This window comes from Archocentrus centrarchus, chromosome 11 (genome assembly GCF_007364275.1).
Source record: "Archocentrus centrarchus isolate MPI-CPG fArcCen1 chromosome 11, fArcCen1, whole genome shotgun sequence".
Classification (NCBI taxonomy): domain Eukaryota; kingdom Metazoa; phylum Chordata; class Actinopteri; order Cichliformes; family Cichlidae; genus Archocentrus; species Archocentrus centrarchus.
In genome coordinates this window covers 34,420,896-34,481,561 of record NC_044356.1, presented here as the reverse complement: position 1 = coordinate 34,481,561, position 60,666 = coordinate 34,420,896, and the positions used below count along the sequence as shown (strand labels likewise).

General features: G+C 41.4%; 2 protein-coding genes across 12 annotated transcripts; one reads left to right on the top strand and one right to left on the bottom strand.

Annotated features, from left to right (window-relative positions):
- The first annotated feature begins 3,729 nt into the window (after positions 1-3,729).
- Positions 3,730-24,244, top strand: LOC115788443 (regulator of G-protein signaling 8). 2 transcript variants are annotated; one of them, XM_030741468.1, is made up of 6 exons: positions 3,730-4,296; positions 5,166-5,693; positions 6,925-6,974; positions 7,154-7,287; positions 21,367-21,533; positions 23,507-24,244. In XM_030741468.1, the coding sequence occupies exons 2-6, from the start codon at positions 5,211-5,213 to the stop codon at positions 23,675-23,677; spliced, it is 1,005 nt and encodes a 334-aa protein (XP_030597328.1). In that variant the 5' UTR covers positions 3,730-4,296; positions 5,166-5,210; the 3' UTR covers positions 23,678-24,244. The 2 variants fall into 2 exon arrangements, with proteins under 2 accessions (XP_030597328.1, XP_030597327.1); XM_030741467.1 differs by having other exon boundaries at positions 3,731-4,296; positions 5,100-5,693; positions 23,507-24,243.
- A 3,034-nt stretch (positions 24,245-27,278) lies between these two features.
- Positions 27,279-52,211, bottom strand: atat1 (alpha tubulin acetyltransferase 1). Of its 10 annotated transcripts, none has more exons than XM_030740717.1 (13): positions 51,824-52,209; positions 48,400-48,460; positions 45,899-45,990; positions 45,512-45,569; positions 45,263-45,376; positions 44,233-44,334; positions 43,099-43,144; positions 42,615-42,660; positions 38,670-38,744; positions 37,675-37,888; positions 34,089-34,174; positions 31,270-31,354; positions 30,174-30,373 (listed from the first exon to the last, which is right to left on the bottom strand). In XM_030740717.1, exons 1-13 carry the CDS (start codon positions 51,913-51,915, stop codon positions 30,326-30,328), a joined length of 1,119 nt encoding a protein of 372 aa, XP_030596577.1. In that variant the 5' UTR covers positions 51,916-52,209; the 3' UTR covers positions 30,174-30,325. The 10 variants fall into 10 exon arrangements, with proteins under 10 accessions (XP_030596575.1, XP_030596573.1, XP_030596574.1 ...); XM_030740718.1 differs by having other exon boundaries at positions 31,300-31,354; XM_030740715.1 differs by lacking the exon at positions 31,270-31,354 and having other exon boundaries at positions 27,279-30,373.
- Between the last annotated feature and the right edge of the window lie 8,455 nt (positions 52,212-60,666).

Here is a 60,666-nt window from a genome sequence, read left to right as displayed (position 1 = left end):
TGAGACATGCTGTATAAAGTACCTTGAGTGCTCATGTAGAGTAGAAAAGGGCTATAAAAGAACCAGTCCATTTACCATTTACTACTGGTAGCATGAGGCAATACCTGGACCCTACAGAGGTTGCACAGGTAGATCAACTCCTCCAGGATGGCACGTCAATATGTGCCATGGCCAGAAGATTTGCTGTCTTCCAGCACAGTCTCAAGAGCATGTAGGAGATTCCAGGTGACAGACAGTTACCCTAGGAGAGCTGGACAGGGCCGTAGAAGGTCCTTAAACCCATCAGTAAGACCGGTGTCTGCTCGTTTGTGCAAGGAGGAACAGAATGAGCACTGCCAGAGCCCTACAAAATGACCTCCAGCAGGCCACGTGCCTCTGATCAAACAATCAGAAACAGACTTCATGAGGGTGGGCTGAGGGCCCAACATCCTTTAACGGGCCCTGTGCTCAATGCCCAGCACAATGGAGCCCAGCTGGCAATTGGTCTGGGGAGGCATAGCCATGGTAGGAAGCACAGACCTCTACAGGCTAGGCAAGAGCACCCTGACTGCCATTAGGTTTTGGGATGGAATCCTTGGACATGTTGTCAGACCTTACGCTGGTGCAGTGGATCCTGGGTTCTTCCTGATGAATGACAATGCCTGGCCTCGTGTGGCGAGAGCATGCAGGCAGTTACTAGAGAATGAAAGATTTGATACAACTGACTGGCCCCCATGCTTGCCCAACCTAAAATCTAATAATACACCTCTGGAACATTATGTTTCGGTCCATCTGACGCTAACAGGTTGCACCTCAGACTGTCTGTGGGAAAAAATTGTGCTGGATGCACCTGCTTTGGATGTTATCAGTTCAGTCAATGGATGTTAGAGGATTCAAGGCAGCCAGACTTTGTTCAGACCAGTAGAGTTTTATTATAGGTTGACCCTAAGACCCTATAGATGCATTGAAGCTAATCAGGATATTTACTGGGAATCTGTGGCCGCAGTTAATCATTTTACTTAACTACTAACTTAATTATGTCTGACAGAAGCTCATATTTCTGTCATAATATTGTTTAAATTGTAACTGCTTTACTACAATAACCTTTGCACAGGAACTTTAAGCTAGTGCCACAAAAACAGTAAGACACATAATAATATCTACAAATGCATCTCAGAGATGTTCTATCCACGCCACATTACACCACAGTAACATGTCATTTTGCCTTCACTCACAAGCTCAAAATCAGTTATTGTAGCTCTCTATAATGTTATTGATAACTGAGATGGCAGTGGTAAAACATTGCCAGATGATGAAAGACGAACCTAAGTGTGTTTGAGCCAACCCGCCTGACGAGTATGACCAGTACACAGGCAGTATTAAAGACAAACAAGTCTTCATTCATCATTTACTACACCACACAGAGTTGAGGGTTTTTGGACCAGCCAGTTCCATCAGAGTGGGACTGAGCCTGTGCATCTATGGCTGTGGGCACATTTTCCCCTCAGTATTAAAGTTTGCAAAGCAGGAACTGCAGGTCCAGTCAGCAGACATTTTATTTGTAAAAACATAAGAGGAGAAATTCTCACAAATATTACAGAAACTAATAACTCATGTAACAACAATATAAAATACTTTATACTCTTATGGGGATTAAACCTGCACATACATTACAAGATGTTGACAGTAGTGGAAGGAAAAGTCTCAGAGTAAACTACATAATCATAATAAATAATAAACAAATGGCAAGGTACCAAATAATTGGGTATCTCTCTCTTTTTTCCTTTTCTTTATATATTGATTCTATCTATTTTATTTATTCTAAACTAAAACATCAATAATATGCAGAATCAAGCTAAAAGTACTACATAATACATCCCTGATAAATAAGAATAGGATCTGTGAAATGACTGTATTTGAATGCATGAGTTGCAGCTAACAGTAGCAACACTCCTGAAGTTTAGCATTTGCTTCATTGACTGAGCAGATCCTCCTCCCATCAATCTGTGGATTAGATTAGATTATTAATCCCTAATAAATGTCAGTGTTAGCTAGCTGCTGCTAACAATGCTTCAGAGTCACATTGCATCCTATGGCAGAGTTATGCAAACATCATGGATATTCATGGATATCAGCAAACTTTTACACTTTATGTGCTTTGAATTCATGGATTGGCTCAAGACACAATTATTGATTTTAAGTTTGAATCTGTAGTTAGCCTGATCTTTCTTAGACTTCATAAACTTCTATGAGCCCCACAAATAAATGAAGGATGGAATAATACAGTTAATGCTGTGTAAATTTAATCTCGTCAGTGGTGCTAATTCAGTTTCTAAGCTGCTGCTAACTCCAGACCTGCTGCTCCTTCAGCAGCTGCAGACTCCGGGACTGCTCTGAGGTTTTCGGGGATTTTCGTCCCAACGAGCAGTCCGTCGTCTTTATCCGTACCTGCTCGGTGACAGGCCTGCTCGGGCATTTCCGTCTTTACCTGCTCCCGGGTTTTCCTTTCAACATATTGTGTAAGTAAACAGTTGGTCGTAAATAACGCGCCATCATTTCACACTGAAAAGTCTGTGGGGACTAAAAGGCGTTAGCTGCCACAGGAAATGCTTAAACATCACGTGTTCACAGGACACATGTGAGCGTGATTTTAAAGCTTATCCATGTGTCACGCTGCATTGTCTCCTGCCACCTGTAGGGACCACACACACAGTCGCAGCAATTTTTCTCAGAAGAATTCACTGTTGTATCAAATCCTTATGTTTCTTTACCAGCTTTTTCTCATTTGTCTTCATTTCCATGCAGCTTTTAGACAGAATCACATCCATAACATCTGCGCGGTGGTGGAAAAAGTGGGTATGCATAATATGCAATACATAGGGGCGCCACACGGGGGGGGGGGGGGGGGGGGGGGGGGGGGTGCCAAAGCCATGCAGGGAAATTATTTTTGTAGTCAGCATTTTGTGTATTTAACAGCTGTGATATGATCAATAACAGAGGCACGGTGCTGATTAGGTACCCCTGTGCTCCTGCCCCCCCCCCCCCCCCCCCCCCCCACACACACACACACACACACACACAAAGAAAAGACGAGGAAGAGGGAGAAGGATAAAAATGTTGGGATGAAAAAAAGCTTTTCAAAGTGGTTTAAAAACAGTCGGTAAGTTATGTCAGTGTATCAAGAGGAGGCTCAATGAAAATGAAAATGAATGGATTTTATAAGTCCATGAATAAGTGAGAGCTGCACACATGAACACAGTAAACCTTGAGAGGGTGTGTTGTGTGTGTGCATGTGTGTTTTCTTTTTTTGAGGGGGGGGGCTAAAAATGTGTCCACATACACCTCAGAAAGTATATAGCTGCGCCCCTGCATCTGCGCGTTGTTTGTTAGGACTGGACTCGTTTGCGCTGCTTTTGGTAATGATCGAAATGATCTGATTGCATCCTCGTAAATTAGCGCAGTGTTAGTAGATCCCCCAAAGAGCTTTCCGCTCCCCTGGGCGCACTTTGGGACTGAAAATGAAAATGCGCACCTTTCAGCGGCGCCTCTGGATAAATCTGTCCCTGAATACCGCGATAACAGCTTGGACCACTCATTTCGTCTTTATTGGCTTTCTTGCATGAAATCCGTTTAAAGGGACGGCTGAATTTCAACTGTGAATATCTGATTTCCTCCTTTTACAGAAACTGGTTCCGGTAGCTGCATGCTGGTCCGGAGCCTTTTCTCTTAATGTCATATTTATGGTGAAGTTCCTGCGCTCCACTGACCAACGCAACAGACTAAAGAGACTGGCGCCTGCAGGTTTTTTAAAAACATAGATTTAACGCTTCGTGGCGTGAAACGCGGCATCCTGGAGCTTTTGGCATTCTCAAAACTTTTTAAAGGTCCTTCCTGACGCAGACCTGTTTGACATTTCGAGCTGATGATATTTGGCCTGCTTGTCAGAGCAAGGCGGTTCCTTTCTGTGGAAGGCACCTCTGATAAAGCGTGACAGGCAAGTTGAAGCAGGACTGAAGGTGTGGCGGCTGCAGTCGTGAGGAGGAGCACCCACTGTGCCATTCAAGTGTCACGAAGGAAAACTTTTTTGGAACTTGTTGTGCAGTCGGGCTCGATTCTGTCAGTGAGTACTTGATTGTGTGGTAGGAGGCTGACTGATCCGAGAACAGCTCTGCAGCAGCAGGGACGTCGCAAGTTGGATATCGCGTTCTCTCCGGCACCTGAAAGCAGAATCTTGATTTCATGGACATTTTTCCCTTGAGAGCCGGACGAGCTTTGCTTGTGGCTATGGAGAGAGCTTAGGAATTAGCCAAGGAAGAGGTAAACGCACACTGCCTTTAACAGAGCGCCGGCACTCCTTAATGACTTCAAATATCAACCAACTGTTGTTTTTCCCAGAACTGTGCTGAGCAAAGGTCTGTGAGGGCTGCATGCTGTTAATTATCACAAAGCCCAGCGGCAGAATTCATGAAAACAAACCAAACCTCAGTTTTAAGGCAGCCTGTGAAATAAAATAAATAAAAATCCGTATACCAAATTACAGCTAATATTTTCAAATTAATTATTGACAGATTTTAAATGCAGGAAAAAATGACTAGATGTGAAGGAGTCAGTCTAGGGATGGTTCAGCTCGTTTACACTGAAATGAGATTTCACTGTGTCACAGTTCGGACTCTGTGGGCTCACACGATCGGTTCTGTGGACAGAGTGGGCCAAAGAGTAGTTAAACATTAAAAATGTGAAGAGGTGGGACTTCCTCTAAACTTAGAGACTTCTGAGACTAAATTTGAGTCAGGGCAGCAAATGACACAGTGTCAGACTTTTTTTTTTTATTAATTGTCATAAAATATTTGTCATCAAGATTTGTAGGGAAAAAATGAAAGTACTGCTTATGTGTGCAGGGAAGAATTCATTTTACAGCTCTAAAGGAGAACCCTACAGAACCTGAAGGATCTTCTCCCAGTGTCCTGGTGTCAGACAGCCATTCACACAGTAGAAACAATAATGTGCAGAGTTTTGTTGCCTGTGTGAGCCATTTAAATTTTTTTCTGATTATTTTTTTTTTTTCCAATTTTATTGCTTTTTCCCAACCCCAATCTTCCCCGCTTATTCCTGTGCTTCAGAGCTGGTCTGATCTCTTTGTGCCCCTTGCTACCTCATTTCTGGCCTTGTTTTTTACTTTTTCACAGCACTTCCTTTCCTCGTCCTTCTTCATCACTTCTAACACAGTTAACATGCGTCGATTCAGCTCTGAGGGTTCCCTCCTGGATCTCGACTTTCCACTATGGAAGAAGGTGACACTGAAGAACCCAGATTATGGGAAAAACCAGGAGTCTGGCACCTACACCCCTCACTTACAGGGGGATGAGCTGGACGGTGAATCGGGTAGAATGATTCCAATCATCCAGGAGCCCACAGAGAGTCCTGGTGAGATGAGGAAGCCTGAGCTGAGTAGGAAGCACAGCATGAGTGCAGAGAACCTAAGTGAGCTGGGAAAACTGGAAAATAGCCACCTTGGAGTCTGTGTCATCAGTGAAACCAGCCGGGCTTACAGTGACAGCCAGCTGTTCCCGGCTACTCAGGTTAGCACCAAGGAGGACCATCTGCCTTCATCATCTGCTTCGCCCTCCTCCAGCCCCTTTAAAATGGAGCACAGACACCGACAGGGAGCCAGACTCTCAGCTGCGAAGCTGCACCTCAAGAGTCTTTTTACACAGGTGGGATATAAGTTTGTGTTTGTGTTGGGCATTAATATTTTGTTAATATGCAGTGTTTTCCTGTGGACATATTCTATTCCCTAAATATTGTTGCAGATCAAGCAGCCTCCCTCAGTGTTTAAAAAAAAAAAAAAAAATGCTGTTCCTCACTATAAAACTCTGATCCCAGTCAAATCGTCTATTTGTGCAATGCCCTGAAACATGCCCAATGCACAGAACCCAAAGGATCTTCTCCCAGTGTCCTGGTGCCAGAAACCACAGAGTGTATTAAGATGTTTTGGTGGCATGAGGGGGACCTGTGCTGGGAGCAGTGGTGGGAACCAATGAGAGCAGTTCATTAGTGCTCATTTGATCCAGGACACAAGACCCTTTGAAAAGAATCAGGAGTGTCTCAAATGTTCATAATGTTCTAAGAAGGTAAATGGACCGGTTCTTATATGGTTCCTTCCTGCAGCATGTCTGTGTGCCTGTAACCACAGCCAGTCATAAAAGCACCTTTTTTTCTATCTCGAGTTCTTTCTGAGATTCACACTCGTGCTGCTTTTCATTCTTTAACAGTTTGCATTAAAAATCCAGACTCATTGTGTTTATTTGAACATGAAGGTTAATAGAATTGAAAGTGTGACACAAGTAGAGTTTTTAGAAAAAATAATGCTTTTAGCATTTCGGTTTACAGTGGAAAGATCTACTGTAATAATTGCTGCTGGCTGGGAGCGGGATATGTAATAGAACAATAAATTGACTTTACAAGAATATATTTTTCCTTCCTTCCATCCAATAAAAGGCCACGTCCTCCTACATGATCAGCAATTGAGCAACCAAACTTGGCACACAGGTTCATCTCGGGCCCCTGAAGATTCTTATCTTTATCAGTTATGTCACTGTGGTTAGCAGCTACCTAGCAACCAGCTATTTTCTTCTACTTATCCTTTCCAGTGTCACGGGGTGAGTGGAGCCTATCCCAGCCACCATAGGGCAAGAAGCAGGGGACACCCTGGACAGACTGCCACCTTGTCACAGTGCTAGACTATATTTATCAATATATATATATTTTCTTATACAAGCCACAAAGGCAGATTTAGTGTGAAATGGCCCTTTAAAGAATTGAAAATAGGAAGACAATTTGTTTGCAAGGTTACAAATGTGTCAGACATGTTTGGGTTCAGTCTGATTCCAGGCTGTCACTGTGGTTTGGCTGAACAGGTTAACTCTGCTTAACTTTCTGTTTCAGAGTCCTCATTCATCAAACTCCAACCTGGCCAACACAGAACACAAAGACAGGTGAGAACATGGTTCATTTGATGTTAGTTGTTGGTAACTGATGGATGGATACTGCTCTTTATATCTGATTCTGAGAGTCGGTCATCTTACTCTTACAAGAATGTTGAGATGCTTGTTTTCGATGGCAGCAGGGTTTCTGATACCATCAATGTTGACTCTGTTCTTTTCTTGGACCACAGTGCCAAAGAGAGGAGGTCCCGCATCCTCTTCATGCGTCAGTGGAGTCAAGTGGGCCACAGTAAGAAGAGGAAGTTCAATCACGATGAGCTGGAAAAATGGGCGGAGTCCTTAAATTCCCTGCTTGCCTGTCCAAGTAAGTCCTGCTTTTTTCTGAGCTTTGTGACGTACACTCCACCTTTCAGCTGAAACTATCCTGACTGTAAACTCATGAACTTATATTCCATTCAAATTGGAAGAATAGAGAGAAATGTTTCTAATGGCCGTATTCCCACTTATTTCAGTAAGTATAATTCACTTAACAATCAAACACAAATGGGTGGGCAGGCTGAAAGCTCGGTGTGGCAAATAATCTGCTTTTCAGATGAATCATACAGCTCATGTCATTACAAACTCTAAGTATTTTTAATTTCAGAGTTTAGTTGGTTTCTCTTCCTGAAGGTCAACAAAATGCTGCCTTTAGTCGTCCGCTCTGCAGGTAGAAAACACGATGCATGATGGGTGGTTGGCAGTGACTGAACTTTCAAAGTGAAATGCATGCATTACTACACCTTATGAAACAAATAATAATAAAAGTCCTGTTCAAACTTTCCATCTGGCCTGAACAAAAGCGAATGCTTGATGTATTTTACAAAAAGAAGACGCCACAGTGGACCCACCACTTCCACCAGTATCATCACTTCGGTCAGAGCTTTCAGAGTAAAATCAGATCAAAAACAGGATGTTATGTATCTTTAAAAATGAAGGCTAGAGGTTTGTAAAATCCCCTGAAGTCTACATGCAGTTGGAGCAGAGCCAGCAGACAGAAAATGAAATCGTGCAGTTGAGATCATCTCGAGGAATAAGTTGTTGCTCAGGTGTGAAAGACAGAATGGAACAACAGTGATATTTAAAGAACAGCATCAGGGGACTGAATGGCTTTGAGGAATGTCTGATATCAGAAATGAGTGAAAATCATTTTGGCAGTGTGGGAAAGAGGATATGGGGAGAAGACTGCAGCTGAAAAAGAATTCCCAGAGGAAAGAGAAGTGAGAGGAAAATCTTTGCCTGTTGAACGGTCACCAGTGTTTCATTTCTGCTCAGAGGTTGAATGGTGACCTGCAGACTCTTGTTTTGGCCCTGCCATCAGGCTTTGGTGTCACTCTTGCACTGGGGAAACAGCATTATAGTGCCACAGCAGTGACACACTGCAAGTCACAAATGTAACCTAGGCAGTGTTTTCCCTGGAAAAGTAAAACCTCAGCTCTAGTAACTAAAATAATCTAACCTGTATCTGTTCAGGAGCCTGCACGATAAAGTTACTTTCAGCTGCGCCCTTATTCACTGGGGGTCACGTTAGCTCCACAAGTGTCTCCTCCCAGAACTGAGGGCATTTTGGCTTCTTACTGTAAACCACTATAGTATGGAGCCACTGGGAGCCTGCACAGGATTGCCTAGGATGTTAACTAGCTGCTTAAAGTCCTGCTTTTCTACCATGTTAACCACATCAGTAAGTTCCATCCATTGTTTCGTGGAGCGCAGCTAGTTTTTTCACTCCTGGGTCACAGCTGTGATATTTAAGTGTCTGATCAATATCGCCTTGGAGACGTGTTTGTGCAACCAAAAAGTCAAATGTTTTTCAAGCTTTTTTTTTTTTTTAACTCGAGTTGCTGACGTGACATCAACATCTGGGCTGACGTCAGTGCATCCTGCAAAGAGAGCAGCACTTAGCCTAACCCCACTGATTCTATGAATAGAACAGATAGTAAACAAGATGGCTGTAAATCACTGCTGTTGCAAAGTCTGTCTAAAGGCTTGAAGATGTTTGGCCAGCCTGACATTAACAAGGATTACGGCTTTAACAGTGCATGAAGGGGAACCCTGGACTGTACACCTGCACAGGCAGACTCCTGAATCCCGTCGGCCTCCCGGGACACTTTGTGCTGGTGTCTTCTAGCAGGATCTAATAACATGTTTTCACCCATTCAGGAAAAGCAGGGCAAACCCTGATGAACCCTTTTGAAACAGATGATGTTACAGGCATATTCTGAATGCCACAGACTGTTTCATTGTGTGTGTGTGTGTTTTTAAATGTCACTTCAGTTTCCTGGTCATGATGTTTACTACCCAGTCTGAGAAAGCTGACGTTATTCAGGATTTCAGAGGTTGATGTCTTCAAAGACAAACGTGGTTCCAAGGAAGGTTCTGCTGATAATCTGGCCAGACTAGTACAGTTTATTAGACAGTCAGTCTGAAAATCTTCACTATTTTAATTAATCAAATGCTTAAAAATTGAGTTTCAACATGTAAAATAAAGAATAAATGTGCCAGACTGTACACTGCTGCGAGCACACCATGTATACTGAAGCACGTGTAGTGGCACATCCTTCCTTTGAAGCAGTGTTCAGATACACTGAGGTGGATTTGAGGCTTGTTCAACTAAAACAAGAAAATATGCTGTATTTTTAGCTATTGTAAAAAATATAGCATATTCTGAGCATTTCTCACCTCCAAATCATGGGTAGACTGACGGCTTCCAAAGAGGCAGTGCCGGCAACTTTGTAGTAACTGGATAGCTTGTATGCAAAGCACATTCAGGCAGATCAAAAGTGAGCATCAGAAAAAATCAAGTAACTACAATACACATACTTAATTTCTTAAATAATAAAACTCATTCAGCCAAAGACCCTTTAAAAGGAGGTTTCAATATAAGAAGGTGTTTCTAAATCACGTCTCTGGGGGGAAACGGCCAAAATCTTTGGGTGTTCTAAGAGATTAGTGTCAGTAACCCTGACCACCCCTCAGAGACACTCCGTCCTGTGGTTTCCATCTTTTTGAAGAGGGATTCATACTGCAGTAGGACAATGAGCACAAAAAAAAATCCCTGCTGTGGAGGATGTTCTTCCATAGTCGCTGACCTCAGTCCCACTGGCAGCCAAAGTAGGAAAGGACCGAATTCCTGACGGGACAGGAAGCTTTTTGGCATCTTGTTGCTTTATACCATGATAACATAACTTTGGTCAAATTGCCCGAGTCATGCTGTCATTAAAGGAAACGAGTGCATTGGAAGGCTGTAACAAAAGATGATGTCAAGTTACGGCATAAGAAATGTCGATGTCAGGGTATCGTTCCCCAGCTTCTTGAAAGTTCAACGATATTACTTCAAACTAACTCACCACTCTAAATATTTAGAAAGAATAAGAAGTTCCTGTCTAACAATAACACAACTCTGACCAAAGGGACCTGTGTAAATGTACTATTTATTCTAATAATGTAAAGTGCTTTTTGTGTGTTCTGCCAGTTGTCAGAAAAATACTCACATTATTGTATTATAATCTATAAATGGTAACCTCTAACTAAATGTGTGTTATACTGTAGCAAACACACAGAAATACAGCAGCTGTTCTCAGCAGGTCATCAGCTGGAATGTGAGCTGGCTGTTTCTGTGGTAACTGAAGGACGTGTCTCACACTCTGCTTTCATTCAGCTTTTCCAAAATGCAGTTCAAAACCTTCCATCATCTTCCAACAACAGTCCAGTCTGACCACATTTAAAGCAGCAGTAGGTATTTGCAAGCATGCTGCACATGTGCTGCTGTGCTGTATGATCCTCTTGATGGCAGGGGAGGCATAAAAAGCCATTAGATTGGAGCACAACCCTGTGGCAAACCTGCCACCCATAACTCTAAATTTCTAGAAAACAAGTCAAATTAAAACCGCAAGCGGTGATATCGGGCCCTCGCACTCCCTGCGCGTCGACCCGTGGCGCTCGTCGACCCGTGCCGCACTCGTAGGTCTTGTGATCGTGATGGTGTACAGAAGGTCTGTAGAAAGTTGAATTCTTTTATAGGAAAAGATATCTTTTGCTCTCGGCATAGACGCAATGGAATATTTGGGGGTGTGGTCACGGCTCCAGCATGCAAAATAGGGCATGGGTCTGATAGACTGTTTTGATCAGGATGATGTCAAGAATGTTGAAACACATTTTCATGCATTTCCGAGAAACTAAGTTTGTGGATGCTATACAAAATTTCCTTTGCTTCTGTAGGGGGCGCTCTTGCAGCTACGTATAGCCTTGAATCTATAGTTATGGGTTCAGAGTGGCTGTGTACATGAGTGATTACATTTTCAGGCAGATCGGGCAAAGCATGTACGAACACGTGCCCAAACAATTTTGGTCGCCATTGAGAAAAATGAAAGCCAACTTCAATGGCCTGGTGTGACAACACCATTTAATATTTTGTCAAGATTTCCACAATATTTGATGGGCTGTTTGTCTAGATGATCTGGAGCCAATTTGGTCTCACTGGCTGAAATGCCCTAGGAGGAGTTCATTCAAATAGCAGGCCTGAAAATGGCAAAAATTGACAAAAATTGACACTTTCAATTGAAGATGCTGGACTTCCTGTAGGGTTTCCAGTATGGCTCCAAGAGACTTTTTTGTACGTCTTAGGATGTTACATGAGTGTGCAGAATTTCAGAGCTGTAGATATAATGTAGCTCTGGGGCTAGCTAAAAAACATGCTATTTTATGATATTTCAAGCTGCCAGTAGGTGGCGCTGTAACATTTATGGACTTTATGCATATCAATGTGTTCAGGGCAGGAGGCTTATCAAATTGATGAGGATTTTCTAAGGAATGGTGAAAGATAGTTTCATGCATTTCAGAGCAAAACTAATTATGTGGACGTCATACAAATTTTCATTTGCTTCTGTAGGGGGCGCTATTGCGCCTACAGTCTTGAATCTGTAGTTATGGATTCAGCCTGGGTGTGTACATGAGTGATTAAATTTTCAGCCTGATCAGACAAAGCATGTGCGAACAAGTGCACAAACAATTTTGGTGGTGAGGGAGAAAAACGAAGGCCAATTTCAATGGCCTGGTGTGATAAGGCCATTTAATATTTTGTAAAGATTTCCACAATATTTGATGGGCTCCTTGTCTAGATGATGTGGAGCAAATTTGGTCTCACTGGGTCAAATGCCCTAGGACAAGTTCGTTCAAATAGCAGGCGTGGAAATGGCAAAAATTGACACCTTCAATTGAAGATGGCCGACTTCCTGTAGGGTTTGGGGTATGGGTCCAAGAGACTTTTTGTACGTCTTAGTATGTTACATGAGCCTGTACATTTTCATACATGTAGATAAAACGTAGCTCCGGGGCTACTCAAAAAACTTGCTATTTTAAGATATTCGGAGCTGCCACTAGGCGGCGCTCTAACATTTATGGACTTTATGCATATGAGTGTGTTCAGGGCAGCATGCTTATCACACGACTGAAGTTTGAGCCAGATTGGGCAAGTTGGCTTGGAGTTACAGCCATTTTTGTGTTCATGGCGAATCATCGAACTTTGCCGTCCCATAAGGGTCACGCCCTTTTGTCAAAAACTCACAGTTTTGAAAACACAGTAAGTCCAACTTCTTAAGGCTTTCCAGGTGAAATTTGAGATGGTTCTGCTAAACCACCTTGGAGCTGGACCTCCAAGTGTAAAATATGACATTTCCTGTTCCCACTAGGTGGCGCTGCGACAGATATTAAATATTGTCATATGTATGTGTTCAGGGGGGCACCCTTATCCTACTGGAGAAGTTTGATGCACATTGGATCATGTAGGTATGAATGAGAGGCAATCCAAATTTCATGGCGAATGATCAAAGTTCAAAGGGGCATAAGGACCCCTCCCCCTTGGCAAAAACTCACCATTTTCGAGATTTAGATTCCCCTGGGGGTGTAGGTTAGACAAACCAAATATGAAGATGATAACGTCTAAAACCTCTGAGTTATTAGAAAAAGTGTGAGGGCTGCAAATCGCCAAATTTGCATAATTAATTCAAAATGGCGGACTTCCTGTTGGGTTTAGGGCATGGCTCCAAGAGGATTTTTTGTGCGCCTGGACATGATATACATGTGTATGAAGTTTCATTCATGTACATGAAACACAGCGGTGGGGCTCCAGTTTAGGGGGCGCTAGCGAGCCATTTGGGCGCGCCCTTGCCCGAGCCCATTAAAATACTTAAATTTTCACCAGGTGTGACGCATGTGCAAAGTTTCATGAGTTTTTGAATATGATAAAGCCCCCAAAAAGCCAATTCATTTGCCTGAATAATAATAAAAAAAAAAAAAAAATAATAATAATAATAATAATAATAAACGAAGCAATTACAATAGGGCCTTCGCACAGTTCGTGCTCGGGCCCTAATTAAAACCGCAAGCGGTGATATCGGGCCCTCGCACTCCCTGCGCGTCGACCCGTGGCGCTCGTCGACCCGTGCCGGACTCGGAGGTCTTGTGATCGTGATGGTGTACAGAAGGTCTGTAGAAAGTTGAATTCTTTTATAGGAAAAGATATCTTTTGCTCTCGGCATAGACGCAATGGAATATTTGGGGGTGGGGTCACGGCTCCAGCATGCAAAATAGGGCATGGGTCTGATAGACTGTTTTGATCAGGATGATGTCAAGAATGTTGAAACACATTTTCATACATGTCCGAGAAACTAAGTTTGTGGATGCTATACAAAATTTCATTTGCTTCTGTAGGGGGCGCTCTTGCAGCTACGTATAGCCTTGAATCCATAGTTATGGGTTCAGAGTGGCTGTGTACATGAGTGATTACATTTTCAGGCAGATCGGGCAAAGCGTGTACGAACACGTGCCCAAACAATTTTGGTCGCCATTGAGAAAAATGAAAGCCAACTTCAATGGCCTGGTGTGACAACACCGTTTAATATTTTGTCAAGATTTCCACAATATTTGATGGGCTGTTTGTCTAGATGATGTGGAGCCAATTTGGTCTCACTGGCTGAAATGCCCTAGGAGGAGTTCATTCAAATAGCAGGCCTGAAAATGGCAAAAATTGACACTTTCAATTGAAGATGCTGGACTTCCTGTAGGGTTTCCAGTATGGCTCCAAGAGACTTTTTTGTATGTCTTAGGATGTTACATGAGTGTGCAAAATTTCAGAGCTGTAGATAAAATGTAACTCAGGGGCTAGCTAAAAAACATGGTATATTATGATATTTAAAGCTGCCAGTAGGGGGCACTCTAACGTTTATGGACTTTATGCATATCAATGTGTTCAGGGCAGGAGGCTTATCAAAGAGATGAGGATTTTGTAAGGAATGGTGAAAGATATTTCATGTATTTCAGAGCAAAACTAATTCTGTGGACGGTCATACAAATTTTCATTTGCTTCTGTAGGGGGCGCTATTGCGCCTACAGTCTTGAATCTGTAGTTATGGATTCAGCCTGGGTGTGTACATGAGTGATTAAATTTTCAGCCTGATCAGACAAAGCATGTGCGAACAAGTGCACAAACAATTTTGGTGGTGAGGGAGAAAAACAAAGGCCAAATTTAATGGCCTGGTGTGACAAGGCCGTTTAATATTTTGTAAAGATTTCCACAATATTTGATGGGCTACTTGTGTAGATGATCTGGAGCCAATTTGGTGTCACTGGGTGAAATGCCCTAGGACGAGTTCGTTCAAATAGCAGGCGTGGAAATCGCAAAAATTGACACCTTCAATTGAAGATGGCCGACTTCCTGTAGGGTTTGGGGTATGGGTCCAAGAGACTTTTTTGTACGTCTTAGTATGTTACATGAGCCTGTATATTTTCATACATGTAGATAAAACGTAGCTCCGGGGCTACTCAAAAAACATGCTATTTTAAGATATTCCGAGCTGCCACTAGGCGGCGCTCTAACGTTTATGGACTTTATGCATATGAATGTGTTCAGGGCAGCATGCTTATCACACCACTGAAGTTTGAGCCAGATTGGGCAAGTTGGCTTTGAGTTACAGCCATTTTTGTGTTCATGGCGAATCATCGAACTTTGCCGTCCCATAAGGGTCACGCCCTTTTGTCAAAAACTCACAGTTTTGAAAACACAGTAAGTCCAACTTCTTAAGGCTTTCCAGGTGAAATTTGAGATGGTTCTGCTAAACCACCTTGGAGCTGGACCTCCAAGTGTAAAATATGACATTTCCTGTTCCCACTAGGTGGCGCTGCGACTGATATTAAATATTGTCATATGTATGTGTTCAGGGGGGCACCCTCATCCTACTGGAGAAGTTTGATGCACATTGGATCATGTAGGTATGAATGAGAGGCAATCAAAATTTCATGGCGAATGATCAAAGTTCAAAGGGGCATAAGGACCCCTCCCCCTTGGCAAAAACTCACCATTTTCGAGATTTAGATTCCCCTGGGGGTGTAGGTTAGACAAACCAAATATGAAGATGATAACGTCTAAAACCTCTGAGTTATTAGAAAAAGCGTGAGGGCTGCAAATCGCCAAATTTGCATAATTAATTCAAAATGGCGGACTTCCTGTTGGGTTTAGGGCATGGCTCCAAGAGGATTTTTTGTGCGCCTGGACATGATATACATGTGTATGAAGTTTCATTCATGTACGTGAAACACAGCGGTGGGGCTCCAGTTTAGGGGGCGCTAGCGAGCCATTTGGGCGCGCCCTTGCCCGAGCCCATTAAAATACTTAAATTTTCACCAGGTGTGACGCATGTGCAAAGTTTCATGAGTTTTTGAATATGATAAAGCCCCCAAAAAGCCAATTCATTTGCCTGAATAATAATAATAAAAATTAAAGCCGCAAGCGGCGATGAGCGGGCCCTCGCACCCGGCGCGCGTCGACCCCTGGCGCGCTCCAGCCAAGCCGCGCGTCGACCCGTGGCACGCTCCAGCCGAACCGCGCTCGGAGGTTCTCGCAGACGAGAGAGTAGCTGGCTCACCCGGCTGCTGACGGCTCAGCAGGCTAGCCGTACTTCGCGTCGATCGTCTCCCGCTCCCACTAGGTGGCGTCGGTGAGTGCCCACTAATTAATATGTCACAATGCTCTATGTAATGCCTGCAGCCATCAATGAAACTGTAATGACCATAGGATGATGAGTATCAGTGTCCTACTGATTTCCTGTTGCCACTAGGTGGCGTTATGAGTGTGAAACAAAGCTGATAGAGGGGTGTGTCCAGTCTCCCTTACCCTCCCATTAAGCCTGTGAAGTTTGAGGCACATCGGACAATGTATGTCAGAGATGTAACAATTTGGTGCACTGTGGTATATGAGTAAAATCCCACATTTAGAGGGTTGCTACGGCAACAGCGTTCAATATTCTACAAAACCATGAATATCTTTTGATGGGCTACTTGTGTAGATGATCTGGAGCCATTTTGGTGTGACTGGATGAAAAGCTGTAGTAGAAGATGATTCAAATAGCAGGCCTGAAAAATGTGAGAAATGCTGCAAAAATGAAACCTTAATTAGAACATGTCAGGCTTCCTGTTGGATTTCGGCTATCGGTCCAAGAGACTTTTTTGTACGTCTTAGGATGTTACTTCAGCATGCACGATTTCAGGTACACAGACCAAGCACTGCCCTGGGGCTGATGTTTAGAACCTATCTGGGCCTGAAATGGAAAAAAAGTCCAAATTCAGAGGGTTGCTACGGCAACACCGTTCAATATTCTACAAAATCATGAATATCTTTTGATGGGCTACTTGTGTGGATGATCTGGAGCCATTTTGGTCTCACTGGGTCAAATGCCCTAGGAGGAGTTGAGGCAAAAAGGCCTGGAAAAGGCGAAAAATGCTGCAAAAATGACACTTTAAAGTGAACGTGGCTGACTTCCTGTTGTGTTTCGGCTATCGGTCCAAGAGACTTTTTTGTAGATGTTAGCATTTTACATCAGCAGGCACATTTTCAGGTACATAGAGAAAGCACAGCCCAGGGGCTGATGTTTAGAATCTCTGTGAATTTGAAATTGAAAAAAGTCCAAATTCAGAGGGTTGCCATGGCAACACCGTTCAATATTCTACAAAACCCTGAATAACTTTTGATGGGCTACTTGTGTAGATGATCTGGAGCCAATTTGGTGTCACTGGGTAAAATGCCCTAGGACAAGTTCGTTCAAATAGCAGGCGTGGAAATCGCAAAAATTGACACCTTCAATTGAAGATGGCCGACTTCCTGTAGGGTTTGGGGTATGGGTCCAAGAGACTTTTTTGTACGTCTTAGTATGTTACACGAGCATGTACATTTTCATACATGTAGAGAAAACGTAGCTCCGGGGCTACTCAAAAAACTTGCTATTTTAAGATATTCCGAGCTGCCACTAGGCGGCGCTCTAACGTTTATGGACTTTATGCATATGAGTGTGTTCAGGGCAGCATGCTTATCACACCACTGAAGTTTGAGCCAGATTGGGCAAGTTGGCTTTGAGTTACAGCCATTTTTGTGTTCATGGCGAATCATCGAACTTTGCCGTCCCATAAGGGTCACGCCCTTTTGTCAAAAACTCACAGTTTTGAAAACACAGTAAGTCCAACTTCTTAAGGCTTTCCAGGTGAAATTTGAGATGGTTCTGCTAAACCACCTTGGAGCTGGACCTCCAAGTGTAAAATATGACATTTCCTGTTCCCACTAGGTGGCGCTGCGACTGATATTAAATATTGTCATATGTATGTGTTCAGGGGGGCACCCTCATCCTACTGGAGAAGTTTGATGCACATTGGATCATGTAGGTATGAATGAGAGGCAATCAAATTTTCATGGCGAATGATCAAAGGTCAAAGGGGCATAAGGACCCCTCCCCCTTGGCAAAAACTCACCATTTTCGAGATTTAGATTCCCCTGGGGGTGTAGGTTAGACAAACCAAATATGAAGATGATAACGTCTAAAACCTCTGAGTTATTAGAGAAAGTGTGAGGGCTGCAAATCGCCAAATTTGCATAATTAATTCAAAATGGCGGACTTCCTGTTGGGTTTAGGGCATGGCTCCAAGAGGATTTTTTGTGCGCGTGGACATGATATACATGTGTATGAAGTTTCATTCATGTACGTGAAACACAGCGGTGGGGCTCCAGTTTAGGGGGCGCTAGCGAGCCATTTGGGCGCGCCCTTGCCCGAGCCCATTAAAATACTTAAATTTTCACCAGGTGTGATGCATGTGCAAAGTTTCATGAGTTTTTGAATATGATAAAGCCCCCAAAAAGCCAATTCATTTGCCTGAATAATAATAAAAATAAAAATAAAAATAAAAATAATAAACGAAGCAATTACAATAGGGCCTTCGCACAGTTCGTGCTCGGGCCCTAATTAAAGCCGCAAGCGGCGATGAGCGGGCCCTCGCACCCGGCGCGCGTCGACCCGTGGCGCGCTCCAGCCAAGCCGCGCGTCGACCCGTGGCACGCTCCAGCCGAGCCGCGCTCGGAGGTTCTCGCAGACGAGAGAGTAGCGGGCTCACCCGGCTGCTGACAGCTCAGCAGGCTAGCCGTACTTCGCGTCGTTCCTCTCCCGCTTCCACTAGGTGGCATCGGTGAGTGCCCACTAATGAAAGTATCACAATGGTCTATGTAATGCCTGCAGCCATCAAATAAATTGCAATGATCATAGGATGAATATTATTAGCGTACTTCTGATTTCCTGTTGCCACTAGGTGGCGTTATGAGTGTGAAACAAAGGTGATAGATGGGTGTGTCCAGTCTCCCTTACCCTCCCATTAAGCCTGTGAAGTTTGAGGCACATGGGACAATGTATGTCAGAGATATAACAATTTGGTGTACTGTGGTTTATGAGTAAAATCCCACATTCAGAGGGTTGCTACGGCAACAGCGTTCAATATTCTACAAAACCATGAATATCTTTTGATGGGCTACTTGTGTAGATGATCTGGAGCCATTTTGGTGTGACTGGATGAAAAGCTGTAGTAGAAGATGATTGAAATAGCAGGCCTGAAAAATGTGAAAAATGCTGCAAAAATGACACCTTAATTAGAACATGTCAGGCTTCCTGTTGGATTTCGGCTATCGGTCCAAGAGACTTTTTTGTACGTGTTAGGATGTTACTTCAGCATGCACGATTTCAGGTACACAGACCAAGCACTGCCCTGGGGCTGATGTTTAGAACCTATCTGGGCCTGAAATGGAAAAAAAGTCCAAATTCAGAGGGTTGCTACGGCAACACCGTTCAATATTCTACAAAACCATGAATATCTTTTGATGGGCTACTTGTGTGGATGATCTGGAGCCATTTTGGTCTCACTGGGTCAAATGCCCTAGGAGGAGTTGAGGCAAAAAGGCCTGAAAAAGGCGAAAAATGCTGCAAAAATGACACTTTAAAGTGAACGTGGCTGACTTCCTGTTGGGTTTCGGCTATCAGTCCAAGAGACTTTTTTGTAGATGTTAGCATTTTACATCAGCAGGCACATTTTCAGGTACATAGAGAAAGCACAGCCCAGGGGCTGATGTTTAGAATCTCTGTGAATTTGAAATTGAAAAAAGTCCAAATGCAGAGGGTTGCCATGGCAACACCGTTCAATATTCTACAAAACCCTGAATAACTTTTGATGGGCTACTTGTGTAGATGATCTGGAGCCAATTTGGTGTCACTGGGTGAAATGCCCTAGGACAAGTTCGTTCAAATAGCAGGCGTGGAAATCGCAAAAATTGACACCTTCAATTGAAGATGGCCGACTTCCTGTAGGGTTTAGGGTATGGGTCCAAGAGACTTTTTTGTACGTCTTAGTATGTTACATGAGCATGTACATTTTCATACATGTAGATAAAACGTAGCTCCGGGGCTACTCAAAAAACTTGCTATTTTAAGATATTCCGAGCTGCCAGTAGGCGGCGCTCTAACGTTTATGGACTTTATGCATATGAGTGTGTTCAGGGCAGCATGCTTATCACACCACTGAAGTTTGAGCCAGATTGGGCAAGTTGGCTTTGAGTTACAGCCATTTTTGTGTTCATGGCGAATCATCGAACTTTGCCGTCCCATAAGGGTCACGCCCTTTTGTCAAAAACTCACAGTTTTGAAAACACAGTAAGTCCAACTTCTTAAGGCTTTCCAGGTGAAATTTGAGATGGTTCTGCTAAACCACCTTGGAGCTGGACCTCCAAGTGTAAAATATGACATTTCCTGTTCCCACTAGGTGGCGCTGCGACTGATATTAAATATTGTCATATGTATGTGTTCAGGGGGGCACCCTCATCCTACTGGAGAAGTTTGATGCACATTGGATCATGTAGGTATGAATGAGAGGCAATCAAAATTTCATGGCGAATGATCAAAGTTCAAAGGGGCATAAGGACCCCTCCCCCTTGGCAAAAACTCACCATTTTCGAGATTTAGATTCCCCTGGGGGTGTAGGTTAGACAAACCAAATATGAAGATGATAACGTCTAAAACCTCTGAGTTATTAGAAAAGTGTGAGGGCTGCAAATCGCCAAATTTGCATAATTAATTCAAAATGGCGGACTTCCTGTTGGGTTTAGGGCATGGCTCCAAGAGGATTTTTTGTGCGCCTGGACATGATATACATGTGTATGAAGTTTCATTCATGTACGTGAAACACAGCGGTGGGGCTCCAGTTTAGGGGGCGCTAGCGAGCCATTTGGGCGCGCCCTTGCCCGAGCCCATTAAAATACTTAAATTTTCACCAGGTGTGACGCATGTGCAAAGTTTCATGAGTTTTTGAATATGATAAAGCCCCCAAAAAGCCAATTCATTTGCCTGAATAATAAAAAAAAAAAAAAAAAAAAAAATAATAATAATAAATAATAAACGAAGCAATTACAATAGGGCCTTCGCACAGTTCGTGCTCGGGCCCTAACTAACTTCGAGCTTGCTCTGCTAAATAGGAAGCAGACGCATGTGCACTCAAAATTGGGTAGTGAGGGCATCAATGAGCAGCCCATAGACATTCAGACAGACATGTCTGTCCGTCCGTCCCGAACTTTGCACAGCTGATGCCTGTCGCCTTCCGCTTGCGGGTAAAAAGGAAATGATGTAGCTTCACAGAGCTTGCTGATTGGCATTTTTTTGGGAATTTCGAGTTATGGATGGCAGGTTTATTTATTTATTTCAGTGGGGAAATAAGCTCCCATAGAAACCAACAGCATCATATTAGCCCTGCACTGGGGTGCTCACATGAAGACCAGCAGAAATAATTCCTTTCATGAAGACATTCTAGCTACATGAAAGCTGGGTTGCAGGGATCTGATTGGTGCACTGAGACGTGTGTTCCTGCAGCGGAGATTTGCTGTCCTGAGTTCAGTGACGATGTGTTTGTGAAACTGTGTCAGCAGTCGAGGCTTCTCCTGTACACGTGTCACGTTCCTGTGAAGTGTGAGGAATTGTTTCTGTGTTTTGCGCCATAAGACACAAAGTGATGTTGCATGGAGAGGTAAGACCCACTTACATCTTCCTCCTCTTTCCATCAGCTGGTGTTTCAGTATTTGGAGCATTCCTGCGCTCAGAGTTCAGTGAGGAGAATCTGCAGTTCTATCTGGCCTGTGAGCAGTACAGACATTCCTCCAACAACTTCAGCCTGCAGAGGAGGGCCCGAGACATCTGCGCAACCTACATCCAGCCAGGGGCCCCCCGGGAGGTACGCACCTACGTTTATACTCAGTCTCACTGGTTGCACTGAAAGCTAAACTGGCCGGTCTTTCTTCATGAAACAGGAATTGTAACTGAAGTCCTGTCGCAGGTGTGGATTTATTTTTTTCAGCTCTTCTGCTGCTCTCGCTGTGTTTTCTGTAACTTTGGTGGGTGGATCAGATTTGACGGTACATTAAATCAATGGCCGCATTCATGTGGAGCGCCTTTTTTTTTTGTTTTTTTTCCACTGAGTGAGCTTGCCATTTTTTTTCTCCACAAAATAAGATTCTATTTGTGGCAGTAGCTGATTTTAAAGCACCAAGTACTTTGGGACAAATAACTAATCAGCTGCTTGTCTCCTGGGAGGAGTCCAACTCCACCGTCTTGGACTGCTGCTGGTGAAGGCCTGTCACTGATAACTGCATTCTTAACTTGTTGGAGGTATTTATGCTAGAAAGGAGAGAACTGTGAATCAAGTTTTATTAAATGAGCGACCCACAGCTGAATCAAACTGCACTTTTTGTTGAATAAGACCACTCTGAAATTTGTGAAGTTTGGAGGAAGGGAGAATATAAATTATTACACACATTTATGAAGTTAAGCATCAGTTAAGCATGCCTTCTTTAAATGTTAAAAAGTAGAAATGTCAGTCTGTGGTGGTCTGTGCTGATGGCAGGCTCAGACAATATTCACTGAATGAGGAAGTGACCACGACAAGGTAAAGGTTGTCTGCAAAACCCTTGAAAAGTTGTGTTTTTACCATTTTTACACTGAAGAGCAAAGCAAACAGATTCATGTAGGAAACTGCTAACAAAAATGGCATAAGCTTGAAAGTAGCTGCCTTTGGCTTTAATAACTATGAACAAAACCTTGTGAGCAAGTTAACATGTGCTAGAAGAAGATTCAGAAGACCTGAAAGTCTGCACTGAAACTCAGTGTGGAGGGACAAAAGGTACAAAATGAGCCTCATGGCAGTGCCGCCTGAGAGTGTTCCTCTGTTCAGGGAGTATTAACACACATGCACACACGTACACTGTGTCACACACTGATTTGGCAGATGTAAAGCTGGAGATCAGAGAAGTTCCATACATTTCTGTGTGTCACAGACAGATGCTAACAGTTCAGTCTCTAATGTTTACGTGACATCTCCTTAATGAAGGACTTTTTCTTCACAGTGTCAACTTTGCACGCTCTTCATTTTTTCCACCATCTTTGTGAACTCTTCACCTCGAGGCTGCTTTTCCTCCACTTCACTCCACGTTATTCCAAACCGTCTCTGCCGGTGAAACTGCACTTCTCGCTGTACTTCCTGGTCATTGAGCTTTTGGCTCAATGTCCTGCAGAGAAAATAATAATAGTCCTACTGCGTCAAACTAGGTGGAATGCTGTGTGTCTGCAAACATGCAGCTCTGCAACTTGAGCTGTTTATTCTGATTAAATCTCCAACTGTCACAGCTCCTCCTCCACGCTTTGCAGTGGTAAACACATGTGCAGGAACCACCTGCTCACACAATCTAATCAGCAGAATTAAGATGTTTTAATTGTTCTTTAATGGGAAAAGACTAGCATTTATATATCATTTTTAGTACTAAGAGTCACATTTAACCATAACTGTGGATTTAAAGGGTAGGTCTTTGGCTTGTGGGAGGAAGCTGGAGTCCCAAAGGAAACCCATGAAGGCACAGGGAGAACATGTAAACTTCACATTAATATTCTTGCACTACTCGACCGCCTGCCATTAAACTCTCAGGCTCTGTCTGCAGCTTTGTGGAAGGGGGCATCTTTTACTAGGTGACATTTAGTTTGAATGAGACAAGGCAGAGAACCCACCTCTGCTCCTGACTCCAGTAATAAGCTCTGAGGACATCTGCACTGGTCACAAAGTTTTGCCAACAGTTATGATTTTTGTCTGTTTTTGTGTACAGTGCTTGGATTGACCTTACGTGGCGGTTGCACCATCACTGTGTCGTCTTGTTGTAGGTAAACCTGGACAGTAAAACCAGAGAACTGACAATCCAGCTGCTGCAGGCTCCCTCTCGCACCTCTCTGTCCCATGCACAGAAACGTATCTACTCACTTCTGGACTCAGACTGTTACCCACGCTTCCTCCAGTCTGACATCTACCTCTCCTTACTCCAGGAGGCCGACTAGATGCCCGATACCTGGACTCAGGAGAAAGAATGGAGGCTCAGTGGTTTTCTGGACTGGCAGAAGTTCCTGAACACTGTAAATGACGAAGCTAAAAATGTTGTCAAAAGATAGCGCTACTGTGTAGAAAATGTGTTTAAAAAAACGTTGATACCAATTGGACACTGTGTAGAAATGTAAGTCACTTTTGGGAAATTAGTGGAGAATTAGAAAGAAAACAATCACAAAGAGTACGAAGGCTGAACTGGCATTACCGTCCATCCAAAGAGTAATGAGAGAGTTTGTGTAGGTTTGATTGACTGAGGTGAACACACAGACCTTGATAGGATCTAACAGCAAGTGATCTGGTCTCTCTCTCACATATACAGACCATCATTAAAAAAAAAAAGTTGCGTTCACTAAAATCTGTTTTCTTTCATGTTAACTTTTTTGTTTTTTTTGTTTTTTTCTGTTTCAGTCTTGCAGAATATCTGAAGCTGTGACATTAATGTTTTTTTTTTTGTTTTGTTTTGGTCAGTAAAGCAAACAGCAGTTTGAGTCTGAATATTTTTAGTAGTTATATTGTTATGGATCACTTCTCCAGGACTATTGAAATAGTGGATCTATTAAATAAAATTATATATATATATAAAGTATTAATGACTAAGTACACTCACTGGCCACTTTGTTAGGTAGACCTGTTTAAATGCTCGTTAATGCAAATCTCAGCCAATCACAAAGCAGCAACTCGATGCAGATGAGCTGCTGAAGTTCAAACTGAGCATCAGAATGGGGAAGAAAGGTGATTTAAGAGACTTTAAATGTGACATAGTTGTTAATGGCACATGAGCTGGTCTGAGTATTTCAGAAGCTGCTCATCTACTGGGAGCATGAGCATCTCTAAGAATGATCTGAAAAAGAGAAAATATCCAGTTTGGGGGAAAAAGTGCCTTGTTGGTACTAGAGGTCACAGGAAAATGGCCAGACTGTGTGAAGCTGACAGGAAAGAAACAGGTCACATCCAAGGTAAGCAGAATGTACAGAACATTGAACTTTGAAGCAGATGGTCACAGCAGAAGAACAGACTGAGTGCCACTCCTGTCGGCTAAGAACCAGAAACGGGCAGCAATTCACACGGCCTCACCAAAATTGGCCAACAGAAAAATGTTGCCTCATCTCGATTTTTGCCACATTTGGATGGTCGGTTCAGAATTTGGCATAAATAAAAGCCGGGCTCCATCCCATCTTGTATCAAGAGTTCAGGCTGCTGGCGGTAGTGTAATGGTGTGGGGGATGATTTATTGGCGCGCTCTGGGCTCTTTAATGCCAACTGAGCATCATTTGAACATCACAGCCTATCTGGGTATTGTTGCTGACCATGTCCATCCTTTTACAACCACAGTGTACCATTTTCTGATGGCTGCTTCCAGCAGGTTAGCAGTCAGTGTCACAAACACAAATCACCTCAAACTAATACTTAAACATGGAAATAAGTTCACTGTATTCAGATGGTTTCCACAGTCACCAAATTTCAGACCCACAGAGCACCTTTGGGATGTGCAGCAGCCACAGCTGCAACAACAGCGTGACACTATCACGTCACTGTGGACTGAAATCTGTGGGGAATGTTTGAGCATCTTGTTGAATCTGTGCCATGAAGAATTAAGGCAAAAGAGGGCGCAACCCAGTATTAGCAATTTGTGACTCTGTCTCAACCCTGCTGTTTTTAACGAGTTTCTCTTAAGAAGCAGCTAGATTTGGCTCTGACAGAAAAAAAAGAAAACAACCTGTGACGTTTCCCTCACTTTATGTAGACGGTGAAACCATGCAGCTCTTGTTTTAAACATGAAGCCGTTTCCCTGTGAGCAGGGCTCACTTAACTCTGAGTTTCATATGCAGCCTGAAAGGAAAAAACAAGTTCAGCAAGAATGAGCTCTTTGATTAAAAGGTCAAAGTAGTGTGTGAGTTACTCACAAGGCAAACGTGAGAAACCTGGGAAAACTGACTTATGGGTAAAACAGCTTTATACCTACAGGGAAGTTTGCCTCTAAATGTTCAGATGAACTGTGTATTCATCCAGCGGCCTCTGAAAATGCTTTTAATGACCATGCTCAGCAGTGTTTTTGTAACAGGAAAGATATTTCAAAGAGAAGTTTTCAGGGGATATCCAGCCAGATAGAGGAGATGCCAGATGGGTTGTATGAGCAGGTGACACAGTGGTTAATCCTGTGCCTCAAAGCAAGCAGGTTCTTGGTTCAAACCCCAGTTTGAGGCCCTTCTCTGCAGCATTTGCATGTTCTTCCCGTGCCTGCGTGGGCTTCCTCTCATAGTCCAAAAACATGCATAAAATCCAGTGCTGTATGAATGTGAGGTTATTTGATGCCATATAAATGTGACATAACATTACATTGTGAACCATGTCAAACAATAACACTGCTACTGGTTCTTAAACCCACCCTCTCCTATCTTACAGAGTTTGATAATGTCTTTGATTTGTATTTGGACAGAAGAAATCTATTTTATATTATCCTCTACACACCAAAGGAAGGAGAATGGCATCAAAAAGTAATTTTTCTCAAAAAAAACAAAAACAATTTCCACTCAGTCTTATGCCACTTTTTACCCAGGGACTCGAACTCAAAGTGCTGGCTCCAAAATAAAAAGCATCAACTTTCTCCTGAAATATTATGTAAATACATTTTTCTACAAGTCATTATATTGTTAGCTAAATTCACTACAGATCAGTGTGCTGATCCTTCGATGATAATTCCATCATTAGGTGGATATCCGAGAGGAAGGGATATCCAGTCTGGCTTCAGTCCAAATCTGGCCACTTGTGGCTTTGAAATGCCACAATGGGAAATTCAAGGCTTTGAAAAATGAGTTAAAACAAAACAAAAACAAAAAAAAGTGTGATGGGGGTTGAAATGTTGTGCTTTGTAAATTGCATTTTTTTTTACTCAGCATTTTTGAGCCCTCTATACATTTCATAAGTACAGGAGAGAGACACAATAAATCCAGGGCTGGAAAACATAATTCAGGCGTGTTAAAAACTTTAATTTTACACCTACAAGAGTCATAGTGTAAAGACAAAATCAGATTTTTGTGTAACAGGATATTTTATATAACCAACTTTGAGTATCAGTATCATGACAAAAAGCTCCAAGTGAACCAATGAACCACGTAGGTGCATTTAGTCTGTTTATTGGTAGGATGTGTCCAGGGTGGGAGGAACAAAAGTAAATACAGGAAAAAGATGCTGTGTTCTGGTGAGAACATGGAGAGCTTACATACATACACATAGATGCATCTACTGCATCCCAGGTAATCAAGGGATTACCGTGTTCACATGTGCACATGTGAACTGCACCAAAGGGGAAAACAAACCACAGGGACTCAACACCCCAAAGGCTGTTTTCACACCTGCATTTCCTCCCATGGTGATGCTCACAATGCAGGAAATAGATATACAAAGTTATCACAGTGTTTCCAAGTGTCAAGAACTGGAGTGAGAAGTATCAAGAAATTCAAAGAGAACCACACGGTGCAGAACAGGCCTGGGCCATAGATTACTCAATTCAACAGTAGTGTTTGAAATGACTTGTGAATTGCCATTATGTAAAGTGCTTTATATTATATACTGCTGTGTAATAACACAGCAGCACAGAGAGCATGTTTATCTGTCCCATGACACATGAGCTGAAAGCACTTAAGTCGCTGCTTGTGAAATAGCAGCACTAATCAGAATCAATGCCAAAGGCTTGGCTGTACGAGCTGACCGAGTAAACACTGACATTTCAGGAAAAGACTTTCTTCTTTTTTAAAATAACTGATGAAAATACACTATGAAATGTGTGTACACAGCTCCTGCTGTGGCCCTGATGATGTAACAAAGCTTTGAACATCCATAAATAACAAGAGGAGCTAAAAATTTCTCCCTGCCCTCTGGTTTTTGAAGAGGGTTCATCTAGCAAAGTGCTCAAATTCAGGAATTAATGGGACCATTGGGAAACTGTATTAAAGAAATCATCTTATTAGCACTTCTGTCTAGCAAGAAAAACTGTGCATCTTTTATTCCTCTGGTGGCTGCCATTCAAGTACTATGGTGTAAATAGAGTCTGTATCCTGTGTTAGTCTTATCAAATATTGATGTTCATGTTGTTTGAAAGCACATTATATGAGCCCAATGTGATATATGCTAATATGAATTCTTGTCTTTGGCTTAGGTTGTTTGTTCCTCTTCAGCAGGAACTCCACAGCAGACTGACTCAATTGTCAATTTAACAACTTATTCACTTAACAAACAGGGGCCTTAGCATGCGGAAGAACCATACACAGTCACAGCAGCCTGGCACCTCCTCCTCATGCTGGTTACCAGCTTGGTCACTTGGTAAAAATAGCAGAATGAGCTGTTTGGCATTGGCAGAGGAGATTTGGCACATTTTTCATTGGCACAACTCACCAACGCATTTTCCATACAAATGTTGCTCCATTTAAACAGACTTTCCAGCAGTATAAGATTTCATGCAGAGAAGCATTGTTACAAGAAATAATCAACCAAACACAAATTTCATAACTTTTGTGCTGAGTTTATATGTTCTCCTGCTGTAAAGGTCTACAGTGTGATAAGGTCATGTTTATTACAAACGTTTACATTAATTCATGAAAATCCAGTTACTGGAAAGTTGCAGGAAGTTCTATTCATGCGAGTCTTTGCAGGTCATTGTTCAGTTCGTCAAATTAAAACAAAGGACAATCTAGTTTGAAACTAGAATAATTTTTATTTCATTTCTGCACAAATACATCACTCTCTGTTTTTTATTATTTATTTCAGAATTTTATTTTTGTACAAAAATTAAAAATGAGTATCCATCCAGCCAGCCAGCTCAAGAGAGAGCGTCTGGTGGCTGGGCATTAGTCTGCGGTGCTCGGCCGGACACAGCCCAAAGAAGAGACGTGGGCCTGCCCTCCTGTAGGGCCACCACACAGGACGTGTCGTAGGCGTTGGGTGCAATGTGTGTCGGGACGATCCCTGGATATCGGGACATGGAATGTCACCTCTCTGGTGGGGAAGGAGCCTGAGCTAGTGGATATGGATATGGCCTGGGCTCTGTTCCAGTCTGGAGCTGGCCTCAGTAAAAGTTAGTAATTATCCACTTTTGTGTTTGGACTGTACCATCAGCACGCAGGGCAACCTACGGCCAGCCACGGATCTAGTGAGGCACACGCACTGTTAGTAGTACTATGAGCAGATCTGACCATGCATTACCCTGCCATTATAATGCAATAATGCCTTTATCTAGATGTTTTATTTATTCATTTTATAATCTACCATAGCATCTAGATATTTAAGGATTTGTATCATTACATGAAAACATCAACAGTACAAGTATAGTGGTATATGAGTTACCATTTAAAATAATACCTAACACAGAGTTCACTGCATGGTCACATGCACTATATAGCCAAACACCCACTGGAGGATTTGGACTCAGTGTTACACACTCAACACCATCAAATAACTAATTGAGGGAACACCTTCTGGAACACTGATGTTCATCCCTCTTTTCAGAGACTTGGAAAATCAATGCTAAGGTACTATGAAGTCATTCTGGCAGAATGTGGTAGACCAATGCCTCACTAAGGCACTTCAGGAAAAGAAAAAACAAAATAAAACAAGGTAATCTGTCAGCATAAAGGTTGCCTGGACACAGAGTGATGTGTCTTTGGCTGCTTGTTGATGGTAGATACACACAAAACACAGAAATGGAGAATTAGGAGTATTGTATTGCATTATTTCTTTTAAAATCTTTGATGTTTTGGATACAACAACCCAAATCTGAATAACTGAAAATTAAACAGACGATTATCCATTTGTTAAATAATAGAAAAAATACAAAATTAAATTCTCAAAACAATTTTATTAGATTCTTTTTGATGCTGTTATTTACTTAAAACACAGCAGTCACTATGGACCAAGGTGGCATTACTTACTTCTGTTTTGTGCAACTCTTTGTTTCCCTGAATCAACTAACTATGCTCAGTGCAAAGGCTACTGCAATGAAAAAAGGACCTGAGTTAGCCAGTAACACCACTGACTAAATAAGCCAATATTTCAATTAGTATGGATGAGTGCTACAATAAAGCTGCTCTATATTTAGTTCATCTTATCCAGTCCTGGTCAACTGGATGAGATGAACTAGTTGACCGTTGGAACAACTCTTTGGAGGCCACCCAAAGCAGACATTATAAAATCCCTTTTAAAGACTGGAAGTGTAATTTTCCCTGAACTGAGTTTGGGCACTTCTCATCACTTCACTAATAAATTACTGCATCAGGGCCATCAACAACTCAAAAGTCACAGCTTCAACTCAAAAATGTCTGAAAGCATTTTAAGCATCAACATTTTGGCCATCACACATTCACCAGGGCCGAGTGCTCCTGTATTCCTGCTTCTGCTTCACCCACTGGGCAGTGTAGCAGTTCACTCCTGCAACCCATGACAAGTCTCTGTCTTCAACTCTGTCATTCTCCTTCAACACAGGTCTCTGGTTGCCTCCTGCTGGATGCTGTGAACTGTCCAACACCTTCATCTCCTCTTCAGAGCCACAGGATTCAGGATGTGTGCCCCGCTGTGTTTCTCTCCTGTCTAAGGAGGCCTGGCTGCTGATGCTATTCTTCGTGGATGTAGAGAGAGGCGGAAGCAAGACAGGCTGGGTCCTGGGTGAACGGGCAGTTGGTAAAAGGGTAATAATGAGAGTAGAGGACTAAAATTGTAATTAAAATATACTGGATAGTAAGCATATGTGCAAACAAATGTGACTGAAACACTGTGCAGAGGGAAACTTTACATTTTGACCCAAGAATTCCTCCTCGCTTGGTGCCAGAAATGCTCAAATACGCAAGGTTAACAGAAGGAATAATGCAATTTGATTTTGGGGATGCATATAACCTAAAAAGATACAATTTTCTTAACTACTGCAAGGAAAACAAGCAACAGACCTACAGTTCAAATCCAAGGATCGCAGTCAAATTGTTTACTGATATGAAATTGAACACTGACTTCTCCATATTCATGGTTGTGTGAGTGGGCTGTTGCATGCTCTGGTACCCACAGCAAGACCTCGTCAGGTACTCTCTTTCATGAGTAAGAAAACTTTAATGACTTTATGAACAAGCCTCAAACATCTGTATTATGACCATGACATAGTTAGTAAATGCAGAATGTTATAGTTTGTTAACCTAATTTTGTACTCAAACTTTTGTCTGTATAATACATTGTGTGCCTACAACTTGAATTATTTGTGTGTGGAGTCCTGAAGTCCATTCCAGAAGGGAACAGGCTCCAAAGTCTGAAAATCTTCAGATTTTTTTCCCGCCTAACTGCATAAACAGTCAATCACATTCATGTGAGTCTGCATATGAAAACTTTTAGGTGTTTTTTTTTTTTTAATAGTGACAAATTCACCACTAAAACAAACCAAAACACCTGCGATGTTTTTGCGATGTTTCCACATGTTGAGGTGTTTCAGCCACACGTCTGCACACTAAACCTCTATTTTCTTAGTTAACGCTTGTTAACCTGTGAAACAATCAATGGGTCAATGTGTGAATACCTGTTTTGTTGTGAGTGAATATTGGCCAACCTGCATGTGTCTGTGTATCCCAGTGTGTATGACTGATCTCCCACTGCTCTCAGACCTGAGGAAGCACAAGGCGCTAACATGTAAGGAAGGGGAACACAGCACCTGACTGTGTGCACTGCACACGGGACAGAAGCCATTAAATGATTTTGCCCTGATTTGGAGGCCTTGCCCTAAACTTTTATCCATATACTTTTAGTCACCCCTGGGTTAGTAAAATATGTTTTCAATATTAACGATTCTCATTAAATCAAAACAATCGTAAGCATGCTGTAAGACACTGAGATTCTGTGATTATCTTCAAGATTTCTACAAATACTTTTTGGTAACAACATCCTAGATCAGACAAAACATTTCCATGGTAAACAAATTAGAGAAAGTATATATACTGCACTCCTGTACAAGGGTGTATCCTAAATAATGTCTTTCTTTATATAATCTATAACAATAAGCCAGACATAATACATACTTACAAGGTATTCACATTATATTATACTCATGTGTGTGTACAGGAATATTACTACATAATGCACCCATTCTACATAATCTGCTGATGTCAATGCATTATGTATAACATCACTATAATCATAAGACAAACATGTACAAATATAATGCAATCATGTTCTTTACATTTCAGCAATATTGCTGAGCAGTATTGTTGGCAATAATATTGCTCAATGATGAGTCACAGTCAGTACTATTTCATCTCTGACTAACAGACAATGCTCAGCCAATCAGAAGCTGGCATCACAGGCCTATAAACAGACTGGCTCTATACCTCCAAATTTGGGATTCTCCAATTTCCCACTAACTACTGACAGCTGCACAGTGACCTGGGTCAGTTGCTAGATATTGGGAATCCCCACTTTCTCCATTTCAGTCACTAATGGTCAAGTAGGTATAGCCAATCACACAGCACTATATGATCATACTAAACCAATCAGGCATGAAAACGAGGCTGCATGGTATGAGTACAGTATCCTCCAACTTTATTTTGCGGATTAATAATAAAAAAAAAAAGCACTTAACAAGCTGTATGTGGAGAATTACATGAAATGTATTTCCTGGATTTCCTGGATAGTCTGACCACAGTTTAATATGCTGTGGCTGCTCCAGCGTCCCTTTGTGATTATTTTATCACCACTGATTTCAGGACACTAATTTTAAAGAGGAACGTGTTTATAAATTAGTGCCAATCGAATCAAAGGAATGAATTACAGTAATAAGTCAACATGGAAGACATGTATTCCAATGTGTCCAAACACTGTCACTGCTGACACTACTGTATGAAATACCGTATCTTGTATGAGTATTTTGCCCAATGTTTTAGACTGGAGTATGTTTTAGCTAGCCAGCCTGCACTACCGTCTGAGACATAGTTGCCATTTTGCACCAATACCTGTAAATACAGTTGAGCATTCATGGTCTTCACAGATTTGCAAGGTACCCCTGTTACATGCACTTCCACACCCACGTATCATCATGGATACTTGCTTTTGAAGTGTGCACTGATAAGCTCAATGGTCCCGCTCCTCTTTATACCGCAGGACACAGCATCATCATCATCATCTTCTTTCAGCTGCTCCATTTAGGGGTTGCCACAGCATCTTACCCTATCCCTAGCATCCTCCTCTATCACACAGACCCTCTGTATGTCCTCTTTCACTTCAGGAAAAAACAACTTTGTCCTTCATTCATTTCACTTCCCCTGAAATCCTCCTGCCTGGCAGCACCCTTTTCAACATCTTTTGCTCAGTACACCCCAGTGTCCCTCCTGTATCAAAACCATCTCAAACTTGCCTCTCTATCTTTGTCTCCAAACCACTCGACCGGAGCGGTCCCCCCATGTACTTATTTCTAATCTTATCCATTCTGGTGACTCCCAGTGAAAGCCTTAATATCTTCAACTCTGCCTCCTTTCTTTTTATTAGTGGCACCATCTCCAAACTGTACATTATGATGTACGGTTTGGAGATGGTGCAGGTCTCACTGCCGTCTTGTAAACCTTCTCTTTTGCTCTTGCTGCTATCCTGTCAAAAATCCCCGCTGACACTCATCTCCACCAACTCCACCCTACCTTTAAATATATGTTTTCCCTTTACATGGATGAGTATTAACTTGCATGGATGCAGTGGTGAACTGTATTCACAGCCACTCAGAATTAGTCTCTGGCCTTACATACATCCTATTATTATCTTCTGTAGATGACACAATCCTCTGTGTTAAATGTTATTATCAAAGTGCTCAACTACTCACCCACACAGTGTTTCACACAGTGATAAAACCCCTTTATGTCTGACTGGGATACCAATTCATGCTTCTGACTTCATAATAATATTATTATTATTACTGCTAGTATTATTATTATTATTATGGATAGTAATAATAATAGTAATAATAATAATAATAATAATAATAATAATAATAATAATAATAATAATAATAATAATAATATTGTTATTATTATTGTTATTGTTGTTGTTGCTGTTGATTATTGTTGATTATTGTTGCTGTTATTATTATTATTATTGCTATTATTATTATTATTGCTATTATTATTATTGTATTTTTTAAAGCCTTACACCACATTTCCAGTCTCTTGTTGGCATGTCCTAATTTTTCTGAAATGTGTTGCTGGTATAAAATCCAAAATTTAAATTTATTGTCCTGGTAAATCAAGTGTGTAAATGATTTGCATTTTTTTACTTTTACATTTTACTTTGAATCCAATTGTTTTTCAAACAGTGTTGTGGATGTTTTTAACTGTGATTAACACCTTTACCAAACCTTACCTGTAGAGTGTCTGTCCAGCAGTCCAGCAGCCCTGCTGTCCAGGTGCCGACTGTATAAGTTGCATCTGGCAACTAGACCCTGTTGGCTACCAGAGAAATGGCAACAGCCAGCAAAGGAGGATGAGAAGAAAGCCAAAAAAAGATAGAGAGCAAGGTAAAGAAAAGAGGGGACCAGCTCACGGTTGGATAGAAGTCCGAGCCAATGAAATGGTAAGAAAGAAAAAATTAACAAAGGAAAAAAATAAAAGACACAATTACACAACTTAAAATATAACAAAAAAAAATGCATTGTACAACATTCAAATAAAACACATAAAATAAGAAGAATGACATTAAGACTTTGAAGAAAAAAGGTGCGGCCTTAACCACCTTGTTTAAATATAATTCCTGTCTGTGACAGTTGTGTGACAAAATGCAATTTCACAACAGCAGTTTTGTGGCACGCTGTTTAATGAGTTCTAAAAAAGTCAAGCAGATAAGACAAAGCCAGTTTCAGTCTGTTGGGCTGATAACTAGAAGGCCAAAAGGAGCCCGTTCTCTCCTTATTTGAGTCGAATAATTATTCTAGCAAAAACAGACTCCCACTGTATAAGACAGAAACAGACTATCTATTGAACTAAGACACCTCAGCCATTCCTCTGAGAGGAAGGGGCAGCAGTGCCAGTCAAAGGCTGGTCAATGAAAACCTAGCTGAGATCTATTGAGGGAACTATTGATGACAGAAAGAGGAGACAAAATTAATCAGTGGAATAAAATAAATGGGGTAGAATGGGCAACAAAAAAATGTAAGGGAAGTGAAAGAGACAGAAAGAGAGTGTGTTTAGAAAGCAGCTGGTCAGCAAAATAACTACAAATTACTGGACAAGACGCATCAGTGATGGGGATATCCTGTGATTAATGAAAATATGAAATAAATGTAGAAGTCAGGATAACATTACAGCCCCATTTCATAATAGAAAACTCTTCTGCAGACATCTTATTACTTTCTGCTGAATGATTTTTGCCCTGATTTGGAGGCAAGGCCTTTTATCCATATACTTTTAGTCACCCCTGGGTTAGTAAAATATGTTTTCAATATTAACGATTCTCATTAAATCAAAACAATCGTAAGCATGCTGTAAGACACTGAGATTCTGTGATCATCTTCAAGATTTCTACAAATACTTTTTGGTAACAACATCCTAGATCAGACAAAATATTTCCATGGTAAACAAATTAGAGAAAGTATATATACTGCACTCCTGTACAAGGGTGTATCCTAAATAATGGCTTTCTTTATATAATCTATAACAATAAGCCAGACATAATGCATACTTACAGGGTATTCACATTATATTATACTCGTGTGTACAGGAACATGACTAAATAATGCACCCATTCTACATAATCTGCTGATATCAATGCATTATGTATAACATCACTATAATTATAAGGCATACATGTACAAACATAATGCAACCATGTTGTTTGCATTTGAGCAATATTGCTGAGCAGTACGTATGGCAGTAATATTGCTCGATGATGAGTCACAGTCAGTACTATTTATGGTCATTAGCCATACCTGACCAACATGATAGACAACGCTCAGCCAATCAGACGTTGGCATCGCAGGCTAATCAGTAAGGCTGCAGCCTAGAACTGATGTTACTATAAACAGACTGGCTCTGTACCTGGAAATTTGGGATTCCCCAGTTTCTCATATCTAGCTACTGCCAGCTGCTCGGTGACCTAGGTCAGCTGCTGGAACCCCCACTTTCTCCATTTCAGTCAATGGTCAAGTGGTATAACCAATCACACAGCACAATATGATCACATGATGACAGTAAGCCAATCAGGCATGAGAAAGAGGTGGCATATCATTAGCATATATTATCATAGCATTAGCAGCCTAAAATCCTCCATGTTGTTTACTCTCCACTGTATACAGCCAAAGTGTATACAGTGTATGAGGACAGTATCCTCCCGCTTTACAGTATGTCGAGCAGGAGGACAAGAAACCCAAACCACTGACCACTACAGTGAGAGGATGTGGACCGCTTTCCCCCTTGTTCTAGGAAAAAGTTTTATACTATGCCAACACATCTGGAGTGGACTCTGTATTATTGTAGGGTCTTGACCTTGACCAATATAAAGTGGCTGTTGTGATTTGGTGCTATAAAAATAAAACTGAATTGAATTGAACTGATTGGTATTTATGTCATGCTTTTCTAGTCTTATTGGCCACTCAAAGCACTTTTAACAATACATTCAAGTAGTGCTCGATTCTGCACACTTCATAAGAAAGTGTACAGAAGTAGGCTTTAATTTCATCCAGCTCATATCCACGGACAATTCAGAGACACAAATTAAGGTAATATGCATGCTTTTGGACTGTGACAGGAAGCTGAAGTGCCCTGAGGAAAGCCACACAGGAACATGCAAAATCCACACACAGTGTTAGCATCTCCACCACCTGCATCAAAACATCAAATGAGGAAATACATTTTGGAAGACTGCTGTTCCATCCTTTCAGAGTTCCACAGACTTGCAGAACAACAACATGGCAACTGAAGCAGTTTTGGCAACATGTTGCTCCACAACTTACTAAGATGCTGCATTTTTTTCTTTAATCTGACACATCTGTAAGTATGAGGCTGCATTTTTGTACTGGGCACAACAAGTAGCTACATGCACCCATTTCAAAAGTGGTCACCCAGAGGTTCAAGGTGTTGCACCTCAACCTCTGTTTGCATAACCATTTGCAGTTTGATGCAGTCACCAGCTAACCAGTGATTTTTGCCATCCCATAATTACTGTAGTGTGACTGAGCCATAATGTGAACTGGCATTGTCGTCGGCCTTCTGCCCACTGTCAAAGATCACACAGACTTCTGTGAACACCATGTTGCTACTTCAACAGCTCATAGTCAATATTAAAATCTGACAAAGAAGCATACAGTTCAAACTGTGTTGAAAGCATGTTTCCACAAAGGCAGGTAAAGAGCAGCTGAAATAAGACCACAATTTCCATTTATGCTTGCACACGTTCCACTAAATTATTGCACCTACGTCCCAAGCAAAATATAAAGAAACAAGGGGTGGCTCAAGACTTTTTCACAGTAGTGTCAGTGAAGCACATTCAGTATTGCGCAACAAAATGGAATCCACTGAATTTACAAGTGGTCCACGTAAACAACTCAGTGACAGTTGGAATGACGTAGTGACAATGACGAGGGTGCAGCCTCACAAACTTTTTACTGCTAATCCTGCTTCAACTGAACATGACAGCCTGCACACGTGGGAGAACATCTGCAGCTGCAAAGTCAGCATATCTGCTAACAGTGTTCCTTCCCACAGGGCTGCTGTTTCTGTTACTGAGGCCGACACACTGTACAGATTCCATTTGCACTAACTGACCTTGACATGCCAGCAGATGTCAAAACATGTAATATATGGATTTCCATGTAGCATTTCCAGGTGAATTTTGCTGATTTATGACCTGTTAAAGTGTCAGAATTCAATTCAATTCAACTTATGAAGTGCCAAATCACAACAACAGTCACTTTAAGGTGTTTGTCCAGAACGAGTGGATGTGTGTGACTTCTTACCTCGTGCGTCTTGCTCTGCAGCGATCGACGAGAGGTGACCGTGGGCTCTGGTCCCTGTTGCCCCCAGGGGAAGAAGGTGGGGCGACTCGGGGGGGTGCCCTGGTGGGGGAGGATCCGACGCTGAGGGAGTGGGAGTACTGGGAGTATACCGACCGCTGGGGGGAGTGGGAAGGAGCAAATGGCCAGGGAAGACTCCTCTGCTCCTGACGAACAGCTAGACAGGAAAAAAAAAAAATTATACTTTATGAATCGTGCTAATTGAAAGCATATTTTACAACCTCTGTCCTTGTTGAACGCTCACTTTAAGAAAAATCATATCATTCTATCAGTATGCAGAGATTAAACGTTCTTTCATTGGCAATTTCAGCTGATTCATCTTTTACCTGTAGCCATCACACTCTGCCCACACCTGTTTCTGCATCACTGAAGTGCTCTTTGGCCTGGTTTCAGCTTTTATAATTAACCCCTAAAAAAGAGCTCTTATGTATGTGCTCAAGTTGGGGATTGATGTCAAGGTAGCCTGTAGCCTGACATTTATATTGTTAACTGGTAATTATATCACAATGGATTTCAAACCATGTTAAGGATTAACACAAAAGTAATGGAACAAGTAGTGTAATTAATTATTTTCTCCAAGGAATAATTAGGTTATATAATGCATCACTTTTTAAACATGTAACAATACATTACTTTTTTGAGTAACAACCCCTACATGCTATAACTATAGGATTTACTTGGTTTCCACTGAGTTAGTGTATAAGATTTTATTAAGGAACAACCCAGTCTAAGAAGTTGAACCAGCTCCAATCGGTTCTTCAATTTTCTGACTCATCATAAAAGAATTTGTGATAACTTCCAAGTTTTTTCCAGCACATTTTGTTTCCACAGTTTATATCAGTGTTACTCAGACAAAAACAAACTCTTATGACCATATACTTAGAATAGAAGCTAAGTGTTTAATGTCAACACTAAGGCAAAGTGACAGGACTGTTTACCTTCTCTCTCCATTAAAGAGTAAGGCTTGATCTCGCCGTCCGGTTTTTTGGGGGGAACTTTTCTCAACTGGGCCACTGTAGAGGAGAACAAACTCAGAGCAGAGCCAGAAAAGGAACATGCCCCACCCCCAAATCCCCCTCCTTACAACACAGCCCAACATATCCTTTATAAGCTCCTTTGTATGGAAGCACAAAACTGTTGATATTAAAAATAAAGAACTAAATTATTATCATAAAGTGCCATGCACTAAAATATGTATGCATTCATTACGTAGGCATTCATTAATTTCTAAAATGTACCTTTGTATTAACTTCTCTTAATTATTTACTTTCCAAACACTCCATGAATTGCCAACTTATCATGGTGGAGGGGTCCCAGGGGATCCCAGGTACTATGTTGTCTGGGGGGTTTTGCCCCCGGTAGGTCTCCCAAGGCAAATTGGTCCTTGGTGAGGTGCCAGACAAAGAACAATTCAGACGACCCTCGTGAGAGATCACCAAAACAGTTTACCCTGCCTGGGATAGGGTGGCCTGGGGAAGCTGTTCAAGGGAGAGCGCCTTGTGGCCAGGCCTTAGCCCGTGGGCCCCGGCCAGGTGCAGCAAGAAAGGGGAGACATGCGCCGACCATGTGCAGGAGGTGCTGTAGGGGAGAGGTGCAATGTGAGCCAAAGGCAGTGGCCCTGTCACACTGATCTCCAGCTATCAAGGATGGCAATTGGGACATGGAACGTCACCTCTCTGGTGGGGAAGGACCCTGAGCTAGTGCATGAGGTTGAGAGATATAGTCGGGCTCACCTCGACGCATGGCCTGGGCTCTGGAACCAGTCTCCTGGACAGGGGCTGAATTCTGTTCCAGTCTCGAGTTGCCCTCGGTGAGAGGCGGCGGGCTCGTGGTGGGAATCCTTGTATCCCCTTGGCTTGTTGCCTGTATGCTGGAGTTTTTTTCCGGTGGACACGAGGGTTGTTTTCCAGCATATTCTGGCCAGGAAATGGGTCCAAACAACATACTGTTATTTGGCGCATTCGCGCAAACAGTATGTTTTGTTATTGAACTTCTGTGCAAACCACAGTTTGTCTACAAAGAACACCATGTTCAAACATAAGGATGTCCATAAGTGCACGTGGCACCAGGACACCCTAGTATCATCAGATTTGTGGCCATATGTTCTGGACACTTGGAAGAGAGGAGCTGAGCTGTCAGCTGATCACCACCTGGTGATGAGTTGGATCCGGTGGTGGGGGAGGACAGACCTGACACACCTAAACATATAGTGAGGGTGCACTCTAGATGTCTGGCAGAGGCATTCTGGGAGGCTGAGGACATTGATTCTAAATGGACCATGTTCCACACCTTCATTGTTGAAGCTCATGGAGCTGCCATGGTGGCAATCCCTGAAACAGATGCTGAACACCGGAGGTCAGGGTAATAGTAAATGGTAAATGGACTTATATAGCACTTTTCTACTCTACTTAAACACTCAAAGCACTTTATACAACATGCCTCAGTCACCTTCCCCTGGGGGGGTTTTCCCCTGGGATCCCTGGGACACACAAACCCCTCCACCACAATAAGTTAGCAATTCATGGAGAGTTTGGAAAGTAAATAATTAAGAGAAATTAATACAAAGTTAATAAACACAGCAACAATGTAACTAACTTTTTTTGGGTCACATTTTAGAAATGAATCAATGCCTACATATTTTTTCAAACCCATTCATACAAACACTTTTTTTCTACACCTAAGTTCTTTCTATCTAGCATTCGCACACATTCACACTCCTCCACATACAGATTGATGGACATTTACTTTCCTACCTAATTTTCCATTTAATTAATTAACTAACTATCCATGCATCCATTTTTGTTCACTTATCCGGGGCTGGGTCGTGGGGGCAGCAGCTTAAACAGAGAAACCCAGACCTCCCTCTCCCCAGCCACCTCTGCCTATCCGTGGGGAATAGAGAGGTGTTCCCAGGCCAGCCAAGCGTGCCTTGGGTCTGCGCCGGGGCCTCCTCCCTGTAGGACATGCCTCAAACACCTCACCAAAGATGGAGTAGCGGCTGTACTCTAAGCCCCTCGGGAATGACTGCACTCCTCACCCCATCGCTAAGGGAGAGGCCAGCCACCCTGTGGAGGAAGCTTACTTCTACCATTTCTACCTGCAATCTTGTTCTTTTGGTCACTACCCAAAGCTTGTGACCATAGGTGAGGGAATGGACGTTGATCAACTGGTAAATTGACAGCTTCACTTTTAGGCTCACCTCTTTCTTTACTACGACGGACCGACGCAGCTTCTCCATCACTGCAGCTGCAGCCCCAATCCGTCTGTCAGTATCTCGCTCCCCTCTCCTCTCACTCTTCAACAAGATAATTAAACTCCTCCAACTTGTAGCAACTCGTAATTAATCAATTTTTTTGTTAACTACTGAATTAATTCACTTCAGTGAGTGCGTGATGTCTTGTGGATAGAGGGAAGTGGCGTTGCTGTAACTTACGGGGTTTTATGCATTTTCTTTTAAAAAAGGGGAAAAATATATTGCTGGTGATGTTACATCTGAATTCTGCCATGAAAATATAAGTCAGTGTAGCTACAGGTGAGTGTCCAAAATTTTTGACTGGTACTGTACATAGTTTCATAACATACATTGTGAGTGTTGCGTTAATCAGCCATTTCAGTGTATCCCATGTCTGTTTACACTAGCTGGTTGTGGTGTTACTCTGGAGGTGTGTTAAGCATCTTTGTCCACTTCAAACCATGCTGACTTAGTGTCAGCAGAAGGCTAGATACAAACAGCAACTCATTTCATATTACATTTCTGTTTCATATTAGAAATCATCTGGCGCATTATACTGAAATTTTACAGGTTTACATGGCACATCACTAACAAGTGAAACAGCTACATTTCTAAATGTAACTGCAAATCAAATTACATTTCTAATTTGATAAATTAACATAAGTATTTAATAATAATTTAAGGTGATATTGATGGTTTTAGACCGTTGTGCTCCACACAGTTAAAAAGTGTTTCCTCTGGCAGGACCATTTCTACTTTTTAAAAGGATTTCTAGTGCTGACAGCTGGGAAACTGTCTGTGAAAGGGAGGATCTGCTCTAAAACAGGATTCATATGTTAGCAACATCAGCAGCTCACATGAGATTTAGCAATTAAAGCAAAATTTCTCTCCAAAACCTGAAACTAAAACTGGACCGAATGTTGTCATTGCAGACCGTTCCTGACATGATCATTATGGACTCAGTCTTTTATTCTGTTTTTGTTCAGTTACCTGAGCAGTTTGAAATAGCAAGAATCCAATGTTTAAATTATTTTTTTTGTCTGCAAGTCAACAGTTCAATATGGACCTTAAAGTATCAGTACTGTCATACTCATAAGGTGCAGTCAAATACATTCTCCAACTCCCCTGTAAAATAAACTAAGACCATAAATCTCCACCATCTCCTTCAATATTTCTTACATTTATTTTCGCTTGGCACCTTTTCCTGATCTGTACTATAAGGCAATCCAGGCTGATGTCAGGCAAATCTTGTTAACCACTGCCTTGTTGTTTGCAGTTACAATAATTTAGTGTCAGCACTTTTAGCTGCTTTTAACAAAGTGACAGACAGCAGAGGTTCAGGAAACAAGCAGATCTTGTTCCTTCAGTCAGGCGGTCTGGGGGGATCTGAGGTGCAGGTTGTGGATTTCTCTGAATACTGCAGTACTCTGACACCTGGGACTGTAGGTTCAATGTATGACATGATACATTACACATGGCATATATTGTACCTATACAGTAAGGAGATATATACAACTGATGGGGAAAAAACTGAAGCATCATACATATTAAACTGAACAAAGTTCAAAGGAAACGGAAAAGGAAAAAGGAACAGGAAGGGCAGGGAAGGGAACAAGATGTATGAGAAAAAAAAAGAGAGAAAAGTCCTTACAAAAAGCCGTACATCCTCTGAGCCCTCAGAGGAGAAGAGGGTGACCCTGGGAGAGTGTGTTGAAACAAAAGATTTTGGAAATGGAATAAAAGCAGAGCAGCACTCTTTTGGGTTGAGTGCCCCATTTAAACTTAAATATGTACTTCCACAAAAGCATGTAATAAAAGAGATAAACTTAATATGATGGCAAAAATCCAACAGTTTACTTCAAGGTGTAACACTCTAATTGTTACACAACTGAACTCGAGAACATGTAGCCACAAAAGCATGGTTGTTCTCGTACTGTACCCCCTCATTTCCAAACAATGGGAAGCAAATTCTGTGTTGATTTAGAAATACCAAGAACGGTAACAAAACAAAAGCTCCACCGGGAAGCTTCTCATGTTTGGAGCTGCTTCTTGAGCAACACCTCATCGTTCATGTTATCACAATTTCATAACGTCTTTCAGAACAGCAGTGGGACCAAAGTGGTGAAAAAAGTTACCTGCTCTGTTGAGGAAGAAGCCCTCAAACACCACAAAGTTATTGACCTGGACAGAATAATAAGGAAACCAAGATCACTAAAATTGCTCATGAAAAGTTGGTAACTGTGCATTCAGCCTACAATACAGCTCACAATCTGAAGCCTTGTTGATAATGTCAACCTCTATGAAAGGCATCAAGTAAAGAAACTCTTTGGCATAAAACTGCAATACTAAACTTTATTAGAGAACATGAAAAGTTGGCTGATGAATCATCAGAGCACATTTTTGGTCAGATGAGATCAAGATATCTTTGTTAAGTTCAGATAATTTACATGGAGAGCAATTATATTATATGCAAAAAATACTGTGGAGATGACATTTATAGATGCCACTGCGGCTGTGCGGATGCACCAAAATACCTTCTGAGACCCGTTTTAAAGTCCACAGAAGCCTGCATGAAGATGAATATAATGATAATGGTACAAAGCACATGGCCAAAATCCAGACTTCTCACAGAAGTGAAAACTATGGTCTGGCCAACTGACATTCATCAGAACATCTTTGGGGTATTTTAACGAGAAAGGCAGATCTTCACAAACCCTCCAAGAAAGCAGCTGAAATAAACCTCTAAATCTAAACTGTTCCAAAGAGCAAATACCCTTTAACTTAAAGTAAGCACCCCGAGGTGGCTGCGTGCTGTGATTTGGCACTATATAAATACAACTGAATTGAAGTAATCGAATTACTGTAAGGTGATACAGTTTGGAATCATTTGAACTGTATACTGGATGTTGTTGCCTTGTAGTGGCAACAGAATGTGACACTATTAACTGAGTGCATTATACAAACAGCTTTTGGACACCTTGTTGTCTCAAAAAAAAATCTACTACAGATTTCAAACAAAACAGCAGTATTAAAAATATCCAAACTCAAATGAGAAAGAGGAGGGTGTGTAAGTGGAGTCTAATTATAACCATGGTCAGAAGAGAAACCCACTGAAAGTCAGGTGCATTTTCTTTGTTCCTCTGAGGTAATAAAGTTCACATTTTCATTTGGAAAAGTGGACGAGAGGCAGATCTGTTTAAATACAGTGTGTAGTAGACAGAACACATCAAACTATTCCAACACACTACAGTGTGAAGTGCAGCCTGTACCTGAGGAACGCTCTGTGTCAGGCAGTAATGCTTTGCCAGGAAAGACAGCAACTTAGGTGAGGGCCTGTCATAAGCCATCAGCACTGGTTCTAAATTCTTGTGCTGAGGAGGGGAAAGAGGAGAGAGAGTGCGTGTGAACAAATACATGCAGTTATTAACACAGCAATGACCTGCAACACTAGTACCATCATATTAGGTACCAGTATCATATTGTTCCATTTTGATCTGTGACAACTTATATCACCTGGATTCCTGAAGCAGCTTTTATTTGCTGTACTGGCAGTGTAGTGCAGAAGTACTCCACTGACCCGTGGAGTACTTCTGATGAACATAAAACACCACTCTGGTGTCAGCTCTGAAACACACACACATCCATAGGGGTGTGCACTGCCTCTGGCACCCCTGTGTGTGTTCTATGTTTCAGTCCTCAACACGCAGCAGCTTGTTAGAGAGTAAACAATGAAAATGTTTTTGCAGCACATGCTTATATGTGTGCGTCTTTGTTTCAGATGTCTGTGCGTGTGGATTCCAGGAGGAGGCTGGCTGGTGAAATAAATAGTTACTTACATGTACAAAGTATATGTGTATGAAATGAAGCCAAGCGACTGATGGCTGTATGGATGAATATTTCAGGATCACTGAATAAGTACTTTGCATTTTAATTTGTTGGTGGTTGTTCATTAGTTAGCAGTTAAGCTTATGAACACAAATAAGATTTTACTCTTCTACAGAGTTCAATGTTTTTGACTCAATATTAATCCGTAGTGCCACTTTCAGCATTTCAGTGGATAGACAAGTTGCCTCAGTCAATGTTTCATTGTCAGTGTTTTCCAAACAGTTCTAATAGAACCCAAAAAGGCTAAATAAAAATGAGGTATTCTGCACTTTTTCCTGTAACTCACCTGTTTGAACGAGCCTTCCTCTTTTATATACTGTCTGTGCTTTCAGCCCATCCCACCCCGTCTTGACAAACAATGAATCCCACAAAGAGCCCCGTCAGGTTTCCAGTCATTTGAGAGGAATGTCTCACCTGCAGCATGAAATCAAACAGCTCCAGCCCATAGCCATTTCGCTGCAGGTTCTCTGCTATGTAGAAATCCAAAACACACAGCGGCTCTGCCTCTATGTGCACACCCTGTCGGTCCTGTGGAGGAAACACAGCAAGCATACCTGAAAAGCTATACAGGAAGTTCAAACAGACAGAAATCAGTGCTATCTGTAATTAAAGCTAGGCTGAAAGGAGAGAACTTAAAAGAATTAAAGTAAATTGTTGACTCACCAGCAAAAATAACTTCTTGTAGCCAACCTTCAGAAATCCCACAACCACACCGCGTCCTCTGTATTTAGAAGACAGGAGAGGGGGGTTAGTTTGACTTGGACCGGGGGTGGGGGTGCCTAATAAAGAGTAACGAGCAATAAGAAATACAAATATCAACTTTGTTTTTCCATTTGGATGATTTGAGGAGAGCCCTTGTCATGTGCATTAAACACAGTGTCTTCTACATGTCAACACTACAATGCATGCTTTACTATTTCAACATGACTCAGCACCGGTGAGCTGAGCAGGTCCTACCGATAAACACCGACTCAGTCATTCCAGAGACAAACAGTGGAACGCTTGTGCATGAAAAATGAGTGAAAGCTGAGGAAAGGATGTGTGACGTACCCGCTGCTCTCTCCATCCTTCAGCAGGTAGAGCTGATGCCTCTGGGACTGCAGCTTGGAAGCACTTGTTATAGGTGCTGTAAGCTGTTGAGCCTGAGGGAAGAAAACATGAAAGTTGTTAAAAATATAGAAACAGTATTATCACAAAGGTGTCATCTGAGTTTTTCAATTCAGGTCACTTCAACTGAACACTTCAGTATTCTTCACCAGACAGTTCTTTGCAAACATCTCTGTCAAAGTTCACATTCATATCTTATTGCCAATGGCATTTTAAAAGGCTATTTAAAGCTTTCCGTCATATCAAAAAGTCTCTCCTGCACAGCAAATTTCTTCTGTTGACAGAGACCATTAGAAGTTTAAGCAGTGATGGAGTGTACTGTGCATGTCTCTATAAGTTACATAACACAGAGCTGGCATGTGGAATAGGTGACATAGGCAGTTTACTATGGTTATGTTGCAATAAGCCTAGGCCGCTGGAGGGTTCCCATGATGCACTGAGTCTTTCTTTTTCACTCACCTCATTTCACTCTGTTTATACACCACTCTGCATGTAATCATTAGTTATTATTAATCTCTGGCTCTCTCTGACTGCTCCTCAGCCTGGTTCTGCCTGAGATTTCTTCCTGTTAAAGGGAGTTTTTCTTCCCACTGTTGCCAACTGCTCGCTCATAGGGGGTCGTTTATTACTGTAGTGTCTTTACCTTCCAATAGTTGCCTTGAGGCGACTGTTGTGATTTCACACTGTATATATAAAATTTAATTGAATATCATCCTCCTAGACTAAGATGGCTTCTTGGAAGAAATTGGTAAACTTTTTTTTTTAGAAAATGACAACAAAATTTGTATTATTATCTCAGGTCATTTCAATATTCAAACACTGACAGCAGCATCAGCTCCGACACCACAGAGGTCATACAGGTTAGTATTAGAATGCTTTGATTTTAAACAGCATGTGACTGGACCCAACGTCACATGCTTGTTCTGAGGTTTTCTAGAAGCCTCAATGTCCCAATCACAAATGTTCTAGATGATGCCATCTCTGATCACAACTGTTTATTTCTAGAAGTATTTTGTTCATCTGTACAAACAAATACCAACTTTGCTGATGCCATTTCTTGAGTTTTTAACGATATTGCTCCTGTCAAAACTATTAATGTACATGGTGCACCTAAGGCATCCTGGAGAAATTGTGAAAAGGTTAAGATGGCAAAAGGAATCTTAAGGCGAGCTGAGAGAAATTATAGAAAAGAAAAATTACAGATAAATTTTGAAATATATACAAATCCACTTTACTGCTACAATGAAATAAAATCATCCAAACAATCCTACATCTCCCAACTGATTAATAACCAGTCTAACTCTGCTTTTTAATTTTCATCATTGATAAACTACTTAACCCCTCCGAAACCATGCCAACTGAATTTTTTCAACAGATAAGTGACAAATTTGGTTCTTTTTGCAAGAACAAATATTCAAATATTTGAAAAATTGTTTACAAAAAAACTGAATGAATACCTTTCTTGTCACAGTCTTTGTGATAAGGCCCAATCAGGGCTCAGATCCAATCATAGCACAGCCCTTACTAAAGTCATCAATGACCTGAAGCTCAGTAGTGACTCTTCTTGATCTCACTGCCTCTTCTAACACTGTGGATCATCACAATCTAATTGAAAAGCTTCGTGACTGGTTAAACAGGTCAGGTTCTTGATTGGCTTTCAATGCACTTAAAAGGTGGAAGTTTTTATGCTTCAATTAGCAGTTTTAGAACTGCACAAAAATTCAATCAGGGTTTCTCCTTGGTCCATTACTCTTTAACCTCTACATGCTCCCACAACAACCATGATATAGTCCATCATTTTTATGCTGTTGATACACAGCTGTAATTGTCCTCTATCCTCTTTTCACAAAGTAATGAGCTGCATTGATGATATTTATTGCTGGATATCTCAAACAAGACAGAAATATTTGTTGTTGGTCCAAAAAGTCAGAGACTGAAAACGTGTTCATATTTATCACCCCTGTCTCTGAAGCAAAGCAAGCAAATCAAGAATCTTGTTATCATTTCAGAGTTAATTGTTGTATGTGCCAACTGAACTGGAAAACATGGTTCCGGAAATACTGAAGGTAAGATAAGTAGTGATATTTTGATGTCGTCAATCGACTGCATAGAAACTCTGTTTATTGTGATTTTGATTTGGAATATGATCTGACACCATGATTCTACTCAAGGAGACAGTGTACATATAAACTTAGTGTATGACTTTGTGGGTGTGCTGTGGCTTTAGCAGATGACAGTACAAAGAAATTCATGAAAAGCTGACATCTGCTTGTTCTGAAAATAGGTAAAATAAATAAATATTGGAAACCAACTACTTAAAGCAGTCTGAAACCTGAGCATGTGACTGAGAGGAAAATAGTAAGATTTATACAATGAAAACAGCAGAATGTTTTCTTTTGGCACACGTCTTTACACAGAAAACTAAACAGACTACACAGACTTGCCTTTGCTGAAGCCCTCCCAAGTTCATCAATAACTGTGGCTATGTGAGCTTGAAGATCTGGCCTGCAAAGACAACCAAAGAGCAGAATATGGTTAGACAAACAGCCCATTTCATTTTTTTTTTAATTCTAGACACTTTACTTCTTTCTCCCAGAACATGTAAATGCAGAACCCAGATGACCCACCTGCAGAATATAAATTCACTATTCTGTCTGGGACTTTGAAACTCACTCTGGCACTGGTTCTTCTTGGGAGCAGGGGAGTCACATTTGTGTTGCAGTCTGGTTTCCACTAGGACAGGGCGTAACACAGGCGAGTGAGGAATTTGATGCTGAGCAATTGAAGGCGAACACAGTGCAGCAGCTGACCCAGATGCTGCTGTCCTTCAGTTCCATCACATTTGATCCATGATTCCAGGGCATAAAATACAGTCTCCTCTGGCAGTCATCACATTGGCAGTACTCACAGATGAATTTGGTTGCAGCCAGGCACAGATCATGACATCTGTAAGTCTCTGCGAAGCAGGAAATGCCTATGCAGTTTCCAGGATCCAGATCATCTGGCTTTCTATGGTTCTGAGAGAAATTCTCAGCCCCGTGCAACAGTACCTCAGCCCGGGGCAGCGCCAGGCAATCAGCCCCTAATCAGAACCCTCTTTCGATGCACTGGAACTCAACCTCAAAGGTCTGCTTTTCTGAGATGTAAACATGGCCTTAAAATAAGGACTGATGCTGGCCGGCACTACTTTGTGGGCATGGATCTTTGTATCACTCACACACCCCACAAGGTCACATAGTTTGTGATCCTGTTGCAGGAGCTGTAGGCCTTACAGCAGCTGCTTTGAGTGAGGCTGTGCCAGACTTGCAAACATATAGGACTAGTCCTGCTAGTCCATCTGTAATTAATTGTCTGTCTGGTGTGCTGCTGGAATGAAATATTTTGCAGTGGGGATGACAGGGAACCCTGGGCAGTTATCAAGAAAACAACTTGCAAAAAGCTTTATCTTGTCTGACCATAATATTTTTGTCCAGATGGCATTTAGTTTGTCTATGTGGGCATCTGCCATTTCCATCAAGCTTGAAGGTGTCTATTTTGGAACAAAGGCTTCTTCCATGGTTGCCACCCTCTCAGTCCATGGCAATGCCAAATTTGCTTCAATGTGAGCAGTGATGCTGGTGTTCCAGCAGTTTCCAGTTCATGGCAGGCTTGAGGCTTGGTGGTTTCTGAACATACTAACCAAGTTCCTCTCATCTGACAGTGTCAGTTTGGGCCTTTTTCCAGACCTTGGCAAAACAGTGACACATCCAAAAAAACTTGTATTTATGAACAATTGTTTGAACTCATGATGTTGGCATCTGCAGCTGTATAGATATGGCTCCAAGAAACCTTCCCAACAATCTACAATTGTTCTGAGTTCCTTGAACTATTCACTTAGTGCCATCAAACAAATACTTTTATTGCTGGGAAGGAGAAACTGCCAGCTGTAGTCAATCAAGATTACTAACGAGAAGTTAACAGGCCTCGGCCTTGCAAAGTTAAAAAATATTATAGAGCCTTCAGCACCACTTATTAAAAGATTTAAATTGGTGTATGTATGATTGAGCCTGTATGTATAATTTTGACCCTGTGTGGAACAGAGAAAATCCAAAGTGAAGCCACACTTGTGCATCTCCAAAACTGCAGCTCCTGTGGGGTGTTCCTGGTCTGCAGTGGTCAGTATCTATCAAAAGCACTGGTGAACCAATGAGAGGGTCATGGGTGGCCAAGGCCCATTGATGCACGTGGGGAGCCAAGGCTAACCTGTGTGCTCTGATCCAAGACACAAGCTATTTTAGCTCAAACTGAGGAAAAATGCAATGCTGGTTCTGACAGAAAGGTTTCAGAATACACAGTGTACCTCAGTGTGTTTTGTTGCATAGCTGCATACCAGTCAGAGTACCCATGCTCACTCGTCCACTGCCAAAAGTGCCAACAATGGGCATGTGAGCATTAGAACTGGACCACAGAGCAAAGGAAGAAGGTGCCCTGGTCTGATGAATCACATTTTCTTCTACATCATGTGGATGGCCAGGTGCATCATTCACCTGGGGAATTCCTGGCACCAGGATGCATTATGGGAAGAAGGCAAGCAGACGGAGGCAGTGTGATGCTTTGGACAATGTTCTGCTGGAAAACTTTGGGTCCTGCCATCCATGTGGATGTTACTTTGATACGTACCACCTACCTATGCATTGTTGCAGACCATGTACACCCATTCAGAGAAACAGTTTTCCCTGATGGCTGTGGCCTCTTTCAGTCATTTTTGCCCTGCCGCAAAGCAAAAATGGTTCAGGAATGGTTTGAGGAGCACAACAATGAGTTTGAGGTATTAACTTGGCTTTCAAAGCGCCAAGATCTCAATCCAATCAAGCTTCTGTGGGATATGCTGGACAAACCAGTGTGATCCACAGCCCAGGCCCCACCTCACAACTTCCAAGACTTAAAGGATCTGTTGCCAACATCTTGGTGCAGACACCACAACACACCTTCAGGGGTCTAGTGGAGTCAGGGCTGTTTTGGCAGCAAAAGGGGGACCAACATAACATTAGGCAGGTGGTCATAATGTTATGCCTGATCAGTGTGTGTACAACTGCTTTCTGCACAATATCTCTAAACACAGATACTGAAAAAACAGTTCATGCATTCAGTACTTCCAGGCTGAATTACTGTAATTAACTAGTTGCTCTAAAAAGCCTTTAGTCAATGCAAAAAGCTGCATAAAGAGTAATAACAGGGAATGGAACGCAAGATCATCTTTCTCACATAGTGGCATCTCTTCATTGGTTCCCAGTTAAATTCAGAATTTAATTTAAAAATCCTCTCTTCACATACAAAGTCTCGATTAATCCGGCCACATTATATCTTAAAGAGCTTATCACATTATTCTAACACAGTTTTAAGTTTAGACCCAATACCTTCATGTTTATAAAGCTCACAGATGTGGATCAGACTGCTGCGGGACTTGTTGCACCTCTTCTCACTGCCAGCATATGTATCACTGCAGAATTACATTTTTGTCTCTGCTCTGTTTTGTCTTGTCTTCCTCTTCTCTCGTTTTTCTTTTCTCTCTTCTTTGTTTACTCCCCCCTCCCGCCAGTTGCGACACATCCCCGCCCCTCCCTGAGCCTGCTTTCTTCCTGTAAAACAGAGTTTTTCCTTTCCACCGTCGCAAAGGGCTTGCTCATAGAGGTCGCTTGATTGTTGGGGTTTTCTCCCGAATACTGTCGGGTCTGTTCCTTACAATATAAAGCACCTGGAAGCCAGTTGTTGTGATTTGGGCCTATATAATAAACCTGAGTTAAAAACCTGGATTCAATTGAACTGAATATCAGGAACTAAAATGTAAAATACTAATAATAAAGAGACAAGCAGACCTTTGAAACTTACCTTCCTGCAGATTTGCGGCCTGCAATCAGGGTCTGATCCATGACAGAGATCCTCTCGGAGAATAATTGGTTTATGTCAAAAGGAAACTCCATATTTAAAACTAACAAGACCGCTATAATACCGAGCTAACGCTCTAGCTAGCTAACGGTGCACTGCACTGCCGCTATCCTGTGTCACTTACGGAGATAGCTCGATAATGCAAAGGCAACAGTAAGCTCACTGATACTAGTCCCAGGACGAAAACTCTTTAGCATTACGCTGACAGTTTGAGAGACACTACATAATGCTCTGGGTTACAAATGCAAGCACTTGCTACATACATGGTCACTGCAGCTCCATTGTGTCTATAGTTTTCAGTCCCTCCCTGGCAACATGAACCGTAATATTGGTAAAAGAGTTGTTGACAATCTGATGTACATCTGCTGAGCTCATTTAATGTGAATCAACGTCTTTGAAAATAATAGGTTTTTGCAGTTCCTGCAGCTCAAAGCCTGTTGGGTGATAATTACATAACAGGTCAGCTTATTATCTCTACTATAACTGTGCGAAAATTGAGGGGGAGCAGTTTGTTTCAGGTTTACGGTAATATGACGGCTGGAGAGGGAGGTTACCGCCTGGTAGCCTAATTTGTTTTAAAGATACTGTCTGCAAAAAAGCAATACTACTACCAGCAGAATTACTCCTGGGGCAAAATAATAAAGAGAATTCATTTATACTGAAAGACAATGCATTTATAAATGTCATGAAATTTAATCTCATGAATGAATAAATATACTGTAACTCAACCCAGCGTTTATCAATCCAGCAATCATTCTCGTGAAAGGGCAGGTGTATATTACCAATCACAAACATGACCTGGCAGCAGAGCGGCTGATTTCACGGAGGGAGATAAAATTGTAATATTAGAGAAAATATCGAGAGTTAAAGACAAAATACGGAGTGAAAGTGCCACAGGTGCTCCAGACAAAGCAGGGTTTGAGTGCCTACAACAACAACAACAAAGCACTGTAAAATATAATATTAAAAACAAACAGAAGTTTAGATTCACCCCGTGGGCGTGTACATCATGGTAATTTGGGGCTTTTAATGATTTCTTTGAATGGTTCTTTTTCCAGGGTGGAATGATTGTATAGCATACATCTTTAATGACTTAAAAACACCAATAAATAAATAAATACATAAAATAAAAAAATAAAAATAAAAATAGCACCAATAAATAAATAAAATTAAAAAATTAAAATAACACCAATAAATAAATAAATAAAAAATAACAAGAATTAGGTGCACAAGATTTAATTTATTTTGGATTTTCTCTAGTCCACACAGGGTCAAAAGTACACATATAGGCTCAAATATATACACTTTACACTTAGTTAAATCTTTTAATAAGTGGTGCTGAAGGTTCTACAGTATCCTTTGACCTCGGATCAACAGCTGGATGGTTGAAACTTGTGTCAATTAGAGAAGATCCAAAAGTCATTAAAGATGTTAATAGTTAATGAATCCCTCTTTGCCATGCTCATGCCTTCAACTAAAGCTGGGATTGAAATTCAGGCAAAAAGAATTCAAGTCATAGACCACCTAATCAAAATACAGCAGGTGTATGTCTGCTACAAGAAACCCATTTAAATGACTCCAATAGCACACCATTAAAGAATATAAAATTCACTCATAATCATAGTTTCTCATCCAGAAGTCTTTTCTAACAATAAATTTTTATGGTCCTAACAAAGATGACAAACTATTTCCTCATAAAAATCTTCTTGTCTAAACAACTTGCCAAGCTGAGAACTCATAATGGGTGATGACTTTAATACTGTGCTGGATCTTATAATGATAGATCTGGCATTTTTACTAATAACAGCACATGGCACTCCACTGTCACTTTAAAACAATGCACGGAAGATTATGACCTTTGTGACAGTTGGAGGTTACACCATCCAGATTATCAAGAATACAAGCTCATCATTCATCATCTCGAATTAATTTTTCTCCCAGATAGAAACAAAAATTCACTTAAGGGCAACAAGCGATCGTGCGCGTTTCTTTCTAGTTCAATTAAAAAAATAAATTTAAAAAAGTTAGCCACCAGGTGGCGCTTTAACACATCTCTGCTAAAGGACCACGACTTTAATCAATTTTTAAAGAGGGAGTAGATATAAGTCTCTATGAAACATCTTAAAACTTTACTCTGGGAAACTGGCAAAGCTGCTGTAAAGGGGCAGGATCATTTCATACTTATCCTCTAAAAAGAAGAAAGAATTAGAAAAGAATTTGGAAGAGAAAAATCTAATCATTAGAAAGAACTTACACACACACATCCATCCATCCTTCCATCCTTCCATCCATCCATCCATCCATCCATCCATCCATCCTTCCATCTTCTTCCACCTATTTGGGGTCAGGTTGTGGGGGCAGCAGCGTAAGTAGAGCTCAGATCGCTCTCTCCCCAGCCACCTCCTCCAACTCATCCAACTCGTTCCTGAGACCTTTTCCAGCAGAGGACTTACACAACCAATCCTTCTGAAAGGTACTGAGTGTTGTAGAAAAACAGATTAAATACAAAGACCCAGTTTCCTTTACAGTGGCTGAGACCTGACAGATTTGAATACAATAATAGATCAGGTAAATACCTGACGAGCCTGCTTAAGAAAAACAAAGAGCAAGTAATCACATCAAGGACTCAGTAGGGAAGCCTTTCCATAATTCTATAGATATGAATAATATTTTCAGGAGGTTTTACATGAACTTATACTCCTCTGACCAGGACCCAAACATTGAAGATATCCACAAATTCATTAGTACTATAGGTCAAGTTATAATGTTAGAGAAACCCATATCTCCAGAAGAATTATTCTGCACTCTTAATGAGATGCCCCAAAACAAAGCACCTGGACCTGATGGCCTCCCTGCTAAATTCTACAGAAATTTCTGGCCAACGCTTTCCCCCTTATTTATAAAAATGACTGAAGAATTTATGATTGCCTCCAGAATTCCTCTCACTACGAATACTGTTATAACCAAATAAAGATCCCAGTCAGCCAGATAGTTAAAGACAACTTTCCCTTATGAATACAGATATCACAGCTGTGAGCAGGGCTCTTCCATCCTGCTTAGAAAAAGCCATTCCTGCACTCATCCACCCCGATCAAACTCATTTCATCAAAGGCACACGATCAGCTATCAACACTTGTAAATTATTCAGCTTGATGCAGCTTTCACAGCATCAAAAAATACCATAATTTTAGCTCTTAATGCAGAAAAAGTACTGCCAAAGTCAACAGAAAAATTCCTATTTGCAACACTTGAGAAATTTAGGTTCGGAAGTTTTAAAATTCTCCTTTATGCAAATGACGTGTTATTACTTCTTCAGGATCTTCATGGAGCTTCATAATGTAATACTTTTTATTCCCAAAGGCATTTCTGCTGTAGGTCATGTGGGTGAAATGCTCACATGGTGAGCTTGTCATGTATAAATTGGTACTTCAAAGAAATAATTAGCATCAAGGATTTTTTTGGGGAACTGAGAAACACTTCTGAGTATTTCTCAGTTTTGGGCTAATCATATTTAACTTCATAACTGCATCAAGTTAAATTTGAGGATAATATGATGGACAATGTCAAAAACTGTCTAAAAAAAGACATTTGAAACATTCTTCAGTGATGAATCATACTTTAAATGCTGCTGAGTGCATAATGCTTGTGCGTTATGAACATTGCATGTTAAATTCCAAAGAGAACAGTGAAGAAAACAAAAACACTTAAAATAAATTGCTGTTAAATATTATATGAAAATGTGTTACCACAAAATATGTTTACGTTTACGTGAAATATGACAAAGTAACATCTGAGAAAGTAATGAATTGTGACTGAAAAGTGTTTTTGCATTGCGCCGTGCATTATGAGCGATGCATGTTCTACAATTCAAGAAAACCATCTCAATAAAAGTTCAAATCTACAGTGATAACGAAACAATGAATCATTCATCGGTTTTCTTCCACTGATCCAGGGCCGGGTCACACGGGCAGCAGACTAAGCAGAGAAGTGCAGTCCTCCCTCTCTCCAGCCATGTCCTCCACGGCAGCTGAGAGATATGATCTGGGTCTGCGCCAGAACACCTCATTCAGGAGGCTCCCACCTCAGCTGACTCCTTTTGATGTGAAGGTTCTACAATGATGCTCCATCTGGTTGCATAGCATTTAGGACACACCAGTTTGCTGGCATTTGGCATTAAGTAAAATGTCAACAAATAGATTACACAACTAGTACCTGTGGTACTGACTGGTGAAAACAGCAACAATTTGAACACTTTGACATTTGTGAAAAATACACAGTGTATTTTAACAATACCAGCAATGACATTCTAAATATGTCAAACCGCTGTGATATACTCCTCCTCCACCACTGCGGAAAATGCAGTTGTGTTGTAATACACCTAACAACCAGAGCAAATACAATGCACACATCAGCTCAGTGGTTTAGTTCAGAAAAGGAGACAGGAAACCACTAGTTTCACATACAGTTTCTTTCAACCTGGTTTCATCCTCCTCTACAAAATTCCACAGCATTTCCTCCCCCTTTCACTTCCTGACTCCTTTATGATCAACCACCGGCCTCGCCTGGACAGGTAAGTTGAAAGTGTACACCAACTCCATTGCCTCAATATCCATCCACAGTTGCATAATCCTGGTATTTCTTTTTTCCCAAAATCATGTGTTTACTTGTCACCCGTGTGACTGAGAATATTTATAGTTCATTTTCATTTTTCATTTCATTATTTGGAAAGAGGTCACCAGGTTCACTGATTCCCTTCAGTTCAAGTGGCTTCCATTTAAGAACAGAAGAGAAAAATGTAAGTAGACACTCCCTGTGGCCAAACCCAAATGTTTGCTTTATGGCTGTTTATTAACAGCTGTGCTAAAGGTTAGTAAAAACTGCACAAAGGCTATTACAACATCACATTAATGCTCAAGGTGTCACATCAAGGTAAACGGACCGGTTCTTTTACAGCACTTTTTTATTCTACTTGAGCACTCAAAGCACTTCATACAACATGCCTCATTCACCCACACAGTCAAACAAGCACTTCCACAGCTAAGTGCCTTCTAGCTAACGTTCGCACAGGTGTTCACACTCTAATGAACACATGGGTGGAAACTCTGGCTTCGGAATCTTGCCCAAGGATATTTTGGCATGTAGGCTGGAGCGGCCAGGAATTAAAACTTTCTGATTAGTAGATGACCGGCTTAACCCGTTGAGCCACTGTCATCAGGTGTTACAGGATGTACCATTCATCCACATACTTTCATATACTTTGTCCGACAACAGCTGGACTAGGCTCCAGCACCCCTGCAACCGTGAATTAGATAAGTGGTTAGGAAAATAGATGAATGGATAGAAAGACAGATAGACTTTCATTACTTTTCCATTTGTATCAATTTTCTGCCTCCATTAAAATTTGAATTTGTCTTGGTGCCTAACTACACTGAAAACCAAGTTTATTGACCAGAATTTCTTGGTAAAAAAAAAATCTTATTATCTGTGTTTAAAAAGTGAATCAGACCAAGAATATAAAGCACTGGGGTTTTCCCTCATCTGTCCTCAGATAAACTGTATCATCACCATCGACCTGAAACTAGTTTTCTCTCCTTTTATGTGGTTTAGATTGTTGCATGAGTGATTCATGGATGATTCCCCTAAAATGAATGGGGGGGCGGGGGGGATACATGGCATACATTCTGTAAAATGGCAACAGTGTCTGAGGAAAAGCACACGTGTGAATAGGTTAGGTTAAAGGAAGATACGCTAGCAACAAAGAAATTCACAGAACCAAACAGAAAACCTGAATCCTGCTTCTAGTTCCTGCCTTGTTCATGTGTAAGGTGAAATTCACATACTTTAGCATGCACCGTATAAAAGAACAAATAAGATAATGCAGCCTGAGTGTCACTGTTCCACTCAGTGAATATGCCTGGCCACATCCTTTTTAAATATCTGGTAAAATGGCCATGAAAAGGAAATAGACACAATTTAAAATCCCATGAAACACACGATTCCTGTCTGCTCCAGTCTGCATGCCAACGTATCCTTGGGCAAGATACTGAACCTCAAATTGCTCTCGATGTGTTTGTTGGAGTTTGATTGTGTGTGTGATAGAAAGCACTTGGATATAGAAAGTGAATGGGTGAATGAGACATGGTGTATAAAGTGCTTTGAGTGTTCATGTAGAGTAGAAAAGCAATATGCATGAACCAGTCCATTTACCATATTTTTCCCACAAAGTTAAATGTGCATTGATGGATGCCAGTGGAGAGGCATCCATCAATGCCTGATGATGGTGTTTGGGTGCTACACACCTCTACTGTGTAGCGCCCAAAGGAACAAGACAGCACTAACCCTGTCTTTATTTTCAAGGGGTGTATCTGTTTACTGGGTGATGTTGGTGTGCCCAATGAGATGCTCATTTCTTCTTTTTCCTGTCACCCAACCAGGCACAGCAGATGGCTTCCCCTCCTTGGGCCTGGCTCTGCTGGAGGTTTCTCTCTGTTAAAATTGAGTTCTTCCTTTCCACAATTTGGATGCAAGTGTACAAAGCACTTACAGTTTAATTTGGTTAAAATCTTTGAAGTGAGGAAATTATTGGAACACTTATAAAAGCTTCTGATTTCAGCTAATCTGTGCTTTTCTCCCTGTCTTCACGCTAGTGCCCTCGACTCTGTGACCCACGTCTGTGTGAAAAAGTTATAATTTTACATTATGCACCAGCTCTGGCGATGACAACACCACAGAGGGTCCTTTCCATGTCCAAATTCAAGTTTCAGCAGCCAGAAGTCAGCAAGCCAAGGTCATCCATGAGTCCCTGTCTGACTCGTGGATGACCTTAGCCCTCATACTGAACACTTATGCCCAACTCTTTCAAGCAACACCTGATTAGGCCCGATAGATGCCGACCTGCATTTTCCATCCACACTTGTCTCTATGAACAAAAAAATTGTAAACAAAACAAAACAAAACAAAACAAAAAAAGCAAAACAAAACAAACAAAATGTGAGATAATATCTGTAGTTTCTGTGTAATCTGTTATACAGCCCCTTGTTCTTCTTGTATCTGGCTAAGATCAGAGTTTCTCCTGTCCACATTTCCAAGTTTCTTTTGGCAAAATACTGAAGTCAGAATGGCCTCAGATGAATCAGTGAGAATGTGTGGGAATGATTGTTAGAAAAGGCACTTAATGGCATGGAATAAAACAATTGCTGTATGAGACTGCCCTTATCACATTAAGTGGTCAAATTTTCTTAACATGTGGCAGTACTCTCTGTAGATAAGTTGAAATCTGTGGGTAATTGTAACAGTTTAACTGAATTTTTAAACATATTTTTTCATCAAAACTCTAATTATCTACTAGAGCTTTGTGAATTGATGTGTTGTAATGAGGAAGCTGAGTAATCGGCCAGTCTGCAAAAGGTACAGCGTTTTCCTCTTTGCCTCGGAGAATGTTTCAAATCTTTTTTTAGATAAAATGGATTTTGATTCTTGTGGCAATTTTAGAAACAGAAAAAAATAAAGCAAAAGACAGGACAAGCAGGGTGATGTACTGCAAATGGGGGGGGGGGGGGGGGGGGGGGGGTTCATATCCTCATACAAAACAACTATTGTGTAGGTGGACTGTAAACCACATGAGGGGCAGCTTCTGTGAAAAATCAGTTCTTTACATCTTTCTTGCCTTCTTGTTGGGTATACTCCCCTCCTACTGAAGCGGTTCAGCGTCCATGGAAAAGCATGCTTAGTCATTTTCACTGAATGAGATATGAAGTCTTACATGAAAAAAAAATGTATAAAAATGTCCCTTTTATTTATTTTAATAAACAAAAGGGACTTAACATGTTTGATCACTCTACTCCTTTTTAATGTTTTATTTAGTTGTCCCAGATGACAGTCAAATTTACACACAGTCTGTGGTTACTGTATGTGTGAAGAGTTTGGTGCAGTTAAAGCGAAGTAATATTATTGTGCCTTCAGGTTGAGGTGGATTTGGAGAGATACTAATTATTGTAATGAAAATGATGTCATTACAGCTGGAAGACAAAACTAATTAAAAAACTAAAAAAGCATTAACTGTTCTGAATATGCTGGATTTAATATATATATATATATATATATATATATATATATATATATATATATATATATATATATATATATGTTTTTTTTGTTTTTTTTTTTAACTTTGATGGTTTGCACAACAGTCCATGGGTGCCTCCTCCCCCCCTTCCTGTCAACTTACACACACACACACACACACACACACACACACACACACACACACACACACACACACACACACACACACACACACACACACACACACACACACACACACACACACACGCAGTGTAACAGTGCATTAAGATCATGTTTCTCTTTGTAAAAGCTGCCAGACAAAACAGACTGAGGAAAGAATAGAAAAAATTGATTTATCTATTTTTATATCTTCCTTTGTGTGTGAGACAAACTGACACACACACACCACATTTTGCTTATTTCCAGCAAATATCCTGCTTTAGATGTTACAGCAGAACTCTGTGTAGGCAGTCCTAACCTGGGGGACAGGTTTACATTCTTCTTATTATGCTTCTGACCTAATGTGCCACCTTCACTCGGACACTACAGACTCTTATATTGCAAACTGTAGTTTGAGCTCTGGGCTATGGCAGGAGGCTCAGATCCTCAACATGAAAGCTAACATAGACGTCCATGTCTGCACCAGTTTGAGTTCCATAGTGAAACTGCAGATGCGCATGTGCAAGTGTTCAAAAGTGTTCTCCAGGAAGTGATCTACTTGT

Coding starts and splice junctions, on each gene's coding strand:
- atat1 (XM_030740713.1), bottom strand. CDS start 51,915: ATGGAGTTTCCTTTTGACATAAACCAATTATTCTCCGAGAGGATCTCT. Junction 37,889..38,669: donor CTCTTTAATGGAGAGAGAAG/GTAAACAGTCCT, acceptor TTTCCTGTCTAG/CTGTTCGTCAGGAGCAGAGG. Junction 31,355..34,088: donor GCTGGACAGACACTCTACAG/GTAAGGTTTGGT, acceptor GTGCTTCCTCAG/GTCTGAGAGCAGTGGGAGAT.
- LOC115788443 (XM_030741468.1), top strand. CDS start 5,211: ATGCGTCGATTCAGCTCTGAGGGTTCCCTCCTGGATCTCGACTTTCCA. Junction 6,975..7,153: donor AACACAGAACACAAAGACAG/GTGAGAACATGG, acceptor CTTGGACCACAG/TGCCAAAGAGAGGAGGTCCC. Junction 21,534..23,506: donor AGCCAGGGGCCCCCCGGGAG/GTACGCACCTAC, acceptor GTCTTGTTGTAG/GTAAACCTGGACAGTAAAAC.